At 34.1% G+C, this 63,677-nt stretch overlaps 2 protein-coding genes across 4 annotated transcripts; one reads left to right on the plus strand and one right to left on the minus strand.

The window, feature by feature from the left end:
• Positions 1 to 29,254: 29,254 nt before the first annotated feature.
• Positions 29,255 to 37,673, minus strand: LOC131804654 (uncharacterized). Of its 2 annotated transcripts, none has more exons than XM_059127712.1 (2): positions 30,027 to 37,673; positions 29,255 to 29,957 (listed from the first exon to the last, which is right to left on the minus strand). In XM_059127712.1, exons 1-2 carry the CDS (start codon positions 36,849 to 36,851, stop codon positions 29,685 to 29,687), a joined length of 7,098 nt encoding a protein of 2,365 aa, XP_058983695.1. In that variant the 5' UTR covers positions 36,852 to 37,673; the 3' UTR covers positions 29,255 to 29,684. The 2 variants fall into 2 exon arrangements, with proteins under 2 accessions (XP_058983695.1, XP_058983696.1); XM_059127713.1 differs by having other exon boundaries at positions 29,781 to 29,957; positions 30,032 to 37,673.
• A 7,821-nt stretch (positions 37,674 to 45,494) lies between these two features.
• Positions 45,495 to 47,924, plus strand: LOC131804661 (uncharacterized). Of its 2 annotated transcripts, XR_009343209.1 has the most exons (6): positions 45,495 to 45,962; positions 46,035 to 46,156; positions 46,214 to 46,354; positions 46,414 to 47,048; positions 47,102 to 47,261; positions 47,328 to 47,924. XR_009343209.1 is itself a non-coding variant. In XM_059127722.1 (4 exons), the coding sequence occupies exons 1-4, from the start codon at positions 45,659 to 45,661 to the stop codon at positions 46,642 to 46,644; spliced, it is 798 nt and encodes a 265-aa protein (XP_058983705.1). In that variant the 5' UTR covers positions 45,495 to 45,658; the 3' UTR covers positions 46,645 to 47,068. The 2 variants fall into 2 exon arrangements, 1 of the variants encoding a protein (XP_058983705.1); XM_059127722.1 differs by lacking the exons at positions 47,102 to 47,261; positions 47,328 to 47,924 and having other exon boundaries at positions 46,414 to 47,068.
• Positions 47,925 to 63,677: the final 15,753 nt, after the last annotated feature.

The raw sequence follows: 63,677 nt of genomic DNA on the forward strand, positions 1-63,677 counted from the left end.
ATACATCCGTCGACAAAACTGACAGATGCTTTTAACTTGTTCATAATAATTACGGCAAATGTTGGTAATTTCAATTTTTGTTGTAACCATCATATGATTTAAGCTATTTTCATGGTCTTGGTCACTTTTTTCATTTTTTTGCCCTTATTTGTCATCTTTGTTTCTAAGAGGTTAGAAAACCTCTTCGCATACAATTTTCAATTTTCGGAATAGGACCCATCCTGGTCTTGACCACATTTATCAATTGATTTGGCTAAAATATTGTATTTAGGCTAGTGGGGTAGAAAACCACCTTACAGTTATTTGTCCACATATGCATTTCTTTAAGAATAGTCCCCACATTAGGGTACCCGCAAGTCCACTTTCCCAACTAATGTGTCGTCATAAGAGAAAATGATGTGTTCTATTGTAATTGTAACCCCCAAGAGAATATTGGTTGGGAACGTAGATTTGGGATGTACGTCTATACTATGATGAAAATATGGACTTTATGGAGTCTCCAACACACAATTTAAATAACAACAAGTAAAAGAGCAGTAAGTTCGGCCGGGCCGAACTTTGAATACCCTCCACCATTTGGAACGAATTAGAAAATATTCAAAAAAATAAAATCCATTGAAAATTCTGTTAAAATCTTTAAAATACCTAATATCGGAAAGTGCCGATATATGGGGGGATATACGCTATTGTAGACCTATATAGACAAATCTATGTCTGGGGGTAAAGTACTCACAAGGAACTCCTTGTGTGGATTTTCAGATAATTCCATTGGGAAATGTGGCTAAAATCATCAAAGTCCCGAATATTGGGGGTACCGTTATATGGGGGATATACGATATCGTTAACCTATATAGAGATCTCTATGTCAGGGGGTAAAGTGCTCACAAAGAACCCCTTGTGTGGAATTTCAGACAATTCCGTTGAAAAATGTGGCTGAAATCATCAAAATACCGAATATCAGAGGGTACCGTTATATGGGGGATATACGATATCGTGGACCTATACAGACAACTCTCTTTCAGGAAGTAAAGTACTCACAAAGAACTCCTTGTGTGGATTATCAGACGATTCCGTTGAAAAATGTGGGTAAAATCATCAAAATACCGAATATCGGGGGGTACAGTTATATTTAGGATATACGATATCGTGGACTTATATAGATAATTCTATGCTGAGGTATAAAGTACTCACATGGAACTCCTTGTGTGGATTTTCAGACAATTCCGTTTAAAAATGTGGGTAAAGTTATCAAAATACCGAATATCGGGGAAACCGTTATATGGTGGACATAGGATATCGTGGACCGATATAGATAATTCTCTTCCGAGGTATAAAGTATCCATAAGGAACTCCTTGTATGGATTTTCATACAATTCCTTTGAAGAATGTGGCTAACATCATCAAAATACCGAATATCGGGGGTACAGTTATATGGGGGATATACGATATCGTCGACCTATATAGACAATTCTTTTTGAGGGGGTAAAATGCCCATAAGGGACTCCTTTTGTGGAATTTCAGACAATTCCATTGAAAAATGTGGATAAAATCTTCAAAATACCAAATATCGGGTTACCGTTATATGGGGGCTATACGATATTGTGGACCTATATAAATAATTCACTGCCGAGGTATAAAGTACCGACAAGGAACTCCTTGTGTGGATTTTCAGAAATTCCGTTGAAAAATGTGGCTAAAATCATCAAAATGCCGAATATCGGGGGTACCGTTATATGGGGGCTATACGATATCGTGGACCGATATACCCCATCTTCGAACTTGAACTGACTGCAGACAAAAGAGAGATCTGTGCAAAATTTTAGCTTCCTATCTTAATTCGTTTAGACTGTAGCGTGACGGACGGTCAGACGGTCAGACGGACGGACAGGGCTAAATCGTCTTAGAATTTTACGCTGATCAAGAATATGTATACTTTTTTGGGTCTAAAATGATTATTTCGATGAGTTACAAACGGAATGACGAACTTAATATACCCTCCATACTTTTTTTTGGTGGTGGGTATAAAAAAACCTCCACCATTTCGAAGGAAATTGTAAAATTGAAAAAACAATTAAAAAAGCTGTAAGTTCGGCCGGGCCGAACTTTTAATACCCTCCACCATTTGGTACAAATTTGGCAATTTCCAAAAAATAAAACCCGTTAAAAATTCTGTTAAAATCTTAAAAATACCGAATGCTTATACGACGACGTGGGCCTGTATAGGTAACTTTTGTCATAAATTATTACAATATTTAAATGCGAAACTTGAAGAAAAATATGTTTATAATGTAGCTAAAATCGTCAAAATACCGAATATGGGGGGTACCGTTATATGGGGGCTATACGAAGACGTGGACCTGCACAGACAATTTTCTGGCATGGGCTGAAGTATCCATTACGAACTTCACATACGAAATTTGAAACGATTCCGGTAAACAATGTCGCTAAAATCATCAAAAAACCGAATATCGGGGGGTACCATTATATGGGGGCTACAGGAAGACGTGGACCTGCACAGATAATTTTCTGTCTTAGGCTTTAGCATCCATTACAAACTTCAAATACCAAATTTGAAATAATTCCGGTGAATAATGTCGCTAAAATCATCAAAATACCGAATATCGGGAGGTACCGTTACATGGGGGCTATATGATAACTTCGACCTACATGGCCCATTTACGAACTTAACCTGCCTACTGGGAAAAAATACATGTGTGCAAAATTTCAATTTCTATCTCAATTTGTTCGACAGACAGACAGACACACAGACAGACAGACATATCAAAATCGTCTTAGAATTTTACACTGATCAAGAATATATACACTTTGTTGGGTCTGACATGAATATTTCGAGGAGTTACAAACGGAATGACAAAATTAATATACCCTCCATAGTATGGTGGAGGGTATAAAAATCCGAAAACTACCACTTAAATGAAAACCGTTACATGACTATACGAAGACGTGGGCCTGCATACGAAATTTTTTGTCATAGGCTGTAGTGCCCATTACGAACTTCAAATACGAAATTTGGTACAATTACGGTGAATAATGTCGCATAAATTAAATTCTAGTACCCATTAAGATCTTTCAAAACGAAATTTGAAACGATTCCGGTGAATAATGTTTCTGAAATCGTCAAAATACCGGCTATCGGGAGGTACAGTTATATAGGAGCTACGCGAAGACGAGAACCTGTAAGTGCAGGGAAGTGTTTTTTTTTATATATTTCCTATATTTAATTGCACATTTATTGTCTGGAATTCGTCAGATGTGAGCTGACACAAATTATACTTCCTGTCTCAAAAAAGTAAAAAATAATAAAGTTGCATATGAAACCCCTGGAGAGAATAACCCCAGACATCAACCAAGGAAATTGGTTTTACCTGTTCCATTTTTTCACTAATAAATAATAGGATAAAGGCTGATTATTTGGAAACAACAAAATAACTACAATATTCCAGCAACAAACAAATTCTAAAACTGTTCTAAAATACAACATTTTTGAGTGCCTTGTTTACTTTTGATCGCATTTTATTCTCTGAGAAACTCTGTTATACAATACACTCTAATTTAATTTTTATTTTAATTTAGATATAAATATTTTGTTGTTAAACAAAAAAACAAAAGAAATTCAAGAATTTAAGAACGTATTTATTGTAATGCTTTCGGATATACAGTATTTTTTTTTTCTTTCAAGACTATAAACAAACAAATCGATCGAACACTCCAGGTACAGCTGACCATTAGAAAAGTAGAAACATGCCAAATGTAGTCCGCATACACGAAGAATTTGTCCTTGGGCTTTGTTAATTATCATAACAAATGCCAAACGTACTGAAAACTGCAATCTTTTCAATTTAAACGACATTTGTCGTAACTATCGTGCCTCAATAACAGCGTGTTTGGTGCATCAAATACACGAAATCGCACGAAAAATGTATATTAGAAATATATCCAAATCTAAAACCGATTTCAATATAATTTTACAAATTTGTTTCAACATTTCATTGCAATTGGATTTATATAGCGTGTTTGGTGCATCTATATCTATAAAAGAGGAAAATGTTTGTACGTTTGTTTGTTTGTTTGTTTGTTTGTAATTTATGGACTCGAAAACTGCTGAATAGATTTTTCTGAAAATTTCCATATATACTGCAACATCGCCTGAAAGTAACATAGGCTATATAAATTTTTGAATTTCCACTTGGAACTGGAGATATAGCATCAGAATCGGAGGTACCTCCCAAAAATTTAGATTTTATATGCACATATCTATTGATCGGTTAAAGATACAGAATTTGGAATGTGTAACGGAATTTGGAACAAAAATAAGTTTGCTAAATTATATTGTAATCGGTTCAGATTTGGATATAGCTCCCATATATATTTTCGACCGATTTCGTTCATTTGATGCCTCAAACACAATATGAATGTTCGATTCAAATGAAATTTGGAATATGTGACGGGATTTGATCCGAAAATAAATTTGTCAAATTATATTGAAATCGGTTCAGATTTGGATATAGCTCCCATATATATTTTCGGCCGATTTCAAGCATTTGATGCACCAAACACGCTATGTATCCCCAATTTCAATGAAATTTGAAACGTGTGATAGATTTTATCTAAAAAATTTATTTCCCAAATTATATTGAAATCGGTTCAGATTTGGATATAGCTCCCATATACATTTTCGGCCGATTTCATGTGATTGGTGGACCAATCAAGATATGTATGTCCAAATTTAATGAAATTTAAAATAAGTAACGGAATCGGGAGCAAAAATGAATTTTTCAAATTATATTGAAATCGGTTCAGATTTGGATATAGCTCCCATATATATTTTCGACCGATTTCATGTATTTGATGCACCAAACACGCTATGTATCTCTAATTTCAATGAAATTTGAAATGTGTAGCGGAAATTAAAACAAATATACATTTGTCAAATTATATTAAAATCGGTTCAGATTTGGATATAGCTCTCATATATATTTTCGACCGATTTCAAGTATTTTATGCACCATACACGATATGTATGTTCGATTTCCAAGAATTTTGGAATATGTAACGGGATTTTGATTAGAAAATAAATTAGTCAAATTATATTAACATCGGTTCAGATTTGGATATAGCTCCCAGATATATTATCCGCCGATTTCACATATTTGATGCACATTTGACAAATTATATTCAAATACGCTCAGATGTGATTATAGCTCCATATATATACTCAGCCGATTTCACATATTTGATGCACCCAAAGCGAGAGAGACAAAATCTGGCACCAGCAAAAATTGCACAATTATATTGAAATCAGTTGAGGTTTGGATATAGCTAACATATATATTTCGGCCGATTTCATACATATTATGCACCAAACACGATATATATGACCGATTCCAATGAAATTCAGAATGTGTGGCGGAATTTTGTTATAATAATAAATGTGATAAATTAATTGGAAATTAGTTAAGATTTGGATATAGCTCCCATATATATATTCTCGGCCGATTTCACATATTTGACGCACCAATTTCAATTAAATATGAAAGGTGTAGCGGAGTTTGGTGTAAAAGTAATTTTTTTTAAATTATATTTAAATCGGATCAGATTGGGATATGATTTTAATAAGAACCATTGACCCACAACGCCTTAGGCTAACACTAAAAAACAACACAACAATTTATTTGAAATACGCTTATTACGGCGAAGTATGTTGCTATCTCGAATTCACTACTTGCAATAGAAATGCCACTCTACTTAAAAAAATTGCAGTTTCCTGCACGCTTGGTATTTGCTATGAAATAAATAAATCCAAAGGACAAACCCTTCGTGTATGCATGTCATGTTACTGCTTTTGTAATGATTTTGTTTATTAACGCATTAAATTAGTGCAATATTTTTTTAATTTTTAAATTTGTTTTTCTTTATCCAACATATATTCGTAAATAAAATTTTGAATGCATATAAAATCAAAAGGGGTAGCGAAGCGCACCGGGTTCAGCTAGTTAAATATATAAAATCGACCGTGAGGTATATCCAAACGTTAACCAATTACAATATAATTTGACAAATTTCTTCTTGTACCAAATTCCATCACTTTTTCCAATTGTTATTGGAATCAATCATACATATCGTGTTTGGTGCACAAAATACATGAAGTCAGCAGAAAATGTATATGGAAGCTGTATCCAAATCTCAACCGATTTCAATCTAATTTGGAAAATGTATTTTCTGATCAAATCCCGTCACTCATTCTAAATATCATATATTATGCATCAAATAAACGAAATCGGCCGAAAATATGTATGTGAGCTATATCCAAATCTTAACCAATTTCAATATAATTAACGAAATTTATTTATTGCCATGAAGTCGGCAGAATATATATATGGGAGCTATATACAAATTTGTACCAATGTCAATATAATTTGCAAATTTATATTGGTACCAACTTTCAATTCACTTTCCAAATTTCATTAAAACTTGAGATAAAAAAATCGTGCATCAAATATATGAAATCGGCGGAAATATACATGGAAGCTATATCCAAACATCAACCGATTTTAATATAATCTGACAAATTTATTTTTGAACCAAATTTCGTTTTCGTTCCGAATGTCATTGAAATCGAACGTACATATCGTGTTTTTTGCATCAAATATATGAAATCGGACGAAAAAAATATATATGAGAGCTATATCCAAATCTGAACCGATTTCAATACAAGTTGGAGATTTTATTTTTGTACCAAACTTCGTCACTAATTCCGAATTTTGTTGCAAACGGATATGCATATCGTGGTTGATGCATCGATATATTAAATCGGTCGAAAATATATATGAGAGCTATATCCAAATCTGTACCGATATCAATATAATTTGACAAAATTAATGTTGCTCCAAATTCCGTTAGGCACTTCATATATCTGTAATGGATATGTGTATACAAAAACTAAATTTTTTGGAGGCACCTACGATGCTGATGCTATACCTCCAGTTGCAAGGGGAATTTCAAAAATGTATATTGCCTATGTTACTTTCAATCGATGTTGTAGTATACTTAGAACTTCTCAGGAAAATCTGATCAGCGGTTTTCAAGCCCATAAATTACAAAAAAAAAAACAATCAAACGTACAAACATTTTCCTCCTTTATAGATATAGAAGAAGATGATATCCACTTTTTCTCGAATTTGTACATTTAATTTATCCAAAAGGTTGCATTAGTACTCTGAACTTATTGGTCTACCCTTTTGCAGATAGTCAATCAATAAAACACATTTGAAGTCCCAAAAACCGTTGCCAAATCTAACCAGCCGATTGAATAGTTTTTGCCTTCTTTGAGGCACTTCCTCCAGCTTCAGTCCATTGTTTGAATTTTTTTGACTCTGGAGTACAGTGGTGGATTCATGTCTCATCAACAATTATGAAACGGCGCTTAAAATACATTAAGATGGAAGTTTCCTTGACATTTAACTTTTTTCTGTTTACACCGCCCTTTTTGTGCTATGCATACAAATACCTTTGCGAAACAACTCAGCGATTCTTTTCAACTAGATATATCTAAACACAAGTCTCTCAACCAGAAACCTGAGATGAATATGGAATTTACGATTTCCCATAAATCTATATCTATAAAAGAGGAAAATGTTTGTATGTTTGTTTGTTTGTAATTTATGGACTCGAAAACCGCTGAATAGATTTTCCTGAAAACTTCCATATATACTGCAACATCGCCTGAAAATAACATAGGCTATATACATTTTTGAATTTCCACTTGGAACTGGAGATATAGCATCAGAATCGGAGGTACTTCCCAAAAATTTAGATTTTATATGCACATATCTATTGATCGGTTAAAGATACAGTCTCCAAATTTGGAATACGTAACGGAATTTGGAACAAAAATAAGTTTGCCAAATTATATTGTAATCGGTTCAGATTTGGATATAGCTCCCATATATATTTTCGGCCGATTTCGTTCATTTGATGCCTCAAACACAATATGAATGTTCGATTCCAATGAAATTTGGAATGTGTGACGGGATTTGATCCGAAAATAAATTTGTCAAATTATATTGAAATCGGTTCAGATTTGCATATAGCTCCCACACACATTTTCGGCCGATCTCATGTATTTGGTGGACCAAACACGATATGTATTTCCAATTGTAATGAAATTTAAAATAAGTAACGGAATTGGGAGCCAAAATGAATTTGTCAAACTAAATTGAAATCGGTTCAGATTTGGATATTGCTCTCATATATATTTTCAACCGATTTCATGTATTTTATGCTTCATACACGATATGTATGTTCGATTCCAAAGAAATTTGGAATATGTAACGGGATTTTGATTAGAAAATAAATTTGTCAAATTATATTAAAATCGGTTCAGATTTGGATATAGCTCCCATATTTTCCGCCGATTTCATGTATTTGATGCACCAAACACGATACGTATTTCCGATTCCAATGAAATTCGGCATGAGTGGCTAAATTTGGTACAAAAATAAATTTGCCAAATTATATTCAAATACGCTCAGTTTTTATTATAGCTCCCATATATATACTCAGCCGACTTCACATATTTGATGCACCCACAGCGAGAGAGACGAAATCTGGCACCAGAAAAAATTGCCAAATTATATGAAATCAGTTGAGGTTTGGGTATAGCTAACGTATATATTTCGGCCTATTTCATACATGTTATGCATGATATATATGACCGATACCAATGAAATTCAGAATGTGTGGCGGAATTTGGTTACAATAATAAATGTGACAAATTAATTGGAAATTAGTTAAGATTTAGATATAGCTCCCATATATATATTCTCGGCCGATTTCACATATTAGACGCACGAATTTCAATGAAATATGAAAGGTGTGGCGAAATTTGGTGTAAAAGTATTTTTTTTTTTTTTTTAATTATATATAAATCGGATCAGAGTAGGATATGATTTTAATAAGAACCACTGACCCACAACGCCTTAGGCTAACACTAAAAAACAACACAACAATTAATTTGAAATACGCTTATAACGGCGAAGTATGTTGCTATCTCGAATTCACTAATTGCAATAGAAATGCCACTCAACTTCAAAAGATTACAGTTTACTGCACGCTTGGTATTTGCTGTGAAATAAATAAATCCGAAGGACAAACCCTTCGTGTATGTATGTCATGTTACTGCTTTTCTAATGTTTTTTTTTTAATTTTTTTTTAATTTTTAAATTTTGTTATCCAACATATATTCGTAAATAAAATTTTGAATGCATATAAAATCAAAAGGGGTAGCAAAGCGCACCGGGTTCAGCTAGTTGGATATAAATGTTCGATTTTCTTATTATTTTGGTGACACCAATATTTTTATCTGTGTTAGATGAAGCATGAAAATGGAATACTTCCGTCGACTATATCTGATACTTCACGCACATGTTAACATTTTCTAAAAATTATCACACATTTCATGTAAAGTGAAGGAAGTTACCAATAATCCAAACCTGGCACGTCTCAATATTTATATCATACTAGCTGAGCCCGGTGCGCTTCGCTACCCCTTTTGATTTTATATGCATTCAAAATTTTATTTACGAATATATGTTGGTTGAAGAAAAAACAAATTTAAAAATTAAAAAAAAATATATATTGCACCACTTTATTGCGTAAATAACCAAAACCATTAGAAAAGCAGTAACATGACATACATACACGAAGGGTTTGTCCTCCGGATTTATTTATTTCATAGCAAATACCAAGCGTGCAGTAAAATGCAATCTTTTGAAGTTGAGTGGCATTTCTATTGCAATTAGTGAATTCGAGATAGCAACATACTTCGCCGTAATAAGCGTATTTCAAATCAATTGTTGTGTTGTTTTTTAGTGTTAGCCTAAGGCGTTGTGGGTCAATGGTTCTTATTAAAATCATATCCCAATCTGATCCGGTTTAAATATAATTTTAAAAAAATTACTTTTACACCAAATTCCGCCACATATTTCATTGAAATTGGTGCGTCAAACATGTGAAATCGGGTGATAACATATATATATGGGAGCTATATCCAAATCTTAACTAATTTCCAATTAATTTGTCACATTTATTATTGTAACCAAATTCCGCCACACATTTTGAATTTCATTTGTATCGGTCATATATATCATGCTTGGTGCATAACATGTCGGCCGAAATATATATGTTAGCTATACCCAAACCTCAACTTATTTCAATATAATTTGGCAATTTTTTTGGTGCCAGATTTTGTCTCTCTCGCTTTGGGTGCATCAAATATGTGAAATCGGCTGAGTATATATATGGGAGCTATAATCAAATCTGAGCCTATTTGCATATAATTTGTCAAATTTATTTTTGTACCAAATTTAGCCACTCATGCCGAATTTCATTGGAATCGGAAATACGTATCGTGTTTTGTGCATCAAATATGTGAAATCGGCGGAAAATATATATGGGAGCTATATCCAAATCTGAACCGATTTTAATATAATTTCACTAATTTATTTTCTAATCAAAATCCCGTTACATATTCTAAATTTCTTTGGAATCGAACATACATATCGTGTATGGTGCATAAAATACATGAAATCGGTCGAAAATATATATGAGAGCTATATCCAAATCTGAACCGATTTTAATATAATTTGACATATGTATATTCGTTTTAATTTCCGCTACACATTCCAAATTTCATTGAAAGTAGAGATACATAGCGTGTTTGGTGCATCAAATACATGAAATCGGTCGAAAATATATATGGGAGCTATATCCAAATCTGAACCGATTTCAATTTAATTTGACATATTCATTGTGGCTCCCAATTCCGTTACTTATTTTAAATTTCATTACAATTGGAAATACATATCGTGTTTGGTCCACCAAATATATGAAATCGGCCTAAAATGTATATGGGAGCTATATCCAAATCTGAACCGATTTCATTATAATTTGGGAAATCGATTTTTTAGATAAAATCTATCACACGTTTCAAATTTCATTGAAATTGAGGAAACATAGCGTGGTTGGTGCATCAAATGCTTTAATCGGACGAAAATATATATGGGAGCTATATCGAAATCTGAACCGATTTCAATATAATTTGACAAATTTATTTTCGGATCAAATCCCGTCACACATTCCAAATTTCATTGGAATCGAACATTCATATTGTGTTTGAGGCATCAAATGAACGAAATCGGTCGAAAATATATATGGGAGCTATATCCAAATCTGAACCGATTACAATATAATTTGGCAAACTTATTTTTGTTCCAAATTCCGTTACGTATTCCAAATTTGGAGACTGTATCTTCAACCAATCAATAGATATGTGCATATAAAATCTAAATTTTTGGGAGGTACCTCCGATTCTGCTGCTATATTTCCAGTTCCAAGTGGAAAAACAAAAATGTATATAGCCTATGTTATTTTCAGGCGATGTTGCAGTATATATGGAAATTTTCAGGAAAATCTATTCAGCGGTTTTCGAGTCCATAAATTACAAACAAACAAACAAACAAACAAACAAACAAACATACAAACATTTTCCTCTTTTATAGATATAGATTTATTTAGATCCAATACGAAATGGACATTATTGGTCGATTCTTTTAAAATCCACTCTATAGAGGGTCAAGAGTTTAAAAATCAAAACAGAAGTCAAAATGTTTTTAAATAATCGAACATTGGCTGAGGGTATACATCTGACCGATATTTTTTACTTGTTCATTGCATATTTTTATACCCTCCACCTTGAAAAGGAGGGTATATTAACTTTGTCATTCCGTTTGTAAAATCCCTAAATATTCGTCGTAGACCCCATAAAGTATATGTATTCATAATCAGTATGCAATTCTGAGTCGATGTCCGTCTGTCTGTCCGCCTGTCTGTTGAAATCACGATACCGGCCACATTATTTGACGTAGAGCTTCAAAATTTGGCAGATCAATTTACATTGTGTCTAGGATAGTTGATATAAGAAATATCGGTCTAGGTTTTGATATAGCTGCCACATAACGGTACCTCCCGATATTCGGTATTTTTATGGTTTTTTGCCACAATTTGCCACGGATTTGTCCAAAAATTGGTATTTGTATTTCATAACGGATTCTAGCACCGGTGGCGAGACATTGCATGTGTAGGACAACGTTTTTGTATAGCCCCCATACAACGGTACCTCCCAATATTCTGTATTTTCATGATTTTTGCCACACTTTTTCACGAATTTGTCTGAAAATTGGTGTTCGTAGGTCATAATGGGTTCTAGCGGCGTCAAAACATTGAATAATTAGATCCACATTTTCCTATAGCGCACATATAACGATACCCACCGATATTCGGTATTTTTATAATCCTAGTCACATTTACCCACGAAATGTGTTCAAATTTGGTATGAAGATGTGGTAGATGACAATCATTGTAGTATAGAATTGTCTATAGAAGCTCCCGTTTTAATAGTGCCACCATACAACGGCCTAACCCACTTTATGGTTTTTTGAAAATTTAAAAGAGTATTATCCAAACGGTCTTACTGGTATTAGTAGTTTAAAGTGGAACACGTTTGGATTCAGATACTTGTTTAAAAAAATGTTTCTTTACCCAAAGGTGGGGGTTTCTTTGCCCAAAGGTGGAGTGCCTTGCTGAACTTATTTGTTATACCCTCCACCAAAAAAGTATGGAGGGTATATTAAGTTCGTCATTCCGTTTGTAACTCATCGAAATAATCATTTTAGACCCAAAAAGTATACATATTCTTGATCAGCGTAAAATTCTAAGACGATTTAGCCCTGTCCTTACGTCTGTTGTAATCACGCTACAGTCTAAACGAATTAAGATAGGAAGCTAAAATTTTGCACAGATCTCTCTTTTGTCTGCAGGCAGGTCAAGTTCGAAGATGGGCTATATCGGTCCACGATATCGTATAGCCCCCATATAACGGTACCCCCAATATTCGGTATTTTGATGATGTTAGTCACATTTTTCACCGGAATTGTCTGAAAATCCACACAAGGAGTTCCTTGTGGGTACTTTATACCTCGGCAGAGAATTATCTATATATGTCCACGATATTGTATAGCCCTCATATAACGGTACCCCCGATATTCGGTATTTTGGTGTTTTTAGCCACATTTTTCAACGGAATGGTCACAAGGGGTTCTTTGTGAGCACTTTACCCCCCGATAGAGAATTCTCTATATAGGTTAACGATAACGTATGGCTCCCATTTAACGGCACCCCCCGATATTCGGTATTTTGATGATTTTACCCACATTTTCCAATCTTATTGTCTGAAAATCCACACACGGAGTTATTTGTGAGCACTTTACCCCTGAATCGGAATTGTCTATATAGGTCCACAATATCGTATATCCCCCATATTGCGGTACTCACCTATATTCGGTATTTTGATAATTTTAGTCACTTTTTCCAATGGAATTATCTGAAAATCCACACAAGGAGTTCCGTGTAAGTACTTTACACGCAGACATAGATTTGTCTTTATAGGTCCACAATATCGTACATCCCCCCATATATCGGCACATTCCTATATTAGATATTTTAAAGATATTAAAAGAAGTTTTAATGGATTTTATTTTTTTTTAAATTTTCTAATTCGTTCCAAATGGTGGAGGGTATTCAAAATTCGGCCCGGCCGAACTTACTGCTTTTTTACTTGTTACTTATTAATATGGTATATTTTAATAGGAAAAAGTATAACTTTCATTGAATTGAAGGGATTGATGTCTTTTTGCAAAAATTAACGCAATTTAACATTCGCCTCATCTACGAAGTTTGCATTTCCTGTTAAACAGATAGATATAATTTCAAATTCATTTTGTATGTATCAATGAATATAGCTAAAATATGGATGCTTTCTGTATCCATAATTTCTTGTTATATTTTTTATTATGTACCATCTTTGTGAGTGGGTACCTATTAGCCGACGTAGAAAGTAATTTGACCTTCATTCGTCTACTTGCGTTTGTATTCATTTGTATTTCTCACAGAGGTAATAACAGAAGAAAAATCGTTAAATAAATTCATTATGTAAACATAAAATGAAAATATACTCTACGAACGGTGGAAAACAGATTGAAGTTTCCAAGCTATGTACACATGTATGTATGTACCGGAATAGTTTGTGAGTGTGTACACGTACCATGGTCGTCAATCGTTCACTTTGTGGTTTCCACGCTCTCTTTGTATAACTGAACGAAATAAGCAAAAAATACGAAATACGAATAACACGAGCACAGAACGTGAACAGAAAGAAAAAGCAAGGCAAATGCCATAGCAAAAATAAAAATGTACCGCGAACTAGGCATCGGCAGCAGAATTTTGCTGAAATTGTTGTTTTATATAAGTTGTGTCTGCACCTCATTGGCGGCGTTGCTGCGCTGCCGGCACTGTTGTTGGAGCTGTGGGTTCTTGGCTATTTGATGTAGATAACAATTTTCTTGGTTCTTCGATCGCAAAAAAAAAAAGAAATGGAAAGAATATAAATAAAAAGTGTGAAAAATGATATCAAGCCAAAGGCCAAAGATGCTTCCTCTCGTTATGCCAATATGTATATGGACACAGCATAAGTTTTTTTGTACCTATAAATATACATATGTATGCATGTGTTTGTCATCCGACGATCTCAAGGCAAACATGTTTTCTATATAACCTTTATTTTCGTTTGCAGTTTGATGGGAATTGTATACACAAGTATATAAATAAATGCTTATCGATTGAAATTGATATTTCTGCTTTTGCTAAATTCAAACTAAACTGATTAAACATTGATTCTGGTTATTGTTAATGCCAGAAACAATAATAAATAAAAAAACAAATGAAAATGACACCCCGCCCCAATGTAGTTCATGGAGTTTTAAAAAAAGTTAATGGAAATTTTGATAATTGCAAAAAATATATTTAAATTTATATATAACTAGCTGAAGCCGTCACGCTTCGCTACTCCTTTCGCTGTTATATAACTTTATATATGTTGCTTAAAAAGTATAACTAAAACAAATTCAAAAATTTTAAAAACGTTATTATTGTAATACTTTTTTATTGAGTTATTATTGAGAATACTAATGCGTAAACAAACAAATAGCTCGGTCTTCCAACGCGTGAACGTGCCAGGAACAGCTGACCATGAGAAAAGCAGGAACATGCTAAATTTAGTCCGCATACACGAAGGGATTGTTCTTCGGATTTATTAATTTCATAGCGAATGCCAAGCGTGCCGGAAACTGCAATCTTTTGAAGTTGAAAGGCATTTCTGTTGCAATTGGAGAGGTAGCAACATACTTTCCAGTAATAAGTATGGAGGGTATATTAAGTTTGTAATTCCGTTTGTTACACCTCGAAATATACATTTTAGACCCCACAAAGTATATGTATTCTTAATAAGCATAAAATTCTATGTCGATTTAGCGATGTCCGTCTATCCGTCTTTCAGTCTGCGGAAATCATTCTAGCTTCCGAACGAAATAAAGTAGGTTGATAAAATTTTACTCAAATCTATATTATGTCTGCAGGACTTTTGGCATTGAAAATGGACCATGTGGTTCACGTTTTGGTACAGGCCCCATATAACAATACCTCCCTATATTCGGTATAATTTTAGAGACATCAATTGCTGGAACAGCCTATGACAGAAGATTGTCTGTGCAGGTCCGGCCGAGCTTACAGCTTTTTTACTTGTTTACTGTTAGCCTTATACCATTACAGAGGCGTTGTGGGTCAATGCTTCTTAATAAAATCATATTCCAATCTGAAACGACTCCAATATAATTTGACAAAATTTACATTTACACCAAATTCCGTCACACCTTCCATATTTCATTGAAGTTGGTGGTACATACCGTGTTTGGTACATAAAAAATGTGAAATCGGCCGAGAATATATATGGGAGCTATATCCAAATTTTAACCGGTTTCTAATTAATTTTAAAGTTTATTGTTGTATTCCGCCACACATTCTGAATTTCATTGGAATAGGCCATGCATATGGTGTTTGGTACATAACATTCTTGAGATTGGCAGAAAAATCGTCAACCGATTTTAATATAATTTGGAAAATTTATTTTTGTACCAAATTAAGTCACTCATGCCGAATTTCATTGAAATCGAACATACACTGCGTGTTTAATGCATCAAATACATGAAATCGTCCGAAAATATATATGGGAGCTATATCCAAATCTGAACCGAATTCAATGTAATTTGACAAATTTATTTTCTTATCTAATCCCGTCATTTATTCCAAATTTTAAGAATGTATCTGTAATCGATCTATAGATATGTGCATATAAAATCCAAATTTTTGGGAGGTACCTCCGATTCTGATGCTATATCTCCAGTTCCGAGTGGAATTTCAAAAATATATATAGCTTATGTTACTTTCAGGCGATGTTGTAGCATACTTGGAAATTTTCAGGAAAATCTGTTCAGCGATTTTCGAGTCCATAAATTACAAACAAACAAACGTACAAACATTTTCCTCTTTTATAGATATAGAATACAAAAAAGTAAGCAAAGGCTTTAGTCGTGCGGGGCCGATCATGTGATACCCTACAACACTACAATATGTTAAAAGCCCCTTTATGTCTAAATCCATTTAGGAAGATTTCGCTTTTGAAATTATGTCACTGAGCACTGCCCAGATATTACCCTTAGCATTTGGAACAGGGACATTTGCCCAATATTTACGCACTCCGCCGTGCTGTTAGTTGTTGTGGTCCATTTTACAGCTAAATATAATCCAATTGACATCCAAATGCTAAAATTCTTCCCTGTCCTCAACTCTCCTCTCAGGCGTGTCACCTAAATATATTGTGGAATAATAGGCCTAGCCCTTCTGAGCCTAACCCTACCCTTGTCAGGATCGAACGATAATTGCAAAAAATATTAGCGGTTTAATAGAAAATTTGACTTTTAATTAACACAAATGTTATGGTCTATTTCACCCACTAAATATTACCAGATGACCGATGACAATGACGATGAAATTGGAAGGCTTTTACCCAGCCCTAAGCTCTAGCCGCATGCTAACTTCCGTGTCGTTTGGTCCATAATTGCGAACTGTAGAGAGATTGCAAATTAACATGGACATACGGACGGACATGTACAGCTAGATCGACTCAGCTGGGCGAGATAAGAACATCCATATATAGTTTCCTATGTTGGAAGCCAATATTTCGAGGTGATACATAATGTTTATGTTTATAATATAACTAGCTGGCCCGGTCCGCGTTGCCGGCCCCTACTTTTAGTTTTTAATGCATATTTTTTAAGGCATTATAGAACACTGATCTGAATGATTTCAAAATAGTCAAAGATAATTGGTCTTTTACACCCATTACCTTAAGATAGGAATTAATTTATTTTTGTCATTTAAATTGTGTGTTGGAAAACCCATAAAGTCCATATTTTTCTTCATAGTATAATTCAATAACGATCCAAAAAATAATATTCGTGATTTTTTCATGTTTCTGCCACAATTTGATATTTCGGAGATCAAAGCATGTAGACGTACATCCCACATCTACGTTCCCAGCCAATATTCTCTTGAGAGTTAAAAATTCAATAGTATACCAAATTTTTTTTTCTGACGAAACATTGGTTAGGAAGGTGGATTTGCGGGTACACTAATGTGGGAACTATACTCAAATAAATGCCTATGTGGACAATTATCTGTAAGACGATTCTCTATCCCAGAGTAGCCTAAATACAATTTTTTAGCCAAATCTATTGATGAATGTGATCAAGACCAAGATGGACTCTACTCCAAAAGTCAAAATATTATGAGAAGAGGTTTTTTACACCCGTAGAAACAAAGATGCCAAATAAAGGCCTGAAAAATGAAAGAAAAATGTCGAAAACCCCGAATATAGCTTAAATTATATAATGGTTATACCAAAACGTGATCATTTTTTGCGAGGATGGTTTCTTCTCAAATTACCAACTTTTGCTAAAATGCGTATGAGTAAAATATGGTTAAAATGTAAACTATACTTGAAAAAGGAGTGTACCCTTATCCGGGGGTCATATATCGTGACCTGCAAAAGCGATTTAAGATATCTTGAAAGTTTTTTTTTTTCCTAAATGTCCAATTCGCTCTACCATTTTGCACCATTTTGCTCCAATGAATTGCATTTTGAGTTCTCATTGGGCGGATTATTGTAATATGAAAGAAATAAGTTCACATATAAGGGTTATACCAAAGCATGGTCCTATTCTTATAATTATTTGAAAAAATATGTTGTTCTTCTTAAAATCTCAAATTACCAACATCTATATATATAAAAGGAAGTTGTGTTAGTTACTACGCTTATAACTTAAGAACCGCTGGACAGATTTTCACGATTCAAACAAATTCGGAATTGTCTCTTTTCCGAAAAGGATAATATCCAAAAAAATCGCGTAAAAATGTAATATATTAACATTTTCATTTTGACTTTTGAATTGTACAATAGTAATGTTTTATTTTGCATGATTTTTTTCCATTTTGACTTACTTTTTTCTAATGTACATTTGTAGTGTTTTTTATATTTTATTTTTGAATTCGAATATTAATACCAATTTATTTAATTGACTTGATTTCTTGAGAACTGAAATTGATGGCGGGTTACATGGAAGTGTAGTACCGAATTATGCGGTGGCGAAACGGAATAGAGGATATCGAAATAATTAAACGCGGTCACACCAAAGTTAAAACATAATTACTTTTTCAAAATCGCTAAAAACTCACGAAAAAGAGATCTCATTGCACAAATTCTGAAATCGGGAAAAAATCGAAAAAAAAATTTTTTTCAATGGAATCGATTTTTAAAATAATAGTACATTCTATTGACAAACTTTGTAAGGACCTTTAAACATTTGCTGTAAAAAATCGGCTAACAAGTTAAATATTTTTACAATTTGTTATTCTTTTTTTGTCAATTTTTTTTTTCAATTTGTATTATCATATTGAATTCAGTTGATTTTTTGTGAACAAAATGAAGAATAATTTTTCACTATACAATTTTTCACCAAAATAAGTGCGAAATAGAATGTAAACTGACATCTACCATTCAACTCCAGGGCCTATATCGTGGTTCAGCTGGAAGATGCGAACACATTTAAATAATCAAAAATGACCGAAAAAGCCTAATGGGCCTCATCTCAAAGCGTGAACATACCTTTTTTATGTGACAATAATCCGTCCAATGAGAGCTCAAAATGCAAAATTCTTTGGGAGTACAATCAGGAAAATACCAAAAATAGTAGAGCGAATGGGACTTTGGGACTTCCCAAACATTCAAGATACCTTAAATCGCTTTTGCAGGTCATGATATAGATCATAACTCACGGATAAGGGTACAACCCGATTTTATATTTATATAACCATCGTATGATTCAAGCTATTTTTGGGGTCTTAGTCCCTTTTTATTTTTTGGCCCTTATTAGGCATCTTTGTGTCTAAGGGGGTACAGAACCTCTTCGCATAAAATTTGAAATTTTCAGAGTAGGGCCCATATTGGTCTTGAACACATTCATCAATTGATTTGGCTAAAAAATTTTGTTATGCTACCCTGGGGAAGGGAACCATCATACAGATAATTGCCACATAGGAATTATTTAAGTAAAGTCTCCACATTGGAGTATCCCAAGTCCACTTTCACACCTAATGTGTGGTCAGAAAGGAAAATTTTGTATTCTATTGAATTTGTAACTCCCAAGAGAATATTGGTTGGGAACGTAGATTTGGAATGTACATCTATATGAAATAAATTGTGGGAACATGAACAAATTACAAATATAAGAAAGTAGTACGGGACCGAATATTTGTTGAATCGACATTGAATTATACTATGATGAAAAATATGGACTTTATGGGGTCTCCAATTTACAATTTAAATGGAAAATAAAAAAATTCCCATCTTACGGTAATGGGTGTGAAATACCTATAATTTTGAGTTGGCCTCTATTTGCCATATTGGATTATAAGGGGTAGAAGAAAGTTTTCAAAGTAGGTCGATGTTTCGGAGTAGTGCCCATATAAAGGTACCTCCTGATTTTACCATATTTCAAAGGATTTGGCTAAAAATGTGTATTCGGGGGGTGAAAATCTTACACAAAAATGTCAACATATTCACAAATTTTAGAATTTTCTCCATGCAATAGTATCCCCTCAAGTCCACCTTTTGGCGGACAAACAGACCGACATGGTTAGGGGGACTTATGAGGACTCTAATGCACAGTCTAAGGTGCTAATGGGGTTAAAAAAGTAATTAACTTTGGCTATTCTTAAATCATTCAGCCCTCAATTATGAGGTGTACAAAATACAGTAAATTCCAAATTGCTTCTCATTTGACTGTAAAATTTTGCTACGATTTTTACCATACTAAAAATTAATTTTATCCCTTACATGGGGATAAGATTCATATATACTTTTTAATAGATTTGTATAGCACATCCATACATTTGAAGCACACGGTTTAAATATTGAAGTCCACGGCTTATAAATGGGTACAGATATTTTAAAACACTTTTAATCGACCAGTACGCAAACACTTACATCAGTCATATCTGTGAATAATTATGCTTTTAAAAATATGCATAATAAACAAAAACTACGGGCCGGCAACGCGGACCGGGCCAGCTAGTTTAATATACATCTGATATATATTTTGAACAACTGATTATTCATGAAACCCCTAGGAAAAATTTAAAACTCTATGGTAACTTTTGCGAAGTATAGAGCAAAATATTTGAGGCCCTTTGTGTTTGGTTAAACTATATAAAATGGACCCTAAAAACGTTTGATCCCCCCTTTTTGGATTGTTATGTACCAACCAAACTGACTACTGATGATAGCGCATAGTCACCGTATAACGTTTCATGGGAGTTAAGGTAACTTTTAAGGTTTCGGAAGAATTTTCCGAGGAAATGTATCCTTTTCTTTCCAAATTTTCAATTTGCTCCACTATTTTATATAGTTCGCATATAACAGTGCTCTTCATATTCGGTATTTCACTGGTTGCAGTCCCAATGAATTTTGCATTTTAAGTTCTCATTGGATGGATTATTTCCATATCTAGTCAATTTCCATTGAATTTTTTTTTCGATTTTTCCCGATTTGAGAATTTTTGCCATGAGATCTCTTTTATCGTGTTTTTTAGCGATTTTGAAAAAGTAATTATCTTTTAACATTGGTCTAACCGCGTTAAGTTATTTCGATATCATTTGACTGACTTCCATGCAACCCGCCATCAATTTCAGTTCTCAAGAAATCAAGTCAATTAAATAAATTGGTATTAATATTCGAATTAAAAAAAATATAAAAAAAAACACTACAAATGTACATTAGAAAAAAGTAAGTCAAAATGGAAAAAAATCATGCAAAATAAAACATTACTATTGTACATTTCAAAAGTCAAAATGAAAATGTTAATATATCACATTTTTACGCGATTTTTTTGAATATTATCCTTTTCGGAAAAGAGACAATTCCGAATTTGTATGAATCGTTAAAATCGGATCAGCGGATCTTGAGTTATAAGCGTAGTAACTAACACAACTTACATTTATATATATAGATATGCAAATAGTCAGGGCTGGGCATATTGCACTAAATTTTTAGTGCACTAAGAATTAAATAATTAGTGGTAGTGCAAGTTTTAATTCCACTACCACTAAAGGGTTAGTGGTTGTGAAAAATAAATTGCACTACCACTAAATTTTAGTGGTAGTGAAATTTCAATAGCACTACCACTAAATTTAGTGGATTTTAAAAAAACTTGCACTAAATTAGTGGTATTTCATAAAAAATAGCAACTAATTTAGATTAGAAAAGTAATCAAATTTTATGAATATGTACTATATATTCTGGATTGTTGTTCCTACTCACTCCAATAAACTTCATTATAGCTGGTATAATACTTATATACATAGTGCTTTTTTTGGCTTCGCTAAAATTTAGTGGTAGTGCAAATTTTATTTGAAAAATCACTAAATTTAGTGGTAGTGCTAATAAAATTTCACTACCACTAAAATTTAGTGGTAGTGCAATTTTTTAAATATCACTAAAGGGTTAGTGGTAGTGCAATTTATTTTTCACTACCACTAAATGAACAGTGATAGTGAAATTATTAGTGCACTAAAAATACAGTGCGATATGCCCATCTCTGCAAATCTATATATATAAAAGGAAGTTGTGTTAGTTACTACGCTTATAACTTAAGAACCGCTGGACAGATTTTAACGATTCAAACAAATTCGGAATTGTCTCTTTTCCGAAAAGGATAATATCCAAAAAAATCGCGTAAAAATTTGATATATTAACATTTTCATTTTGACTTTTGAATTGTACAATAGTAATGTTTTATTTTGCATGATTTTTTTCCATTTTGACTTACTTTTTTCTAATGTACATTTGTAGCGTTTTTTATATTTTATTTTTGAATTCGAATATTAATACCAATTTATTTAATTGACTTGATTTCTTGAGAACTGAAATTGATGGCGGGTTACATGGAAGTGTAGTACCGAATTATGCGGTGGCGAAACGGAATAGAGGATATCGAAATAATTAAACGCGGTCACACCAAAGTTAAAAGATAATTACTTTTTCAAAATCGCCAAAAACTCACGAAAAAGAGATCTCATTGCACAAATTCTGAAATCGGGAAAAAATCGAAAAAAAAATTTTTTTCAATGGAATCGATTTTTAAAATAATAGTACATTCTATTGACAAACTTTGTAAGGACCTTTAAACATTTGCTGTAAAAAATCGGCTAACAAGTTGAATATTTTTACAATTTGTTATTCTTTTTTTTTCAATTTGCATTATCATATTGAATTCAATTGATTTTTTGTGAACAAAATGAAGAATAATTTTTCACTATACAATTTTTCACCAAAATAAGTGCGAAATAGAATGTAAACTGACATCTACCTTTCAACTCCAGGGCCTATATCGTGGTTCAGCTGGAAGATGCGAACACATTTAAATAATCAAAAATGACCGAAAAAGCCTAATGGGCCTCATCTCAAAGCGTGAACATGCCTTTTTTATGTGACGATAATCCGTCCAATGAGAGCTCAAAATGCAAAATTCTTTGGGAGTACAATCAGGAAAATACCAAATATAAAAGGTGCAAAATAGTAGAGCGAATGGGACTTTTATTAAGAAAAGGATTTCTATCCTCCCAGAAATTCTTCCCAAACATTCAAGATACCTTAAATCGCTTTTGCAGGTCATGATATAGATCATAACTCAAGGATAAGGGTACAACCCGATTTTATATTTATATAACCATCGTATGATTCAAGCTATTTTTGGGGTCTTAGTCCCTTTTTATTTTTTGGCCCTTATTAGGCATCTTTGTGTCTAAGGGGGTACAGAACCTCTTCGCATAAAATTTGAAATTTTCAGAGTAGGGCCCATATTGGTCTTGAACACATTCATCAATTGATTTGGCTAAAAAATTTTGTTATGCTACCCTGGGGAAGGGAACCATCATACAGATAATTGCCACATAGGAATTATTTAAGTAAAGTCTCCACATTGGAGTATCCCAAGTCCACTTTCACACCTAATGTGTGGTCAGAAAGGAAAATTTTGTATTCTATTGAATTTGTAACTCCCAAGAGAATATTGGTTGGGAACGTAGATTTGGAATGTACATCTATATGAAATAAATTGTGGGAACATGAACAAATTACAAATATAAGAAAGTAGTACGGGACCGAATATTTGTTGAATCGACATTGAATTATACTATGATGAAAAATATGGACTTTATGGGGTTTACAATTTAAATGGAAAATAAAAAAATTCCCATCTTACGGTAATGGGTGTGAAATACCTATAATTTTGAGTTGGCCTCTATTTGCCATATTGCATTATAAGGGGTAGAAGAAAGTTTTCAAAGTAGGTCGATGTTTCGGAGTAGTGCCCATATAAAGGTACCTCCTGATTTTACCATATTTCAAAGGATTTGGCTAAAAATGTGTATTCGGGGGGTGAAAATCTTACACAAAAATGTCAACATATTCACAAATTTTAGAATTTTCTCCATGCAATAGTATACCCTCAAGTCCACCTTTTGGCGGACAAACAGACCGACATGGTTAGGGGGACTTATGAGGACTCTAATGCACAATCTAAGGTGCTAATGGGTTTAAAAAAGTAATTAACTTTGCCTATTCTTAAATCATTCAGCCCTCAATTATGAGGTGTACAAAATACAGTAAATTCCAAATTGCTTCTCATTTGACTGTAAAATTTTGCTACGATTTTTACCATACTAAAAATTAATTTTATCCCTTACATGGGGATAAGATTCATATATACTTTTTAATAGATTTGTATAGCACATCCATACATTTGAAGCACACGGTTTAAATATTGAAGTCCACGGCTTATAAATGGGTACAGATATTTTAAAACACTTTTAATCGACCAGTACGCAAACACTTACATCAGTCATATCTGTGAATAATTATGCTTTTAAAAATATGCATAATAAACAAAAACTACGGGCCGGCAACGCGGACCGGGCCAGCTAGTAGTCATATAAATGACATAATACATACCTTATCCTTTCTGTATATCTAATTCCACATTTTCTTAATATGCGGCTACCATCGTTAGCTGTGATATATCGATATTTTTTATACCCTCCACCTTGGAAAGAAGGGTATATTAACTTTGTCATTCCGTTTGTAACATCCCTACATATTCGTCGTAGACCCCATAAAGTATATATATTCATTATCAGCATAAAATTCTAAGACGATTTAACGATGTCTGTCTGTCTGTCTCTCTGTCTGTTGAAATCACGATACAGCCCACATTATTTGACGTAGAGTGTCAAAATTTAGCAGAATAATTTGTATTGTGTCTAATTTGTATTGTGTCTATGGTTGGTATTGAAAATGAGATATATCGGTCCACGTTTTGGTATATTCCCCATATAACGGTACACCCTGATATTCGGTATTTTAAAGATTTTTGCCACACTTTTTCAAGGATTTGTCTGAAAATTGGTATTTGTTAGTCATCGTGGATTATAGCTCCGGTGGCGAAACTTTGTATGTATAGATCCACGCTTTGGCATAGCCCCATATAACGGTACCTCCCGATATTCGGTATTTTGATGATTTTTGCCACATTTTTTCATGGATTTGTCTAAAAATTAGTATTTGTTGAGATGATGGGTTTTAGATCCGATGGCGAAACTTTGCATGTATAGGACCACGTTTTGGTATAGCCCCATATAACGGTACCTCCCGTACTGAATTTCGCTGATTTGTCTGAAAATTGGTATTTGTAGGTCATAATGGGTCCTACTTCGTGCGTCGAAACATTGTGTGTATAGGTCCAAGCTTTGGTATAGCCCCCATATAACGGTGCCTCCCGATATTCGGTATTTTGATGTTTTTTGTCACATTTTATCACGGATTTGTCTAAAAATTGGAATTTGTTGGTCATAATGAGTTCTAGCTCCGTTGGCGATATATTGTATGTATAGGTCCTCGCTTTTGTATAGCCCTATATAGCGGTACGTCCCGATTATCGGTATTTTGATGATTTTTGCCAAATTTTCCCACGAATATGTCTAAAAATTGGTATTTGTGGGTCATAATTGGTTCTAGTGTTTCCATTACCCTAAGGTGGATGGTTTTAAAAGGTCGGCCCGGCCGAACTTAATGTTTTTTTACTTGTTCTTTTCTTCGACGGAAATGCGCCGTGCTGAATTCCCTACATGGCCGAATACGGGACCTACATGGCCGATTTTCTGCTTTAAGCCGTAGTATCTATTATGAACGTTAAATACTGATTTTGAAACAATTCCGGTAAATAATGTTGTTAAAATCATCAAAATACCGAATATCGGAAGGTACCGTTATATGAGGGCTATACGAAGACGTGGACCTGCATGGCCCATTTTCAATACCAAAAGTCCTGCAGACATATATATACATAGACTAGCTGGCCTAGTCCGGCCCGTAATTTTAGTCTTTAATGCTATTGTATCATCCACCTTGAAAGGAGGGTATATATATATATATATATATATATATATATATATATATATATATATATATATATATATATATATATATAGATATATATATATATATATAGATATATATATCCGTTATACGTCAAATAATGTGGGCTGTATCGTAATTTAAACAAACCAAATAATATATATATATATATATATATATATATATATATATATATATATATATATGTGTGTGTGTGTCTGCAGGACTTTTGGTATTGAAAATGGGCCATGTCTTCGTCTGTTTGTTTAAATTACGATACAGCCCACATTATTTGAAGTATAACTGTTCACGTTTTGTAAAGTCTCCATATAACGGTATATCTCGAAATTCGGTATTTTGGTGATTTTTGACACATTTCTCCTCGGATTTGTCTATCACATATAACGATATATTGATAATCCACACATTTACGTGAATAATTGTTTCAAATTTGGTATTTTAGAAGGTTTCATAGATGACAATCCTTGAAGTATAAAATTGTCCACAGAGGTTCCCGTTTTGGTATGGCGCCATATAACGGCCTCATTCACTTATTTAACTGCATTATCCAAACAGTCTTATTGGTATATAAAGTTTAAAGTGAAACACCTTTGAATTATATACTTTTATATAAAAAATGTTTCGTTTACCATCAAATGGATGATAGAAATAATTCTGCCCGGCCCAACTTAATTTTGTTACTTGTTTTTAAAGTAATATGAATTATTTGTCATTGAAATTGCGCGTTGGAGACCCCATAATGTCCATATCTTTTATCATAGTATATGATGGTTATACAAAACGTGATCAGTTTTTGCATGTATGGTTTCTTCCCAAATTACCTACATTTGCCAAAATTAGTATGAAAATATAGTTAAATTATGAAAATATAGTTAAAATGTAAGATATACTTGAAATCGGGTTGTATCCTTATCGGGGGGTTATGTCCCATATCATGAACTGCAAAAATGATTAAAGGTATCGTGAAAATTAAGGAAGAATTCTGAAAGAATAGAAACCCTTTTCCCTCTTATTTTTTGCGCCACTTATATTCGGTATTTCACTGATTGGAGTCCCAATGAATTTTGCATATTGAGTTCTCATTGGACGGATTATTGTCATGTGAAAGAAGTAGGTAGGTCCACGTTTTGAAATGAGCCCCATAACGTTTTGTCGGTCATTTTTGTTTGATTAAATGTGTTCGCATCTTCCAGCTGAAGCACGATGTAGATCCTGGAGTTGAAAGCTAAATGCCAATTTCAGACTTGAAAGATCGCCATTTAACACCGTATTGCGTACTATTTCATTTTTGATATTATTCATTCAGAATTCAAAACAATAAAAAATGTACACTTCTATATTGTTTTCAAATTGAAAAAATTTCACGCCAAAAGGATTTTTTCTTTTATATTTTTATTGACATATTTTACGCATTTTTTTGCCAAGATTCCATTCCGAAGTTGTATGAATTGTGAAACTCCATTAAAACGTTCTTGAGTTATAAACATAGTAAATAATAAACAAATTGAAAAAAAACATCAACTTGTTTCCTGGTTTTTTACAGTGAATGTTTAAAGGTCCTTAAGAAGTTTAGTCCTTACAATTATTTTGAAATTTGATTCCATTGAAAAAATATTCTCTGTTTTTTCCCGATTTTAGAGTTTTTGCAATGCAATAGGCTCTTTAATTTTTTAGCAATTTTGAAAAAAGTAATTATCTTTTAACTTTGGTTTGACCACGTTAAATTATTTTGACATCGTCTATTTAGGTCCGCCACTCCATAATTGTCGTCGCTTTATACTACCCAAAAAAATACACATCATATTGAAATTCTAAAAAAAAATTCTACAAATGTACATTCCAAAATAGTAAGTCAAAATGGAAAAAATCATCCAAAATAAAACATTACTATTGTACACTTCAAAAGTCAAAATGAAAATGTTCAAATTTCACATTTTACGTGATTTTTTTTTTTTGGATTTCATCTATTTCTTCCAAGATACAATTCCGATTTTGTGTGAATCGTTAAAATCAGATCAGCGGTTCTTAAGTTATAAGCGCAGCAATTAACACAAGTTTATTTGATATATAGATAGATTAGAAGTATGCGTGGTCAGTTCCCTAGAGCCCTAAATAACAAATAAAAAAAAAGAACAAATTTAAAAATTAAAAAAAAATTATTGCACTACTTTAATGCGTAAATAATCAAAATGACATACATACACGTAGGGTTTGTCCTTCGGATTTATTTATTTCATAGCAAATACCAAGCGTGCAGTAAACTGCAATCTTTTGAAGTTGAGTGGCATTTCTATTTCAATTAGTGAATTCGAGATAGCAACATACTTCGCCGTAATAAGCGTATTTCAAATCAATTGTTGTGTTGTTTTTTAGTGTTAGCCTAAGGCGTTGTGGGTCAATGGTTCTTATTAAAATCATATCCCAATCTGATCCGGTTTAAATATAATTTAAAAAAAAATTACTTTTACACCAAATTCCGCCACACCTTTCATATTTCATTGAAATTGGTGCGTCAAATATGTGAAATCGGCCGAGAATATATATATGGGAGCTATATCCAAATCTTAACTAATTTCCAATTAATTTATCACATTTATTATTATAACCAAATTCCGCCACACATTCTGAATTTCATTGGAATCGGTCATATATATCGTGTTTGGTGCATAATATGTATGAAATCGGCCGAAATACATATGTTAACTATATCCAAACCTCAACTGATTTCAATATAATTTGGCAATTTTTGCTGGTGCCAGATTTTGTCTCTCTCGCTTTGGGTGCATCAAATATGTGAAATCGGCTGAGTATATATTTGGGAGCTATAATCACATCTGAGCGTATTTGAATATAATTTGTCAAATTTATTTTTGTACCAAATTTAGCCACTCATGCCGAATTTCGTTGGAATCGGAAATACGTATCGTGTTTTGTGCATGAAATATGTGAAATCGGCGGAAAATATATATGGGAGCTATATCCAAATGTGAACCGATTTTAATATAATTTGACTAATTTATTTTCTAATCAAAATCCCGTTACATATTCCAAATTTCTTTGGAATCGAACATACATATCGTGTATGGTGCATAAAATACATGAAATCGGTCGAAGATATATATGAGAGCTATATCCAAATCTGAACCGATTGTTAGCGGGAGAATCAAATTCTAGAACTTGTTTGTTCGTTTGTCAGTTTAATTCTAATTTTATTGAACAAAATGTATTACTTAAGTGCTAGTACACAACAGAAATCTTAGGGGGGTTTAATCTTATGCATCTACTTAAGGCTACAAACACTTGACATTTCTAATTCTATGCATAGGCCTAATGCAACACACAATTGCTGTGATCTATATTTACTCCCCAGCTGAGCGCATGTTTATGGGAGAATATTCTTTATTATCAATGCGTCTCCAGCAGCATGAAGTGTTATCATCCCTTATGCTCTTATCTTTCATGCACACACATTTACAAGTACTCTAGAATGTTGGGTTAAAATTACATAAACATTTTATAGCCTAAATCACTTAACGATCTAATTTATTGCAGCAGTCTTTCATGTTCATAGTTTTATGAACATTTTCCCGGGCGGCAAATAATTTATTTAGACATCCTGGCCTCGGGGAAATTGAATTTCGGTTATGCGTTTTAATTTTTTCTGTCTTCTTATAAATAAAATAATTAGAATTATTATTACTATAATTACTAAAATAAAAGCTACGTGTGATGAGATGTGATGGAACTTCAAGCCTCGCAATTCCACATTTTCTTTCTTCAACTTGTCCACGAATTTCTTTAGCTCGTCAATTTCTTGATGATGATTGATAAGTATATTTCCAAGGGGTTTGATTGATTCTTTTTCGTCCGGACTTACATCCTTCAAAAGAAACGAATGGAATTCTGTGTTTATCTCGTTATGAACTCTATGCACAGCTACCAACGTTACTTTACCGATCCTCGCTGTACAGTCTGCATCCAGCGTGAGAATTCCTTGCTTTGGAAGTTCCATAATCGTCTGTTGTTTGTGAGAGCATTGCAAATGAGCTGTTGTACTTGAAAAGGTTTTAAAAAGCCAATTGCCATTTCGTTTCAATGGCATCCAATAAGGCATTCGTTCCACTTCGTCATAGGCGCAGTTTAGTTTTATGTGCGGTCTCAGAGGAGATAATTCACAATTATTTGTAGTTGCATCTCTCCATGGAAAATTCTCTTCGCACATTATCTCCTTACCCAACGTCTCTTTGCACTCATTCAGCATAGGCTGTGTTAAGAAATGAAAAGAATCCAGCTCAAAATTATATACAATGTACGGGGAATTCACCCGGGCTATCAATATCGTATTTCCTTCTTCAAATGGTATCGGAATTACTTTGTAAAACTGGGATGACTGCCGATTGAACAGCGGTATTTTTATATTAATTACCAGTTGGGACCCCACAAACGATCCGTGGCACGTCATCAAATGTAAGATCTCTTTTAATTCCATTCCTGTACGCTTTCCTGGCAGTACATATTTTTCAGGCAGAGCATCTCGTATTTTTACTATCTCTGCTTGTAATTGTTTGGGTGTTATCAGGACGGGATGAAACTTACCGCTGTTTACATCAATTAATGCATCAACAACTTCTTTTTGGACTTCGTCACATTCTTCCAAAAGCTCATGAATTTGTTTTGCTATTATAAAGAATCGTATGGATTCTCTATACACGAAGTAATTCTCATTCATTGTAGCACTTATGTTCTCAATTTTGCCTTTGATATCCGAAAAGTGCGAATTCACTTCCTCTGTGGTTTTCCTTAAAAGATTTACTGTAGCGTCGACTACAGATGTCTGTTGTTTTGCTAACTTCTTCAAATCCTTTTGGTTGGCTAATAGATTTTTCATATTGCTCTCCATAGCTACTCGATCGTCATCGTCCATTATCCCAAATGCCCAGTGTTGAAACGAACCTACAAATTTCAACGGAGCTCCTCTTTTTTGACGATTGTCTTCTCTGAGGAATAATCGATTGTTGGTCTTTATCTTATTAATCTTGAGTTCCATATTGTTAATCGTGGACCAACACTGCTCCTCAAAAGTTTGAAGTCGTGGGCATAAGCTTTTTGATGTTTTCAGCAATTCGGAAGCCAGGTCTAATGTTTCTAAATATGGTTTCAGCTCAAAGTACACAACCATATTCCATGATGAGGAAACCATGTGAATTTGAGACATGGGATCCAAATATACCGCAGCCGAACTATTCAGTTCATGTACAGATGATGCCTTGGTAGATATTAGTAAAAATAAGTTCAGCATCATTGCCCACGTTATTGGTTGTTTCCTTATTTTTCGCTCACATCTTGTCATATTAGTATGTGTAATTTCCGCCTGTTTTTCCTGTCTGGGCAATTCTTCAGATTCCTCGTCCATATGCTCCAATGGACATAATTTGTTAATTGGCCTCTTTATCACGCCGTCTTGTGTTTTAACTGTCACAATCCTTACAACTCCGTCCTTCCCTGGATGGACTTCTACCACCTTGGCCAGTGGCCATCGCGCCGCGTGCGTTTCTTCGTTTTTCAATATCACCACATTGCCTATTTCCACATTATTATTTTGTTTCTTCCATTTCATTCGGTTTTGTAATGTGGTTAGATACTCCTCTTTCCATCTGCTCCAAAAATGACTTTTAATTCGTTGTAGCAGTTTCCATCTATTAAGACATCCTAAGTTACCTTCATCGATAGTCGCCGGTGATTCTAACATCGGACGCCCAATTAAGAAATGTCCAGGTGTTAAAGTGTCAATATATTCTGTACCGCTTCCAAGTTCATGTAGCGGCCTCGAATTTAATACTGCTTCAATCTGAGATAGCACCGTACTCAACTCCTCGTAAGTCAATTTCGTATCACCAATTATTCTTTTTAGGTGATATTTCATGGACTTCACTGCTGCTTCCCAAATTCCTCCAACGTGAGGAGCTGCCGGCGGAATGAAATGCCAACTTATTTTTTCATTTTCCAAAATGGGAGCTAACTTCGTGTTGTTTTTAACGGCATCCAAAAAGTCTCTGTCAAGCTGCCTTGCTGCCCCTACGAAGTTCGTTCCGTTGTCTGAATATAAGTCGGTTGATTTTCCTCTTCTCGCGAAAAATCGCCTTAGCGCCGCCAGAAATGCTTCCGTTGTAAGTCCGCTGACAGCTTCCAAATGAACCGCCTTAGTTACCATGCATACGAACACCGCTACGTAACCCTTCATAGCCTTCACTCCTCTTGTTTTGGAGCACCGTATTTGTAGCGGACCCGCATAATCAATGCCACAGTGTTGAAAGGGTTGATTTATACTGACACGGTAAGCTGGTAAATTTCCCATCAATTGATTTCGCACTTCACCTCTAAAGCGCGTACATCTTGGACAACACCTAATGCAAAGTTTTATCCTATTTTTAGCTCCAATAATCCAATATTTTCGTCTTAGTATATTTTCCATAAGTCGATTTCCTCCATGCATCGTTTGAATATGACAATTTCGAATGATATTTCCCGCTAATCTTGACTTTTGAATAATTATTGGATGCTTTTGGTTATAGTTCAGCTCTGACAAAGCAAGTCTTCCACCAACCCGCATTATGCCATTTCGATCCAACTGTGGATGTAGTGAAGCTATTTTACTTTGATGATCCACCGTTCCCAATGTCTTCAATTTCCTTAGTTCCACTGGCCATTCTCTTTCTTGATGTAGTTTTATTATCTCCATCTCTGCTTCTTCCAACTCTTTTGCCGTCAAATGCTCATTTACTGCTCGCTTCTTTTTTAGCCCTTTTATAAAACGCAGTAGATAAGCCATTACACGTATCTGTTTCTTAAATGACGAATACTTCATCATACTTTCATATAAGTGGTTTTCAGTCGAAAACTTTACTGTTGTTGCTACTGTTTGATTTATGTTGCTTTTTGGCCAATCTTGTTCATCTTTTTTCAGCCATTCGGGGCCTTCCCACCACAATGTATTGTTTGTCAAAGTCTCCGGTGGGACACCCCTTGAACCCATATCTGCTGGATTCTCCTTTGACTTGACGTAGCCCCATTTCGCTTCGGGTATTCTCTCCAAAATATCCATCACCCTTGTTTTTATGAACTTATCCTTGTTTTTGGAGTTGTGAATCCATGCCAAGGAAATCATGGAATCACTCCAAGCAAAAGTTGGTGTTGCTGACTTCAATACTCCTTTGATCTTCTGTAGTAGTTTAGCCAATAGATGTGTTGCACAAAGTTCCAGCTTTGGAAGCGTCTTCCTATTTTTTACTGGATTTACCTTACTTTTTGCAGCCACTATGGTCACCTGCGAATTTACCTTAAGGTATACGACTGCTGCATAAGCCTTCTCGGAAGCATCTGCAAACCCATGTAACTGTGCAGTTTTGTCTTCCAATATTCCAAACCATCTTGGAATCCTTAAATTTTCTAAAGCAGGCAGACTGTATGTAAACTGCCGCCAATCTCCACTCAATTTCTCCTCCAATGGCACATCCCATTCTATTTGTTGTATCCATAACTGCTGTATAAATAGTTTTGCTGTTACCGTGACTGGCGTCAGCCAACCTAATGGATCGAATATTTGTGCCAGTCTTGACAATGCTATTCGTTTTGTCAACTTGTCTTCTTTTTTAATTTGCATACTAAATGTAAAGCAATCGATCTGTGGATTCCATTGTAATCCCAATGTTTTCAAGCATTCATCTTCTTCTATTCTCAGCACTTCATTTTCTTCATTCAATTTCACCGCACTCAATACTTCAGGAGAGTTTGATATCCATTTTCTTAAATGAAACCCATAATCCTCCAGTTGCAGCGTTATCTTCTTCTGCACCTCCCTGCATTCTTGTTTTGTATTCGCTCCTGTTAAAAGGTCGTCCATGTAGAAATCTTCTTTGATCCTCTGAGCGATTTCTTGATTCTGGCACCTATTTCCAATTTCTATGAGCGATCTTACAGCCAGAAATGGTGCTGATGCAGTGCCATATGTTACCGTAGTAAGTTTATATTGTTGGATAGGCTCCGACGGATTACTCCTCCACAACACATGTTGGTATTCCTGGTCTTCTTTTTCAACTTTAATCTGACGAAACATTTTCTCCACATCAGCTGAGATGACAAACTTCCACGATCTCCACTTTGTTACAATGTCAAATATATCTTTTTGAAGCCTTGGTCCCACGTGAAGTATGTCATTCAGCGACTTCCCATTTGAAGTTGTCGATGAAGCATCAAATACCACTCTAACTTTTGTGGTTAGACTTGTTTCACGTACCACTGCTTGGTGCGGCATATAATACAAAGCCTTCTTACTTGGATCCACCTTTACCATTTGGCCCATGGATATGAGCTCGTTCATTGTTTTCTCGTACTCTGACTTTAATTCCGCATTATTTTCTAATCTTTTTTCCAAGTTTATAAACCTCGCCATGGCTCTTTTATATGAATCTCCCAAATCTTTTTCTTCAATTAACGGCAAACGCACGACAAATCTTCCTGAATTGTCTCGGCGTGTTGTGTCTTCATATAACTTAAGGCAGTATTCGTCTTCTTCGGTCGTTTTTTCATCTTCTATTTCCTCTATTTCCCAGAACCTCTCAATTGTTGTTGTTGCTGCCGATTTCTTTATGTTCAATCCAGGATTTACTACTACTGTTCCAGATAAAATCCAACCCAACTTCGTATTTTGTCCCACAATTTGCTCATCGTGGCGAACTCCTTCTTCCAATATTTGTGAGTAAAGATCGGCTCCAATGACTAAATCGATTCTTTCCGGGCTGTTGAAATTTGGATCTGCCAAATTTACATTTCTCCATTTATCCACGTCATATTGAAACCTTCTGTCGGGATGTGCTGATGCAAGTGCTGGAAGGACTAGTGCTTCTGCCTTAATCATTATGTTGCTCAAAAATCTGGGTCGTAGTTCCAGTGCAACTTTAGATTTCGCCACGCCAACTAGGGTCTCTCCTAGACCTTGTAACCTCACTTCTGTCTTCTTCCTTGGTAGCTGCAACAGTTGAGCCGCGTCCTCTGATATGGATGTAATTTGTGATCCTTGGTCTATCAGCGCTTTGACTGTTACAAATTCTCCATGCAGTGATTTTATACGAACTTGGGCTGTTGCTAGCAGAACATTTGTTGTTGTATTGGTGGTCATTGCTTTCGTATGTCCTCTTCGCTCTAAATGCATCACTGTGATGTGATTCATTCCACACTTCTGGCATTTAATTTCATTGTAACATTTTTTATCCTTGTTGTGGCTTAAGCATCTGAGGCAGACCTGTGCTGATCTTGCCCAATTGTATCTTTCATTCGAAGATAACGCCGAAAATTTTCTGCACCATGCGATATCATGTCCGCTCATTTTACAGAACTTACATTGTTTTAATTCCGCTACCACTGCTGATTTTTCTTGGAGTTTGTACAGTCCTATGTTATTGTGTTTTCTGCCTACTGAAGCTTCCAAGGCTTGAAACTGCTGCTCCAGGAAGTCCATCACATCCTCAAGTTTTTGGATGTCCTTGGATTTCTTTACATTCTGCTCATAAAGAATAAGCCCATCCTTATCCAGTTTCCGTATAATTATTCGGGCTAAAATGGGATCCGCTTGCTCTAGGGGAATATCCATTGCTTTCAACGCCTGAATACTTTCATTTACATTGTCCAGCAAATTTCTTATGCTTATTGCTGACAGGCTGTTGATGTTTTGATGGTCCAGTATTCTATCTACCAATTTAGTGAATAAAATTCTCCTGTTGCCATATCTTTTTTCCAGTAATTCCCATGCTGCTTCATAATTTGCCTCGGTCACTTGAAGATGTTGCACCAAGCGAAATGCCTCTCCTTTTAGATTTGTCTTGAGGTAGTACAGTTTTTGAACTTTTGATAATTTGGAGTTTTCATCAATCATCTTTTTAAATAAATCGTGAAATGAACTCCACTCTTCCACATGACCACTAAAGGATGGTATTTGAACTCTTTTTAGTTCTACTTCCAGTGACTCCTCTTTAAGACCATCTATCCTTCTTATCATATCCTGCATTTTGCTCTCAAACTTTTCTTCAAATTCGAGATCTACCTCTTCCATTCCATGCACCGTTGAGAGCTCGAGATGCAATTTCCTAATTTCATCCATATGCTTCTCCCACGATGACTTCATGTACTCCAAAGCATATTTTGATAGTCCAGCTAAATCGCATTCAACGGCATCGGCGAGTTTGTTTACTTTTTTCCTGAATTGGTAGATGATTGCGCTTACTTTTATATTCGCCTGATTGCCCATTGGTGACGATTCTATATGGGTTTGTCTTTCTTCCTCATTTTCTCTTTTATTCTTCTCGAACATCAACATAAATTGTTGCATTTGTTGTTGCATCTGTTGTTGCATTTCCTCTTGGAAGGCCTTTAACTGTTGATCGAGCATTAGCCCATGCACTTCGGGCTCTGCTTCTTTTATTACCCTTTGCGGTTCTCGCTCGACCTCTTCTTCCAAACTCGCTAGGAGTTCCTTTGCTTTTCCATAGTTCAAGTTGATGAGATCCCAAACATTTTCTTTGAAATAGGGATCAGTGTTTTCGCCATGCACTCTCAGCATTTCGTGGTTCGTAGTGGCTTCCTTCATTTTGCTTTCCAGGGATCGTAGTGTGTCACCCATGGCTGCTTTCCGAACCATGCCTGCTTGCAGTTTTTCCTTAATCCCAATTACCTCTTTAAGGAGTAGGCTTTGGAGCTTATACAAGTTATGTCTCGACGCCATTTTTCCTTGTTTTGTGAAGCAAGTAAATTTTGTAGTTTTAGCTTCTTTTCTTTTAATGCCCCTGTGGCTTTTTTCAAAATTATTCTGTTTTATTTTTTTGCTTTTGTTGCCCCTATGGCTTTTTTTGATTTTTTCTTTGCCCCTATGGCTTTTTTTGTTTTTTCTTTGCCCCTATGGCTTTTTTTTTGTTTTTTATTTGCCCCTATGGCTTTTTTTTGTTTTGCCCCTATGGCTTTTTTTTTGTTTTTTATTTGCCCCTATGGCTTTTTTTGTTTTGCCCCTATGGCTTTTTTTTCTGTTTTGTTTTTTTTTTACAAAAATATAATTCTCTTTTTTTTTTTTTGAAATATATTTTTGTGGCCGCTGGTTTTTTTTTTTTTTGTCGAAGGACCAATGTTAGCGGGAGAATCAAATTCTAGAACTTGTTTGTTCGTTTGTCAGTTTAATTCTAATTTTATTGAACAAAATGTATTACTTAAGTGCTAGTACACAACAGAAATCTTAGGGGGGTTTAATCTTATGCATCTACTTAAGGCTACAAACACTTGACATTTCTAATTCTATGCATAGGCCTAATGCAACACACAATTGCTGTGATCTATATTTACTCCCCAGCTGAGCGCATGTTTATGGGAGAATATTCTTTATTATCAATGCGTCTCCAGCAGCATGAAGTGTTATCATCCCTTATGCTCTTATCTTTCATGCACACACATTTACAAGTACTCTAGAATGTTGGGTTAAAATTACATAAACATTTTATAGCCTAAATCACTTAACGATCTAATTTATTGCAGCAGTCTTTCATGTTCATAGTTTTATGAACACCGATTTTAATATAATTTGACAAATGTATATTTGTTTTAATTTCCGCTACACATTCCAAATCGGTCGAAAATATATATGGGAGCTATATCCAAATCTGAACCGATTTCAATTTAATTTGACAAATTCATTTTGGCTCCCAATTCCGTTACTTATTTTAAATTTCATTACAATTGGAAATACATGTCGTGTTTGGTCCACCAAATACATGAAATCGGCCGAAAATGTATATGGGAGCTATATCCAAATCTGAACCGATTTCAATATAATTTGGGAAATCAATTTTTTAGATAAAATCTATCACACGTTTCAAATTTCATTGAAATTGGGGATACATAGCGTGTTTGGTGCATCAAATGCTTGAAATCGGCCGAAAATATATATGGGAGTTATATCCAAATCTGAACCGATTTCAATATAATTTGACAAATTTATTTTCGGATTAAATCCCGTCACACATTCCAAATTTCATTGGAATCGAACATTCATATTGTGTTTGAGGCATCAAATGAACGAAATCGGTCGAAAATATATATAGGAGCTATATCCAAATCTGAACCGATTACAATATTATTTGGCAAACTTATTTTTGTTCCAAATTCCGTTACGTATTCCAAATTTGGAGACTGTATCTTCAACCAATCAGTAGATATGTGCATATAAAATCTAAATTTTTGGGAGGTACCTCCGATTCTGATGCTATATCTCCAGTTCCAAGTGGAAACTCAAAAATGTATATAGCCTATGTTACTTTCAGGCGATGTTGCAGTATATATGGAAATTTTCAGGAAAATCTATTCCGCGGTTTTCGAGTCAATAAATTACACACAAACAAACATACAAACATTTTCCTCTTTTATAGATATAGAAGAATTTATATATAAAAATCAATTGTTGTTCGTTGGTAATGGAATCAGTTGAAAACGGCTGGACCGATTGGCATAATTTTTTGTACAAACGTTCAACATACCCCCAGGTAGGTTTTTAAAGAAAACAAGTAAAAAAGCAGTAAGTTCGGCCGGGCCGAACTTTGAATACCCTCCACCATTTGGAACGAATTAGAAAATTTTCAAAAAAAATATAATCCAATAAAAATTCTTTTAAAATCTTTAAAATATCTAATATAGGAAGTTGCCGATATATGGGACCTATAAAGACCAATCTATGTCTGCGTGTAAAGTACTCACAAGGAACTTCGTGTGTTGATTTTCAGACAATACGATTGGAAAATGTGGCTAAAGTCATCAAAATACCGAATATCGCGGGGTACCGTTATATGGGAGCTATACGTTATCGTTAACCTATATAGAGAATTCTCTGTCGGTGGGTAAAGTGCTCACAAAGAACCCCTTGTGTACAAAGAACCCCTTGTGACCATTCCGTTGAAACATATGGCTAAAAACATCAAAATACCGAATATCGGGGGTACCGTTATATGAGGGCTATACAATATCGTGGATCTATATAGATAATTCTCTGCCGAGGTATAAAGTATCTTCAAGGAACTCCTTGTGTGGATTTTCAGACAATTCCGTTAAAAAATGTGGCTAAAATCATCAAAATACCGAATATCGGGGGGTACCGTTACATGGGGGCTATACGATTTTGTGGACCTATATAGATAATTCTCTGCCGAGGTATAAAGTATCCACAAGGAACTCCTTGTGTGGATTTTCAGACAATTCCGTTGAAAAATGTGGCTAAAATCATCAAAATACCGAATATCGGGGGGTACCGTTACATGGGGGCTATACGATTTTGTGGACCTATATAGATAATTCTCTGCCGAGGTATAAAGTATCCACAAGGAACTCCTTGTGTGGATTTTCAGACAATTCCGTTCAAAAGTGTGGGTAAAATCATCAAAATACCGAACATCGGGGGCACCGTTATATGGGGGCTATACGATATTGTGGACTTATATAAACAATTCTCTGCCGAGGTATAAAGTATCCACAAGGAACTCCTTGTGTGGATTTTCAGACAATTCCGTTGAAAATTGTGGCTAAAATCATCAAAATACCGATTATCGGGGGGTACTGTTATATGGGGGCTATACGATATTGTGAATCTATATAGATAATTCTCCGCCGAGGTATAAAGTACCCACAAGGAACTCCTTGTGTGGATTTTCAGACAATTCCGTTGAAAAATGTGGGTAAAATCATCAAAATACCGGATATTGGGGGGCTACCGTTACATGGGGGCTATACGATATTGTGGACCTATATGGATAATTCTCTGCCGAGGTATAAAGTACCCACAAGGAACTCCTTGTGTAGATTTTCAGACATTTCCGTTGAAAAATGTGGGTAAAATCATCAAAATACCGAATATCGGGGGGTACCGTTATATGGGGGCTATACGATATTGTGGACCTATATAGATAATTCTCTGCTGAGGTATAAAGTACCCACAAGGAACTCCTTGTGTGGATTTTCAGACAATTCCGTTCAAAAATGTGGGTAAAATAATCAAAATAGCAAATATCGGGGGTACCGTTATATGGGGGCTATACGATATCGTGGACCGATATTGCCCATCTTCGAACTTGACCTGCCTGCAGACAAAAGAGAGATCTGTGCAAAATTTTAGCTTCCTATCTTAATTCGTTTAGTTGTTGCAAAATGGTCAGGCTTATCCCTTTATTGCTGTTTTTATAAAAACAACGTTTGTTTATTATTGGAGAACGATGGTAATGTTTACCAGGGAGTAAGGCAGGGAATACCTAGGTTTCGGAAAGAGCCACCAATCCTCATCAGTTCGTTTAGACTGTAGCGTGATTACAACAGACGGACAGACGGACGGACAGGCCTAAATCGTCTTAGAATTTTACGCTGATCAAGAATATATATACTTTGTTGGGTCTAAAATGATTATTTCGATGAGTTACAAAAGGAATGACAATGTTAATATACCCTCCATACCTTTTTTGGTGGAGGGTATAAAAATATTGACCGCGCCTACTTTTACGCCCACTATCTTGATTTATCTAAAATCTTTATATTTGCCAGATAATGAAGATATCGGTTTGAAAATTATTACACGAGATACTGTTGACTTCCCCTCCAAACTTAGGGATTTAGTTGGGCTCTAGGGAACTGACCACGCATACTTCTAATCTATCTATATATATCAAATAAACTTGTGTTAATTGCTACGCTTATAACTCAAGAACCGCTGATCTGACTTTAACGATTTACACAAATTCGGAATTGTCTCTTGGCAGAAAAGGATAAAATCCAAAAAATCGCGTAAAAATGTGAAATTTTAAATTTTTCATTTTGACTTTTGAAGTGTACAATAGTAATGTTTTGTTTTGCATGATTTTTTTCCAGTTTGACTTACTATTTCGGAATGTACATTTTTAGTGTTTTTTTTTTTAATTCTAATATGATGTGTAGTCTTTTTGGATGATGATATCAAAATTATTTAACGTGGTCAAACCAAAATTGCTAAAAAAAAAAAACAAAAAAGAGCATTTACATTGCAAAAACTCTAAAATAGGGAAAAACAGAGAACATTTTTTCAATGGAATCAAATTTCAAAATAATAGTAAGGACCAAAAAATGCGAAAAATATGTCAATAAAATATAAAAAAAACATTTTGGCGTGAAATTTTTTCAATTTTGAATCTATATAGAAGTGTACATTTTTTATTGTTTTGAATTCTAAATTAATAATATCAAAAATGAAATAGTACGCAATGCGATGTTAAATGGCGATCTTTCATGTCTGAAATTGGCATTTAGCTTTCAACTCCAGGTCATAACCCCCGAATAAGGGTACAACCCGATTTCAAGTATATCTTACATTTTAACCATATTTTCATACTAATTTCGGCAAATGTTGGTAATTTGGGAAGAAACCATTCTTTTAAAAACTGATCACATTTTGTATAACCGTCATATGATTTAATGAACCGGACATTTGTTTAACCGTCTTTGAATTATACTATGATAAAAGATATGGACATTATGGGGTCTCCAACGCGCAATTTCAATGATAAAACAATAAATTCCCATTATACTTTAAAAACAAGTACAAAAACATTAAGTTCGGACGGGCCAAACTTTTGCCCAAATGTGGCAAAAATCATCAAAATACTGAATATCGGGAAATACGGCTATATGGGTGTTCATAGAAATATGAACATAATTTTTACATTAGTTTAATCTATACATAGACAATGTTCGATCATAAAATATTTTATTGCCGTAGCCATAAATATCGGGAAAACACTTGTGTTGTAAATAAGTGCAGCATAGTTTATGACACTTAATGTGATATGGGGTGCACTGTGATAATGCACTCAGCCGACAGAAGATAAGTGGAGGTTGTTCTAAAAATAAGATACCATAAGATTAATATTGTAGCTTAGCTCTTAAGAAAAATATTTAACCAAATAAAATCAGAATTGAAATAACACCCTAACAAAGCGGTCGTGTTTCTTTTCTCACAGAAAAAGGGATAAAGTTGACAATCGAAGAGGGAGATTGGACTCTATTCTACTTTATATTTGGTCAATCGAGCCTTCACTTTTGTCAAAGTGAAACGAGTTAGCGACCACAAAACGAAAATAGTAGGAGTTTTCCCCCACCAGTGGTAAGAGACTCACTACAAGCAGAAGTAGCTATTCTTCAAAAAAAGAGGAGAATAGCTACCAATAAAAATCCGTTGAGGGATAAAATTATAAAAAGCCATAAGGGCAAAATTTAAACATATATATTTAAAAAAAGACCCACGGGGCAAATTAAAAAAAACATAACATAACAAAAAGAGGACAACAACAGTCCCACATAAAAATATACAATTTTTGAAAAGAGGACATCAAAGTCCCAACTGAAAAAATCAAAAAATCGAAAAAAGCCATGAAGGCAATATAAAAAAGTTTTGAAAAGAGGACAAATAGTCCCATCTAAAGCATTTAAATTAAAAATGAATAAAGAAGTGGAAGAAGATATTACCACTTTGGTAGACTATTTCCAGTTATTAACTTCGACGTCAGCCTTTGAAAAGGTGAAACACGTCGCGGCATGGAAGATACTGGTAGAAAATACATATTACCAGTTACGACGGTACTTGAGGGTACATCACAAATATCTTCCAACCCATATGAAGACATTGTCCTGTGATGTGGATATGTGTATGTTATCAGCAATGAAGCTTTTAGCAACCCGGAGTCGCAATAACACAGACTTGGACATCGATGAAGAAATCGAAGATTCGATGAAACCCTCATTACGATGGACACTCTCGCTGAAATGTGACTATTTGACTTGGGAGGAGCAAGTGGAAGAAAACAGACAACTTAACTATGTCGAAACAAAGGAAGATTACGACAGAGAATTGGAAGATGGTTTGCACGAACAAATGCAAGTCTATGAAAATAATTTACAATCTCTGCAGGGACAAGCAATCGAATTGCGTTCTCAACTATAATCGATAGTGGAAAAAAGTGAAACGATATTGAGAAATGCGAAGGCCCACGAAAAATATCTGCTCGCCAAATCTGAAGAAAGCCGGCGAGCCAAAGATGAACAATTCGAAGAAAAACATCGTGTTCAGAAAGATCAAGTGCGACATCTGAAAATGAAGTTGGAGAAAGTCAATGAAAAATTGGCTAGCTCGGAAAGAGCGCGGCAAGTCTTGGAAGCTGAGAGAGATGACCTGTCCAAGCAACTGTAAGAAAGGGACATAATGCTGTTAATCTAAAACAGATTCGATGTTTAGAAGGAAATATTGTGAAGTGTTTCCCGCCGGCAAGTCCTCATTTCGAGGAACGGGAAGAAGGAGAACATTCTGGTGTCGTGTCAGTGCTGAATGAGGATGACCGTTCTGTTAGAAAAGTAATAAATATTCTTATTGCAGACGAGGAAAAAGAAGAAAAGCTGCCACGCACAGAAGATTCAAAAATTGTCGACGAATGTGATAAATTAGCAGGAAAAGAATGCATCGAGGAAGTAGAAAAAGCCAAAGAAATGTCTCTGGTTCCGTAAGTATATTACCAGAGAGAACTCAATTACAAACAACCAATAACCTTAAGAACGGAAGACGACAAAGCAGAGCGTACCACGGAGCCAATGGTAATCCTTTCCGACGTTGGTAATGACGGTCTGCAGCGATGTACTACTAATTCGGTAGCATGGAAAATGAAGCCGGCAGATAAAGGTGGTGGTATCGGCAAGAGAGGCTGGATAGAAAAGTGGAGCCGTTTCCTGCAAGCGGTCACCTAGGATAATTTATATAGTATAGTATAATTAGTTTTACATCTAAATATTTTTTATATAGTCCTGTTCTATATCCATTTAATTTCTAATACAGTCGACTAAAATATAGGGATTTAAGCCGCCCGGGTGAATGTACAAAATACTTTGTACATACTTTTGAGTGCGGTTGAGGCGCTGGGGAAATCTAGCAATAAACAAATATTCTAAAATTACATATTTCCCAGCCGCCATAAAATACCACATGTGAACAATTCGGTGATCTTGTGTGCTGACGCATACGATAATGTGTGAGATAATAAAGGTTATGACGCACACGCACAGATATCAATGCGCTCAGTAGATGCACAAGACCACTTGAATGAGATGTCAAGCAGCCCTGCAATGTTCTCCATTCAATATTAGAATAGATAAGAACAATTGTGTGGCTGCGACTAGGTTAAGTTAGATTAGTTTCAGTAGTACGTAAGCAACATATTTTAGAAATAAAATCAGAATTGAAATAGCACCCAAACCATTCGGTCGTATTCTTTTCTCGCCCTTTTACAATGGGGCTATACAAAAACGTGGACCTATACATAAAGTGTTTCGCCAAAGGAACTAGAACCCATTATGACCTACAAATACCAATTTTTAGACAAATCCGTGAAAAAATGTCGCAAAAATAATTAAAATACCGAATATCGGGAGGTACCGTTATATGAGGACTGTACCAGAACGTGGACCGATATATCTCATTTTCAATACCAACCATCCTAGACACAATACAAACTGCTCTGCTAAATTTTGGCGCTCTACGTCAAATAATATGGGCTGTATCGTGATTTCAACAGACGGACAGACAGACAGACGGACATCGTTAAATCGACTTAGAATTTTATGCTGATTATGAATATATTACTTTATGGGGTCTACGACGAATATTTAAGGATGTTACAAACGGAATGACAAAGTTAATATACCCTCCTTTCCAAGGTGGAGAGTATAAACATTAAGTTCGGCCGGGCAGAATTATTACTATCATCCATCTGAGGGTAAACGAAACATTTTTATATAAAAGTATCTGAATCCAAGCGTATTTCACTTTAATCTTCATATACCAGTAAGACTGTTTGGATAATGCAGTTAAATAAGTGAATGAGGCCGTTATATGGCGCCATACCAAAACGGGAACCTCTGTGGACAATTTTATACTTCAAGGATTGTCATCTATCAAACCCTCTAAAATACCAAATTTGAAACAATTATACGCGTAAATCGTTATATGTATTAGACAAATCCGATGAGAAATGTGGCAAAAATCATCAAAATACCGAATTTCAAGAGATACCGTTATATGGAGATACCGTTATTATACCAAAACGTGAACCGATACACTGAGGGAAAAATCCCGTTGCGAAATCAAGCACGTATGTTGTCATTTTCGCAACGACCCGTTGTTATATTTTTCAACAACGGCTGTTGGTGAATTGTGCACGAACGTGCTCAAATTGACACCGAGACGTGGTCAACTTTCGGTACCAACAACAGCCGTGCTTAATTTGTCCATTTGTAATATTGGTAATTGCAGCCGATTACACACGAGTAAAAAATGACAACGGTGGTGCATGATTCACACACGGTCGTTGTCAATATGACACCGGTCGTGTATGAATTATGCACCACCACCTGCATAATGATGCACCACCGTTGTTACTTTGTACACCGACGTGCATGAATCGTACACGATCGTTGCCATTTTAGCAACTACCGTGTATGAATCATGCACCACCGTTGTCATTTTTTTTACTCGTGTGCAATCGGCTGCATATTTACCATTTTTTCCGTGTTATTGAAAGAGAAAGGACGCATTGTGCAAAAAATTTATTGAAAATGAATAATAATTCGCAAGATCCTCAAAATATCATTGGTGAGTTGTTAGAAATCGATGGCAATATTGTTGTGGTTCGCGATACAAACCATTGCAGCAGTCAAGATGCGGAAAACAATGAGGACGATTATATGTTAAGGGAGTTCTTAAAAGGAATAAATATGGAGTCGCTTTTTGAACAATTAAAAGGTAAGTAAATAAAAATGAATTTTTCAGTTAATCAGTGTAATTAACAAAGAATTTTCTTTTTTGTTCTTTTAGCATCACATGTAACATTTCGCAGCTTGCAGTACTTGAAAAAAGAAGATTTAAAGGAAGCAGTGCCACCATTGGGACTGCGTGTTGAATTCAGAGAAAAGCTCTTTGCTTGGAAAAAACGAAAGGTACGTATTATTTGTTTTACAGAGTTGAACTCAGTATTAATATTGTCATAACAATAGCTCGGGATTGATGACGAAACTATGTCAGTTCCATCTAAAATAGGTGAATGGTGGAAACGCAACGAGACACCTGCAAGTACTCCTGGTACTCCCGACACTACAGGTTCGAACTGCTCAAAAGCCAAAGGAATTTTGTCAGAGGTAAGGTAAGAGTAATATTTGTGTAAGCATAGTTAATGTAGTTTTTTTATTTAATATAGGATCTAACGGAATTGTTAACACATACCTCGAAGGGGAAACTAGCGCTTGAATGTAGTAGCGTTAATAAGAAATTAAGTGACGAGCAAAGAGATGATATAATTAATATAATTATTGAAGATATTTTAACCAACAATGTTACTCTTTACACTCAAGACTATATGCGCATATTGGATGAAATTTGTTCCGTTTTTCCTCTTGAAAACGAAATGAGGGTAAGATTAACAATATAAACAACGTATCTGATTATGTAGTTTCTTAACTTATAATATGTCTTTATTTTTAGGATTATTATTACATTTCAAGAAAAGGAAAGAACAACGCAAGCGGAAAACTTTATGCCAAGTATAGAAACAAGAAGTCCAAAAGAATAAAGCTTTTGATTTCCGAGCCTAGCACAAGCAAAGCAGCAACTCACACATCTCCTAATTTTTGTAACAAAGATGTTCCCGAAATTGATGAATCAGTTGAAAATTCATTGAAAGCTTCCTTACTAAGAGAATGTAATGATTGGGGATCGATCTGCGAAAAATGGAAAAGATCTTTTAACATACGGCAAAGAGATATAAAAAATTTAAGTAGCCATACATTTCTCCTTGAATGGACGAAGTTGTCCGATGCAAGAGCTTCAGAATTGGTAAGTAGCCATGAGCTATTTATTTGTATATGGATACTAATGTTTCGTTTTAGGTCAACATTGATTTCGATATTATGTATCCACAGAAAGGCAATCTTCTACTTTCTAAATGGGACCAATTTAAGAAAAAAATTTACAATTATTATGGGAAAAATATTCATAACGAACATTGCAAACAACTCTTCGCAAATGTTTTGACGGCAAGCAGCATAGGTAAATTTTAATTCCTGATTTATCATAAACATTAAAAGTAATATTTATTTTATATTTCGGTTGCAGATGCTCAAGATTATATATACGCAATACTGTTGAATTCAGTTTTACCATCACCTGCTAGGTTTAAATGTGGAAACGGTAAATTACGAAAAAAAGTAACAATAGCTGATTCGCAGGAAAGTTTCGTACTGCGACTACCGACAATTAACGATTATAAAAGGCAAATTGATACAGTCACTGAAAAGTATTACAATGCTGGATTAACTATACAGCCATTTATAATTGTGGAGGGTTTGTCCGATTTCAATATAAAAGGTTTTTATGTTTTTTTTAACCACAATTTGTTAAAATTTCAATCGTTCCTCGAATGTTTAGATACATGTTTTAAAATTTTTCATGCACTTTCTTTAAAATATCCAAATGCCTGCCAAATTCCATGGATTTTTATCCAAAAATATTTTTATGAAATTAATACTGTATATGATATAAAATCAGTTAATTTGACTTCACTTATTAATTTCTGCAACAATAATTAAAGTACAATTCAAAATGTATATTTGCTTTCGTTGCCGTAAGCATTTTGATAAGGCAAATCTTTTAATAGCTCATTTGAAAACAGACCATTTAATGTCCACTAAATTTTTAAAAGTACAATGCGTTCAGGACAACTGTAAGCAAACATTTACAAAATTTACGTCATTCAGAATTCATTTAGAAAAACTTCACAAGAATCACACAAAAGCTCCACCAATGGTTAAAGCCATTAATGTGCCAGTTGAAATGTCATCATCAAAAGAAAATGATTATACAAACAGTGAAACTGTTATTAACAACAATACAATAGAAAAGGATTTAAATGTTTTGAAAAAGAAAACCTTATATCTGTCTTTACAATTACATGGTCAAAGCTATATGCCTAGAAATCATGTTATAGAAATACAACATTCTGTTTCAATTCTGCTTTCATCCATTTCATGTACAATTGAAAAATATATAACTGATCATCCAAATTATGAAGACTTAAGGTACTTACTAAACTTTTGTAAAAATCCTTTCGAAGAAACTAGAACGGAATATAGACTTTTAAAAATTTTAAAAGAACTAAACTTTTATGATGATCCAAAGGTTTATGTAATTAGCAATCAAGTCTCGGAAATTGTTATCAGCGGAAATCCCAGTTTAGGTCCAAAGTTATCCAATATTTATATAATGCCACTGAAATTCATGATAAGTGCCCTTTTTAAAATTCCAAATCTCTTAGATTTGACATTAGAAAACTCCAAAAAATTCCTAAATTCACCTGTTTTACAAAATTTTACAAACGGTGAGTTATATAAAACTAAATTATTAAAATATCAGTACAATTTAGTTATTCCCTATGTCCTTTACATGGATGATTTTCAAATTAATAATCCTCTTGGAACCCATACATTTTCCATATGTGGTTGTTATATTAGCTTTCCTTCAATGCCACAGCACTTGTTGTCAAAACTTGATTATATATTAACTGCTGCGTTTATACCATCAAAGGATTTAAAAGAACGTGGAAATGAAGTTTCATTTCACAATCTTGTAGAAGAGTTAAAAATTCTAGAAGAAGGGGTTGAAATTTGTGTTCAACAAAGTGTTCAGAAGGTGCATTTTATTTTAGGTGTAATTATTGGAGATAATTTAGCAGTTAATAGTATTTTAGGCTACGTGCAATCATTTAACTCTAAAAGATTTTGCCGGGTATGTAGAAGAAAAAAGTCCCAAATGCAATTCGACGCAATTCAGCATTTAGATAGTTTAAGAAACCAAGAGAATTACAACTCAAATGTATTGGAAAATAATTTTCAAGAAACAGGTATTAAAAACAAGTGTATCTTCGAATCTTTACCAAATTTTAACGTCACTGAAAATTTTTGTTTTGATATTATGCATGACATTTTCGAGGGCATATGTGTCTACGATATGTCTAATGTAATTCTCGGGCTGATTCAAGAAAATATTGTTACGTTAGATTGTATTAACAGCAGAAAATCTTTATTCCAATTTGGAGAAATTGAAGTGGGAAATAAATCTGGACCACTAGATTTATGTAGATTGAAAAACTATAACTTAAAAATGACAGCTAGTGAAACTATGTGTTTTACTAATTTTTTACCTTTAATGGTAGGCGATTTAATTCCTTTCTCCAACGATCACTGGAAAGTTTTTATAATATTATTACAAATAATCGATTTACTTTTAAGACCAAGTTATATAGAAGACGATTTAATAAAATTGGAAGAATTAATTAGAGATCACCATTCACTTTATATAACATTATACGGTTCGTTAAAACCGAAACACCACTTTCTTGTCCACTATCCCACAGCTATCCGAAAATGTGGTCCCCTTAAATATCTCTGGAGCATGAGATTCGAAGCTAAACACAAGGAAGCAAAAGCCTATTTAGGAAATACTACATCAAGAGTAAATCCCTGTCGTTCATTATCTATTAAGTCTGGATTGAAATTTTCCAATTTTTTATTAAAACACGAAGATAACTTAGAACCAAATGTTATCATTAATACGCATACCATCGAAGATTTGGCAAAAGAGGAATATTGTTACAAAAAAAGTAAGCCAGTTTTAAATTACCAAAATTGCAAAGTGTCTGATGACATTTTTTTTAAGGGAACTAGGTATAAAAAAAACTATTATTTAGCAACAAATAATGCCGCAATTGAACTTTTCAAAATTAAACATTTAATAATTGAAAATGAAAATGTTTACATTTTATGTAACCAAGTAAAAGTTAAAAACTTTGATTACCATTTACAATCGTATGAAGTTGGTTCTCTGAATGAGGATACAATTTTTTTAATACCAATTTTAGATTTTATTACTTACCCATTTCACTTATATCCTATGAATAATGGAAAAGTTTATTTCAGATTTAAGTTAATTTAATTTGTTTCTATACATTGAATATATGTAATTCGAATTGTTTTGTTAAATCAAATATGTATTTATATTGAATTTATGTAATTGGTTTCGTTCAATAAAATACTTTTCAAAAAATGTCGTTTCTTCTACTAAGGGTATAAAATGGAAAAGGAACGGATATCAAAAAATGACCACCATTGATTTCAATCTGACAACGGGCGTTGACAATCCGACAACGGAGCGTTGACAATCTGACAACGAAGCGTTGACGATCTGACAACGAAGCGTTGACAATCTGACAACGGGGCGTGCTCGAAATGACCACGTATGTGCTCATTTCATGCACATCTGTTGTTGAAATCGTTGCCAAAATCTCGGTGTCAAAATGACAACAGCGTGCTCATTTTGACACCAAACGTGGTTGATACACTATCATACACGGATGTGGTCATTTCATACACGGATGTTGTCATTTTTTCTCTGGGTGTAGATCATTTTCAATACCAACCATCCTAAACACAATACAAATTTTTCAGCTAAATTTTGACGCTATACGTCAAATAATGTGGGCTGTATCGTAATTTAAACAAACAGACATACAGACGGACAAATCGACTTATAGTTTTATGCTGATTATGAATATATATGCATATTAAATGGGGTCTATGACAAACATTTAGTGATGTTACAAATGGAATAAAAAGTTAATATGCCCTCCTTTCAAAGGTGGATGATATAATAGCATTAAGGACTAAAACTACGGGCCGGCAACGCGGACCGGGCCAGCTAGTCTATTTATATAAACGAAAGTTGTGTTAGTTACTACGCTTATAACTTAAGAACCGCTGGACTGATTTTAACGATTCAAACAAATTCGGAATTTTCTTCTCTCCGAAAAGGATAATATCCAAAAAAAATCGCGTAAAAATGTGATATTTTAACATTTTCATTTTGACTTTTGAAATGTACAATAGTAATGTTTTATTTTGCATGATTTTTTTCCATTTTTACTTATTTTTTTCTAATGTACATTTGTAGTGTTTTTTATATATATATATATTTTTTTTTTTGAATTCAAATATTAATACCAATTTATTTAATTGCCTTGATTTCTTGAGAAATGAAATTGATGGCGAGTTACATGGAAGCGTAGTACCGAATTATGTGGTGGCGAAACGGAATAGATGATGTCGAAATAATTTAATGGAATCGAATTTTAAAATAGAAGTACATTCTATTGACAAACTATATAAGGATCTTTAAACATTTGCTGTAAAAAAATCAGCGAATAAGTTGAAGATTTTTTCAATGTGTTATTCTTCTTTTGTCAATTTTTTTTCAATTTGTATTATCTAATTGAATCAGTAAATTTTTTGTGAACAAAATAAAGAATAATTTTTCACTATATACAAATTTTCACCAAAAAATGAAATAAGTGGGAAATACGATGTCAACTGACATCTACCTTTCAACTCCAGGGCCGACATCGTGGTTCAGCTGGAAGATGCGAACACATTTGAACAAACAAAAATTGCCGAAAAAGCCTAATGGGGATCATTTTAAAGCGTGGAACTACTTCTTTCCTGTCACAATAATCCGTCCAATGTACAATCAGAAAAATACCAAATATAAAGGGTGGAAAATAGTAGAGCGAATGGGACTTTTAGTAAGATAAAGATTTCTATCCTTCCAGAAATTCTTCCCAAACATTCAAGATAGGTCATGATATCGATCATAACTCACGGATAAGGGACAACCCGATTTCATATTTATATAACCATCGTATGATTTAAGCTATTTTTGGTGTCTTGGTCACTTTTTTAATATTTTAGCCATTATTTGGAATTTTTGTTTCTAAGGAGGTAGAGAATCTCTTCGCATAAAGTTTGAAATTTTCAGAGTAGGGCCCATTTTGGTCTTGACCACATTCATTAATTGACTTGGCTAAAGGTTGTATTTATGCTACTCTGGGGTAGGGAACCATCGTACAGATAATTGCCACATAGGAATTTATTTAAGTAAAGTCCCCACATTGGCGTATTCCCAAGTCCACTTTCACATCTAATTGGTGGTCAGAAAAAAAATGTTGTTTTCTATTGAATTTGTAACCCCCAAGAGAATATTGGTTGGGCCACGTTTTGGTATAACCCTTATATAAATGTATCCCTGACCTGACAGCTGTGACCGTGGTCTTGGCCACGTTTTTCAACTGATTTGGCCATTATTTGCTGTATTTAGGCTACTTTGTGAGTAGAGAACCATCTTACAGAAAAATGTCAACATACGTAAATATTTTGGTACAGTCACCATATAGTCCCCAGGCCCGCCGATCTATAGTGATGTTTACCGATTGGCGGATAACAACGCGGGTATTGTTTAATCGTTATTGAATTTTACCATGAACAAGAACATAGACTTTTTGGGGACTCTAATGCGCAATTTGAGGTGCTATGGTAATGGGTGTAAAAGCGTAATTAACTTTGACTATTCAGAAATTATTCTGCCCTCCTTCCATAGTTATTTATTTCTATTTAGCCTAATCAATATTTATATTAAAATTTGTTCACCTTTATGAGCTAGATTTGTGAAATATTATGCTATGCAAAATTTGCATTAAAGACTAATACTACGGGCCGGCAACGCGGACCGGGCCAGCTAGTATATATATATATTCGTCTGATTTGCCTTTTATTGTGCACCAAACGTGTAATATCAGCCAAATAGTACGGATATAGCTATAGCCCCCATGTATATTGTTTATCCGATTTGTTATTTTTGTCCTTCGCAGCCGCAATATGCACTCTGTAACAACAATATTTGGGGAAATTTATCAAATACAGCTCAGAAATACATTTGCTAAATTTTATCGAGATCGGTTCAGATTAGGATATAGCTCCCATATATAACTTCGTCCGATTTACCTTGGATTGTGCACCAAACATCTAATATTTGCCCGAAATGGATGAAATTTGGCACTTATAACCGAATTGAGTCTAGAAGCTAGTATGTCAAATTTGGTGAAGATCGGTTCAGATATAGCTATAGCTCCCATATATACTGTCTATCCGATTTGTCATATTTGTTACCCACAGCCGTAATATGCACTCCGTAACAACGATATTCAGGGAAATATATCATCTACAGCTCAGAAATATCTTTGACAAATTTTATCGAGATCGGTTCCGATTTGGATATAGCTCCCATATATATTTTTATCCGATTTCAAATTAATTGTGCACCAAATGGGCCATACAAGTCCGAATTTAAAAGATACAAATGCTTCGGCATATTTAGTCCTTTGAACTCTAAATTATAATTATAATCATAGCGTGTATGATTGAATTCTCCCATAAAAACTTTTAATTGTTATGTGGAGCTCTACTTAATTAACAAAGTGGTGTAGGCCCCGCCCGACTTTAAGACTTTATTTACTGGTTTCAATTTGATTAACTTTATTTAATTGGCTCTATTTCTTGAAAACAGACGGGCTACATTAAAGTGTAGTATCCAATTATGAGGTGGCGAAACTGAATAGATGATTTCGAAATAATTTAATTCGGTCACACCAAAGTTAAAGGATAATTACTTTTTTAAAATCGCTAAAGATATGCGATATAAAGAGACTTTTTCATTGCAAAAATTCTAAAATCGAGAAATAAATTTTTAATGGAATCGTATTTCAAAATAATATACGTTTAAACATTTTATCAGCGAACAAGTTGAAGATTTTTGTCAATTTGTTTTCTTTCTTTTGTCAATTTTATATAATGTACGATTTCAATTTGGCTTATTATATTGAACTAGCTGAACCCGGTGCGCTTTGCATTCAAAATTTTATTTACGAATATATGTTGGGTAAAAAAAAAACAAATTTAAAAATTAAAAAAAAAAAATATTGCACTACTTCAGTGCTAAATAACCAAAACCATTAGGAAAGCAGTAATATGACATACATACACGAAGGGTTTGTCCTTCGGATTTATTTATTTCATAGCAAATACCAAGCGTGCAGTAAACTGCAATCTTTTGAAGTTTCTATTGCAATTATCGAGATAGCAACATACTTCGCCGTAATAAGCGTATTTCAAATCAATTGTTGTGTTGTTTTTTAGTGTTAGCCTAAGGCGTTGTGGGTCAATGGTTCTTATTAAAATCATATCCCAATCTGATCCGGCTTAAATATAATTTAAAAAAAATTACTTTTACACCAAATTCCGCCACACCTTTCATATTTCATTGAAATTGGTGCGTCAAATATGTGAAATCGGCCGAGAATATATATATGGGAGCTATATCCAAATCTTAATTAATTTCCAATTAACTTGTCACATTTATTATTGTAACCAAATTCCGCCACACATTCTGAATTTTATTGGTATCGGTCATATATATCATGTTTGGTGCATAACATATATGAAATCGGCCGAAATATATATGTTAGCTATATCCAAACCTCAACTGATTTCAATATAATTTGGCAATTTTTTTTGGTGCCAGATTTTGTCTCTCTCGCTTTGGGTGCATCAAATGTGTGAAATCGGCTGAGTATATATATGGGAACTATAATCAAATCTGAGCGTATTTGAATATAATTTGTCAAATTTATTTTTGTACCAAATTTAGCCACTCATGCCGAATTTCGTTGGAATCGGAAATACGTATCGTGTTTTGTGCATCAAATATGTGAAATCGGCGGAAAATATATATATATAAATCTGAACCGATTTTAATATAATTTGACTAATTTATTTTCTAATCAAAATCCCGTTACATATTCCAAATTTCTTTGGATTCGAACATACATATCGTGTATGGTGCATAAAATACATGAAATCGGTCGAAAATATATATGAGAGCTATATCCAAATCTGAACCTATTTTAATATAATTTGACAAATGTATATTTGTTTTAATTTCCGCCACACATTCCAAATTTCATTGAAATTAGAGATACATAGCGTGTTTGGTGCATCAAATACATGAAATCGGTCGAAAATATATATGGGAGCTATATCCAAATCTGAACCGATTTCAATTTAATTTGACAAATTCATTTTGGCTCCCAATTCCGTTACTTATTTTAAATTTCATTACAATTGGAAATACATATCGTGTTTGGTCCACCAAATACATGAAATCGGCCGAAAATATATATGGGAGCTATATCCAAATCTAAACCGATTTCAATATAATTTGGGAAATCAATTTTTTAGATAAAATCTATCACACGTTTCAAATTTCATTGAAATTGGGGATACATAGCGTGTTTGGTGCATCAAATGCTTGAAATCGGCCGAAAATATTTATGGGAGCTATATCCAAATCTGAACCGATTACAATATAATTTGGCAAATTTATTTTTGTTCTAAATTCCGTTACGTATTCCAAACTTGGAGACTGTATCTTCAACCAATCAATAGATATGTGCATATAAAATCTAAATTTTTGGGAGGTACCTCCGATTCTGATGTTATATCTCCAGTTCCAAGTGGAAATTCAAAAATGTATATAGCCTATGTTACTTTCAGGCGATGTTGCAGTATATATGGAAATTTTCTGGAAAATTTATTCCGCGGTTTTCGAGTCCATAAATTACAAACAAACAAACAAACATACAAACATTTTCCTCTTTTATAGATATAGATTCAATGGATTTTTTGTGAACAAAATAAAGAATAATTTTTCACCTTATAAAATTAATCACCACAAAATAGAAATAATTGCGTAATACGATGCTAGCTGGTGATCTTTCATTTCTAAAATTGACATTTAGCTTTCAACTGCAGGGCCTGCTTCAGATGTAAGATGCGAACACATTTAAACAAACAAAAATGACCAACAAAGACTAATGGTGCTCATTTCAAAACGTGCACCTACTTCTTTCATATGACAATAATTGGACATTTAGAAAGAAAAGGATTTCTATCCTTCCCGAAATTCTTCCCAAACCTTCAATATACCTTAAATCGCTTTTGCAGCTCATGATATGGGTAATTCACGAATAAGGATGCAACCCGATTTCAAGCATCTTTTGTTTTGTAGGGTCCATCTTGGTCTTTACCGAATTCATCAATTTATATTGCTAAAATATTGTATTTAAGCTAATCTGGGGACCGAATTATTGAATTATACTATGATGAAAAATGTGGACTTTATGGGTAATGGTTGTAAAAGAGTAATTATGTTTGACTATTCTGAAATAAATATGCCCTCAATTATGCGGTGGACAAAACTGAATACCACCCAGCACGGTATTCAAAACGTTGGAAATACATATTCCAAAGTACAGGGTTGCCCATATTCGACGGACCCATCTGGCAACGCCATAACTTTTGACAGAGATGTCATATCGCTTAATGACATACCGCGTTTGAAGCGTCAGTCCAAGCAGATTTTTACCATGAACCAATACACGCCACGCGAGCGCTCTGAAATAGTTGAAATTTACATTCAACAGAAGAAGTCAATTGTGAAAACGCAACGTGCTTTTAAAACATTAAAAAATGTGAGAAGTGCGCCTTCTAAGAACAACATTAAGCGTTTATACGAAAAATTTTCGACTGGTAAGGCTCTTTCTAATCCGAAGAGGCCAATAAAAGTCGACCAAGGCGATCGGCCGAGAATATCGCTGCCATACGAGACAGTGTTGAGAGGTCCCCAAGAACATCCCAAAAACGCCGTTCTCAGCAGTTGGGCATGGCTTGGTCCACTTTACAACGGATTATTCGCATTGATTTGCATTTGTTCCCGTACAAAATTCAATTGACGCAAAGAATGTTGCCTGCGGACAAGCCTCGTCGATTGGATGGGCCCAAAGGTCCGTCGAATATGGGCAACACTGTATAGCTCCGATATAACGGTATTTTGATGATGCTACATTATTATTGAAAATGGGCCATGTAAGTCCACGTTTTGGTATAGCCCGATATTCGGTATTTTAATGATTTTAGCGACATTATTCACCGGAATTGTTTCAAATTTGGTATTTGAAGTTCGTAATGAGTACTACAGCATATGACAGGATATTGTCTGTGCAGGTCTACGTCTTCGTACAGTCCCCATATAGCGATAGCTCCCTATATTTAGTATTTTGATTCTAGCGAAATTATTCACCGCAATTGTTTTTGTATCTAAAGTTCGTAAAGAATACTACATCCTAAGACAAAAAATTGTCTGTGCAGGTCCACGTCTTCGTATAGCCCCCATATAAAGATACCTCCCGATATTCGGTATTTTGATGATTTTAGCGACATTATTCAACGGAATTATTTCAAATCCACACAAGGAGTTCCTTGTGAGTACTTTACACGCAGACATAGATTTGTCTTTATAGGTCCACAATATCGTATATCCCCCCATATCGGCACCTCCCTATATTAGATATTTTAAAGATTTTAAAAGAATTTTTAATGGATTTTACTTTTTTTAAATTTTTTTAATTCGTTCCAAATGGTGGAGGGTATTCAAAGTACGGCCCGGCCGAACTTACTACTTTTTTACTTGTTTGTTCTAATAGGACACAAGATCGAGAATCGAGTCAACATTATTCAATTTGTACGAACCCATGAAATAGTATAGGACACATGCTGAGATCTCTACAAAGACAATTTTTACATTTATTGATCTATTGATAGGTTGAAAATTGCAAAATTTGTACCAAATGGTGGATTAAAAGTTCGATCCGGCCGAACTTACAGCTTTTTTACTTGTTGAATTTCTTGACATTATTTCACTTTTCTTTAAAAACCACAAAATATTTGTATATAACATTTTGAATGCATCTAAAATTGAAACGCTAGCGAAGCGCACCGAGTTCAGCTAGCTATCAATGAATTTAAACAACATTTCGAATCTGAATAAATTAATGTTTTTTTTATAATTCCACTATGAATAGTGAAAGGCTTAAAAAGGGAAATCCTAATAGTACCGACTCCAGGCACACTAACCCTACCTAGTTTCCGTTGAAACGAATGTGTTTTGAATGTGTTTATACTGAAATTCTTTTCAAAGAACCATTTGTTTACCAATTTAAAAATGCCTGAGGTCTTTTTTGTTGTCTGAATGGACATCGTCTTATCGCTTTCCCTTTCCCTGTGGCTCCAAATTATATACATGATTTTAGCATGCTGCCAAAAGTAGAGTTCAATACTGATAGAAATATCCACGTACTTCAATTTCAACCCAAAACCAGATAGCGTATTATTTGTTTTTTCAAAAATATATGTATGTATGTGCAGTTGACAAATCATTCGAATCGATTTCTTTTATCTAAACGGCAATGAGGTGGCTTCTTATCAGGCGATAAGCACCGTCCAAAACAAATTATTTGATTTCTGGGACTTTAAGTGAATACTACGATCTAACGAAACTACGTATCCAAATGCAAAAGCAAGAATCTGAATGCGACGAACTTTTTCGGAAATTAAATGAAAACATTGCGTGTTGGAAGTAAAGGGTTTGCATTCAAAAATGTATATCTTTCAGTTCAGTGCGGAGCAGTCTTTTAGAAAACTAATGGAATAAGGTCTTAAAATATTAGATTTTGGTAACAACTAGTAACGGAAACAGAAGTCAATTCAATAACGAGTTAAGGACAGAACTACGGACCATAATCGATAACATTCAGTCAGGGTAGTCAGATTGTTGGAATTTACCTCGTTTTACACCCTACAACACATTGTTGGTGTAGGTTGTGTTTGTGCCAGTGTTTAATATGCTAACGCCAAATTTGCATAGCACCAAAACTTTTCAGCATTGCCTGCTAAAAACTCTGCAAAAATGTTGCCAAAATGCACCAATGCTTTAGCATGGCCGCGTAAAAATAGTCTAACCAGTGCCGAATATGAAATAAAGTGTTCACCTTAAAAAGTCACCTTTCAATAAATCCATTGTTAGGCGTCTTGTTGAAATCACGTCACATGCCATGTAAGTCCAGCTCTTGCGATTTGGGCAAAAGAGAGGTTGGATATCACCATAGCGATCACCATTCGCAGTTATGTTACGCTTCGCAACATCTTTCTGAACAGAGAACCCATTGTTCATTAGCTGTTTTAACTAGTGTTGCCAAAAAGATGATATCTAAGAAAATAGAATCAAATTCATAACATCGGTTTTCTTCTATCATTAGAAAAAAATTCCAGAAATTCGTCGAAAAGCTTTATCGTTATAGTTCTGGAACAAACCTTTCCTGATCTAGAACATTTCTAATAGTTCTAAAACAAAACTTATTTACTAAATAACACTCCTAATCACGAGTTTTAGCAACAACATTTCTCAAATATCTAGAGGCACCAAAGACCTAAAATGGTAAAGACAGGACAAAATGCGTAAAATGGAAAAATATTTAAAGTGAAACCTATGTATATGGGGGCGCTGTTCACAACAGTAACATGTTAGCATAAAAATCATATTTACAGATTAATTTTAAGAACAACATTTCCTATAAACAAAAAAATTGGACTAACAATTGCAGTCGATTGACGTTTTCAATTAATTGAAAATTATATATATATTGTCTCTGGAAAACTCCTCCAAAGCATAATATTTAATTCCGCTTCGTAAAACACCATATTTTATCGATCGAACGACAATCTAAGATAAAAGTTATTTAAAACTGTTAAAAAGAGCAATGCACAGTTACGCTGTTTCCCATGTCTCAATAAGAAAGGTTGCTCAACTTCGAAAAAACAAGGAAAATGCAACTCTGTACCTGAGTCTTATAGTGTCAAATATATTTTTAAACACGGAACAATTGGTTTTGTTTATTTTACCTTTTTCACAAAATTAGCCGCAAAATATGAATGAACTATTGGGGTTTCTCCACAAAATTGAAACCAAGATAGAGGGACAATGTTGTTTCATTCCAAAGTAATACATTTTGTTGGTCGTTAACGTGGAAAATCTCTATATTTGACAGCCTGTTCCACGATATCGAAGGAACACATTCGCACAACTTTTACACGACAAACAGCTGATTTCCGTTCCACTAAAATCCATCAGAACGAACATTTGCACGAAAATCAAAGCGAACGAAAACGTGAGCGTTTCAGTGTAATTTTTGCGTTCCACTATCTTTTTTCTTTCGTACGCATGCGAACACAAATGTCAAAATCAGTCACTTGTGTGTTTGCTGTCGTATGATAACAATTAAGGAAAATTGTTTTAACATAAACATTGCTTGATTGAAAATGGAAACAAAAATGTAAGTAAAAATAATAAATGCAATTTAATATGTGAACAACAAATATATTTTTTTTATTTTCTCAATTATTTTCGGCTGCGGGCACTAGTTGAGTATATGGAGGAGAATCCTGAGTTCGCCAGAGGAGTGCCAATTTTTGGAAGCAGCATCATATCCATCACATCCAAAAGAGCCCGGAAAACTTCCTTCGACACACGAAAATTGGCCACAAACCTAGAAAAAATCATTTTTTATTTTTTCAAAAATGTTAAAATACAATCATACTTACTGGTTGTTAGGTACTTCAAATAAATTCGAAGCATCTCTTAAATGCCTCCGTGGCACATTTTGAACCTCCTCTACATCATCCATAAAAAATAGGGCTACAGAAATATTCATTTTTTTATTTTTTAAGAACACAAAAAGTTTGAACACAATCACTAGAAATTTTACTTTGTTTATTTACAATTTGTTTGTTTACAACTGAACTGTCTGTTGAGACAGAGACACTGCTGCTTTTTCGCGTTTAAATTAGACATTTGGCGCTTTTTTTGCCTTATTTCGCGATTCATTTTTCCAAAAAATATTTAGCAACACTAAATCACGTAAGGCTATGCGAAAGAAAGAACGAAAGTTAGTGGAACGCAATCTTAGACGAAAGTGAGTGAGTAGCCTTCGTTCGCACAAATTTTCTTTCGAGATCGTGGAACAGGCTGTGAAATAATTTCAAATTATTTTCTTTTTAATTCAAAACAATACACACACATATACAAACTATGTATATGTTTTTATAGAATAGGGGCATCAAAAGAAACCAATTGTATTTGGGAGTAGCTTTGTTACAACCATGGTAGAATCAAGGAGGTAAAGTCATGCAATCATATGTTTACAATTTTTTCAAAAATTATTTATTTGACAACATCTTATTGTCAAAATTTGTAATTATATATCCATTATATGTAGTGAAATGTGACAAGGTAAATTACAAAAAATGCAGAGATGGGAATGCTTTTTTGAAATGACTTTACCTTCTTAATTTTACCATGGTAACAACATTCAAATACGAATATAAAAAAATGGTGCATAATGTAGCTAAATTTATCAAAATACCGAATATAAGGAGGTATAGGTTATATATACGACAAATACGAAATTTCAAACAATTTCGGTGAATATTGGGAAGTACTGATATATGGGGCCTATACGAAGACCTGAACCTGCATAGACAATTTTCTGTAGTACCCATTACGATATTCAGTACCGTTATATGGGGGCTATACGATATCGTAGCCCGATATAGCCCATCTTCGAACTTAACCTGCCTTCAGACAAAAGATTGATCTGTGCAAAATTTTAGCCTTCTATCTTCATTCGTTTTGACTCTAAAGTGATTATAACAGACGAACGGACAGGGCTAAATCGTCTTAGAATTTCTACGCTGATGAAGAATATATATACTTTGTTATGTCTAAAATTATTATTTCGATGAGTTACCAAAGGAATTACGAAGTTAATATACCCTCCATTCCAAAAATGGTTACTTAACTACCGTCCTTCCAAGTTTCTTCTATTTTGTCTAATGGTTAACATGGATTCTGGAAAAGCAGCCGGCGATAACAAATTTGCTTGTAGTAGCTTTTATTTCTGTTGCAATTCAGTGTCTAATTTATATAAATTTGAAACTTTTCCGCATTATAATTATGTTCACATTAGTTGTGTTCCAGTACTTTTTAAGTAGTAAAACTAGCAGAAGGAAGAACAGCACGAAATGCCATTCTCAATTAGGTGTGCTCAAAAAATAAGGGAACGGCAAATAAGCAGAAATTCGATAAAATGTCAACATTCAAAATTCCAAAAAAAAAAAAAAAACAGTCTAAATAGGACTGGTGAAACCTTACTGAAATGGACGCCAAAATTTAAAAAAATGAGTATTGAAAATAACTTAAAATTAATAATTATTTTTGAATGCTGTTTATTTAGAAAGTTTTGTTTTCAGAATGCGTTGAAGAGTATTTAGAGGTGGAGTTTTTTCAAGTCCCAACCCCGGAGAAGCTGACATGGTTGGAGCCGCCGGTTTAAATAATGTGTGCTAGAAGACTTAATGCCACAAGTTGGGAAGACAGCCAACCTAAAAAATAAAAAGAAAATGTTCGCAGTATTAAGCGAACATCTTTGATTTTAAGCTCAATTTTTTAATTTACATTTCACTAATTTTGCACTGTTTTCCAATACGTTTTCTTCGTCTGATTCCTCATTCAGCCAGTCCTCTTCACTCCTGGAATCATCCAAAAGTGAATACATCAGTTTGCTCCATATTTTCTCTTTTTGTTTTTTGCACGACAAATATTACTTTTTCTTTAGTTTTTATGTTTATCTCTTTTCTTTATATTTGTTGTCCCGCGCGAACATTGAAATTTATCAATAAATTTTTCAACCTTGTTAGCCCTGCCAATTAAATGTCAAATTTACAATTTGCACATTTCTGCTCGGCCAAATTCATGTAGCTAAAAAAAAAGCAGAAATTTGCACCACTCAGCGCCATTTTTTCTCGAGAGAGCTGAAAGTTTTGCTAGTTTTGGAGTTGTAGCAGAATTAGCACTAATTAGTACTAATTTGTAGGTTCTGGAACAAAACTATTTTTTGTATTATTAATTTCTATTTTCAACAAAAGAAAATATTGAATGCCAATTGTTCCACTTTGAAATCTCGTACGCTCGATGTATTTTGTGTAAAATTCATATAAATACATGTGTTTTATTTGTGTGGTGAAAAACGTCGAGCGAGTACCTCGAATTTTTGGTAACAATTGTATGCTCTGTTCCAATACCTGCAAGAATCTACTCTTATTGCAATTTTTTTCGATATCATAAAGGAAAATCGGTTATCGAAGTAAAAACTTGTACATTCTTGCAGTTCTGGAACAGAACAGTAGTTTTGTTCCAGATTGTGCAAGAACCTACTATTTTTACCATTTTTGACATTTGTTACTCAAATCCTGTTCCCTTCCACCAAAATGTAGTAAAATTTGACGTAAATTTTAAGAGAATTTCAAATAAAATTGTCTATTCTTTTATTATTTTTTATCGACAAATTTGTCCGAGTAAAAAGTTCAAAATCTTTTAAAAAAATATATATTTGGCATTTATCTGACAGCAGAAGAAACAAAAAACATGAAGGAAAAACTCACAAGAACTCCAGCAATGGCGAGGACTGGTTGTTTACGGAACCTGACGTTGCGATGGATGAAATTCTTGTAAAGTCTGTTCAAGGTAAGCTTAAGAAATTGTTAGATCGAACATGACGCCTAATCTTTTTCAATA

The sequence above is a fragment of the Musca domestica genome, unplaced genomic scaffold (assembly GCF_030504385.1).
Source record: "Musca domestica strain aabys unplaced genomic scaffold, Musca_domestica.polishedcontigs.V.1.1 47, whole genome shotgun sequence".
Classification (NCBI taxonomy): domain Eukaryota; kingdom Metazoa; phylum Arthropoda; class Insecta; order Diptera; family Muscidae; genus Musca; species Musca domestica.

Bases quoted from the DNA above. Each gene is read 5' to 3' on its own strand.
- LOC131804654 (XM_059127712.1), bottom strand. From the start codon at position 36,851: ATGGCGTCGAGACATAACTTGTATAAGCTCCAAAGCCTACTCCTTAAA. The intron at 29,958-30,026 runs GTAACGTTGGTA...TTTCTTTTGAAG, and splicing joins GTACAGCGAGGATCGGTAAA to GATGTAAGTCCGGACGAAAA.
- LOC131804661 (XM_059127722.1), top strand. From the start codon at position 45,659: ATGAATCATGCACCACCGTTGTCATTTTTTTTACTCGTGTGCAATCGG. The intron at 46,157-46,213 runs GTACGTATTATT...TCATAACAATAG, and splicing joins TTGCTTGGAAAAAACGAAAG to CTCGGGATTGATGACGAAAC. The intron at 46,355-46,413 runs GTAAGGTAAGAG...TATTTAATATAG, and splicing joins CCAAAGGAATTTTGTCAGAG to GATCTAACGGAATTGTTAAC.